This window comes from Gorilla gorilla, chromosome 19, assembly GCF_029281585.2.
Source record: "Gorilla gorilla gorilla isolate KB3781 chromosome 19, NHGRI_mGorGor1-v2.1_pri, whole genome shotgun sequence".
Taxonomy (NCBI): Eukaryota; Metazoa; Chordata; class Mammalia; order Primates; family Hominidae; genus Gorilla; species Gorilla gorilla.
This window is the reverse complement of record NC_073243.2, coordinates 53,457,979-53,530,067: the sequence shown is the minus strand read 5'-3', so window position 1 is coordinate 53,530,067 and position 72,089 is coordinate 53,457,979.

Genomic DNA, 72,089 nt, shown 5'->3' with positions numbered 1-72,089 from the left:
GTCCTCCCCCAGCCTCCCATGAAGCTGATACCCCCATCGGACTGGACCTGCACTCTTGGTGAAATGTTGCTGCTGCTGCTGCTGCTGCTGCTGCTCATGAGAGCAGAGAGATTTTTGTGATCTGTTTCTGGCACAGACCAATAGATCTGTTGTTTTCCATGGCCAAAGCTTGAACTTCTAATCTTGTCCAGCCATTTCATAAACTTGGTTATGAGACCTGTCCTACAGGGGACCAAGCAAGAGAACCATTCGAGAGCATCAGTGTGGCTAAAGATCAACAGGCCCAAGTGGTAGAAGGTGGCCAAGAGGGTACTGACCCATCAGGCAGCATGTCCTACCTACTACCTGTGCTACAGAATGTTGTCTTCTGCTTATTCTCTGCACTCACACAAAGGAACTCAGTGAAAAAAAACAAATAATGATATGTGATCAGTTGCATTCCTGGGTTAGCCAGTATAGGAAGAACATTGCCTTTTTATAGAGATACCAATTCATAGACCATTTTTAAAGCTGAAAGAGAACACAGGGATAACCTCTCCAACTGCCTTTTTTTTTTTTTTTTAACAGATGAAGGAACTGAGGTTTTAAGAAATAAATGGACCGACCAAGGATCACAAGAGCTGAACAGGAACTGATCTCCCTCTTTCTGTACTTTTTCCATTGCAGTACACTATTTGCAAATATTATTTACCAAATGCATTTTTAAAATATAAGCGTATGATCAGAGACAGAAAGAGGACATATTGGTAGAATTTTTTCCTTGAAAATTATTTGTAATGCCATAATGTTTTTACAGGCAATACGCACAGCTGAATTGTTCTTGGAGAGTGATAAAGTACTCAGGATCAAAGAAGTTATTTGGTTGCCAGGAAGAAAAAAGGAAGAAAGTAAAGTTGGATAGAGAAAACCAAGATGGGAGGTTTAAATATGTATTGGGGTGAATATCAGATCAAGGAGGGAAGAATAGGGATGAAAAAGGAAACACATAGAAGAAGGATATTAAAGATCAGGAGAGACAAAAACACTTCCAAAGAACCTAAAAAAGTAGTTTCAATGGTAAAGTGTGAGAATCCTTAATGTTAGCAATTTAAAAACCTGTGAGTCCTAGAAAAGGACAATGAGGGAATGACCTCTACTAAGCAGGTGATTTACCTATTTTCTCACTCCATCCTCACAAAACCCCATTAGAGGTTATTATTATACCTATTTTACAGACAAGAAACTATGTCTCAGAGAAGTTAGCTTGCCTATGGTCACAAAATGAAAATGTAGTAAAGCCAAGATTCTAATTCAAGATTGACACCAAAATCCATCCACCAATCTGAAGTCATGGCTTTCTTTACATCAGTAGATAGTAACACAAGTAATAGTGCAGAGATTAAATCTTTTCTTAGAGTAACGTTTAAAAAGTAACATTAGCATGTCATATTTGTGCCTCTAACATCACAGCCTGGAAATGCTATGTTCTACTAACCTCTACTTTGGGTCAGAAGAAGTTACTGCCAGGCATTACAGGAACTTGGACTTGGGTTTTGGAACAATCAAAGAGTAACTGATGTGGGAAGTCCTTTAATTCTTCCAGTGATAAAAAGATGATTGTACCAAGGGCTCATGTCCCCATTTCCAAGTGAGACAATGTGAGTCCTCACCTGGCAACTATAGTTTATTTTTTCTACCTCATTTCAATTCAGAGTAGGCTTCAGAAGTCCTAGTAAGTATTCAGTTTCATTTCCTTCATTCTTATGTATTTTTTAAAGTTTGGTCATATTTTCAGTATAACTTGGCTCCAAAAATTCTAATAACACCTCTATTTAAGAATATATCACAAGGTATCCATATGTTGGGGAAATGATAATTGACTAAAAGTTCAAATTCTCTTGATAATTTTCTGTTCCAAGGAAATTGAGTGTGTGTGTGAGTGTGTGTGTAAATACATATATATAGAATATATAGATACTCATTTAGGAGGTACATTTTGCTTTCTCTTAAGATTACAACACAGCCAGAAATTAATTTAATTTTCATAATCTCTTGTGTAGTTTCTTCTTTTGTTCTACATATTACTTCTTAATCTCCCTACCCGCAAAGGGGTTATAATAGCAAAGTAACTGAACTGATGCCATTTTTGAAGTCCTAACATGACAAAAGAATTTCAACAGTTATCAGAAGTTGATTTGATAGATTTTAATAGATTTAGTTGATTTCAGTGGATTATGATTTCAAATGACAGCAAAAAGGGAGTGAGGAGATTGGAAAGGACAAGAACATCAAATTAACAGAATGGAGTTGCCTCAACCGAGATAACTTTTGTTAAAACTTTTTTTAACCCAAAGCTGAATTTACTTTTTATTCATTTCCACGTTAAATTATAAACAACACGTTTTGAGGTGTTATATTTAGATGTTTTTAATTTGGCCAGTCTAATACACAACCTAAAAAGTTTCCATTAGGGTGTGACAATGCCTAAAAACAAAACCAAACAAAACCTTTTCCTGTTCTGCTTAAGGTGGGTGGATCAAAGAATGTTTAGGCAGATAAGAGGGTTTCAGAGGTCGTACAGTCCCAGTTACCGAGAAGATTATAAAGAAGGATTTTAAAAATCATGGCTGTCAAGAGTTTCTTGTCCAAAAAAGCAAGAGAATTCTCCAAACAATTGTTGGTTAATGTCCAACGCAGTTTGCTACATTTCACATCTTCTCTGTCTTCAAAGGCTACAAATTTGAAACTTTACTGGGTAGGAAGGTTTTGAAACTCAAGTTCCATTTATTCTTGGCCAAGCCCAGCCGTCTGGTTCCCAAGATGGGCATGCGAGAGGGTCAGACTGTTGAAATAGTTATTTCCCCATCACCCAAGCTCCCCAGAGAATGAGTTAAAAACAACTTTTAAACAAGTATAGATCTAAAACACAACGAAAAAGGTATTTTGGGTTTTAACAGCCAAGGTCCAAGGTGTCCTGGCTCTGCAGATTGAGCCCCACCTGTCTTTGTGAGTAAGTTCTTATTTCCTCCCAGAGTGGTGGAAAGACATGTTCATTGCCATTTGGAAGCAAGACATAAAAGAAATCACAAAGGGCAAATTAGGACTGCTGCACCACACAGGAACTTAAAGGTTGATTTAATGTTTTTTTGGCTTTGGGGAGTTTTTTTTTGTTTTTTTGTTTTGTTTTGTTTGTTTGTTTGCTTTTATTATGGTACTCTCTCATAAATATGAACTGAACTTGCCTTTATCAGAGTACAAATAAGAGAGACATTCTGAGATCTTCGGTTTGACTCCTGGGTGAGTCATCCTGTACCCCCACCGCTCGCCCACCAGTCCCCAGGCTGCCATTACATTTGAAAAATAGCAAGCGAAGAATTATCAGAGGGAAAATCTCAACTATAAAGAAAAAACTAGGCCAGGGACAGTGGCTCATGACAGTAATCCCGACACTTTGGGAGGTGGAGCCCAGGAGTTTGAGACCAGCTTGGGCAATATAGTGAGACCCCATCTCTACAAAACACTTAAAAAAATTAGCCAGGCATGGTAGCACACGCCTGTGGTCCCAGCCACTCAGGAAGCTGAGGCAGCAGGATCACTTGAGCCCAGGAGGTTGAGGCTGCAGTAAGCCATGATCGTGCCACGGCACTCCAGCCTGGGTGACAGAGCGAGATCTTGTCTCAAAAAAATAAATAAATAAAATAAACAAATAAATAAATGAGCAATCTTCCTTTTTGTCCCCTACGCTGCCATACACAACACAGGATTGAAAGTGGATACCTCAATGGTTAATCAACACTCTGACCTCAGTTTACACATGCTCTGGGAAGGAAGCCCCTTTATGAGGAGTGCATTGTGGGAAAACAAGGGGAACGTTCTTCATAAATCTCAGGGCAAAGTGCCTGTCCTGCAGCTGCATAACAAAACAGTTCCATACACACCATCCATCCGCCCATGCCCTAAATAAGATTCCCTCTAGATAAATGTAGGGCATCTCCCACATTTTTCATCCCCTTTCTCCAGTTTTAGGGCTCATTTTCTTTTATACTCCCCGCATGGTCCCCAATTCTTTTTCCCTACATCATTCTCCTTCATGTCGAAATTAAATAATGTGTATAAAACACCCAGTGCAGCGCTTGATACTCTGTGGACTCACAATAAAACTGTTTGTTCCCTTCCCTTTTCAAGTAGTGGCTCTGATGCACCGTGCTTCCAACTCTAAAGCTTCTCTCCCGTCCCCTTTCACCTTCTTGTCTCCCCCTCTCCTTATCCCCCCTACCTTACGGTGCTGATCCTCATCCTTCTCCTCCCTCCCCCCACCAAAACAGACCCAAGCACATCTGCTTTCTCCTCCCAGTTCAGTTCCAACGACATTAACTGAGCACCTGTGTCAGTGCTTGGCAATCTCTAGTGCCACCTTCACAATTTTTACCTTGTGCCTTTTCTACACATGACCTGGGCTGTCAGTATTTCTATTTAAATCAACTTATTTCTTAAAAAGTAAAGAAATGTATTTTTAAAGGAAAGCTTATCCCTGCTATGGACAGAAACTTATATTACTTTCCCTAATTAAATTAAAGAGAGCAAACACAGAACCATTAAAAATTATTTTACATATTTGTGAAACATCAAGCTGGAAAAAGTTTATAAAAAATATGAAATAAAACAATATATGATCCCTGCCCTCAAAGGAGAGTTTCGAAGTGGGTAGGACAAGAATAAAGTACAGCACAGAGGCAGACGCAAAAACCAGACCTGGGAAGACATCAGAGGTGTTTACGGAGAGGACATGACCTTATAAAATGTCACACTGCGGGCCGGGCACGGTGGCTCAAGCCTGTAATCCCAGCACTTTGGGAGGCCGAGGCGGAAGGATCACGAGATCAGGAGATCGAGACCACGGTGAAACCCCGTCTCTACTAAAAATACAAAAACTTAGCCAGGAGCGGTGGCGGGTGCCTGTAGTCCCAGCTACTCAGGAGGCTGAGGCAGGAGAATGGCGTGAACCCGGGAGGCGGAGCTTGCAGTGAGCCGAGATTGAGCCACTGCACTCCAGCCTGGGCGACAGAGTGAGACTCCGTCTCAAAAAAAAAAAAAAAAAAAAAATGGGCACACTGCCGTGAAAACAGGACACTTCGAGTGAAGTGCTTATTTATTTTCTCATGCTCTCTCTCACCCTACCCTCCCATCTACCATCCATCAGAACACAATTTTCTGTAGTTCTTAGCATGTGAGCACATTCCCAAAAGTGAGAAGTATCAACAATCAAACTGAGAAGTTAGTTCTTTGTAGGCGAGACATCATCCAGCTTTGCCCCAGGCAAAGTTTGGCACTCACAATGCCAGGAGACACCATTCATGCTACAATATACATACAAATCAGCTCTGCTCTAGAGGTAGATAGTGGAGAGAAGGTATAACAGATTCACAAAGCCATTAGGGATGGAGATTTCTTCTGGCTTCTTGCTGCATTCTCCTAACCATGTGGCTTTCATTCTCATAGTTGCTTCATGGTTACAAGAGGGCTGCTCCACCACCAACATCACATTTATATGACAGGAAACAAGAAGAGCAGGAAGAGGGTGGTGCCTGTACAGGGAAACCAAAGCTTTCCTAGAAACCTTCCAAGTACAACACTGGCCAGGAGAGGAGAAACTCCAGGAGAGGAGATGTGATTTTGTTGCAGTTGTCATTCTGGTTTTTGTTTTTGGACACATTGCTGCTTTGAAAGAAACTGGAGACCTATTAGCAAGGACGAAGGGAACAAAAGACTTTTGGATGGAAGTCACGGCCTTTATAACCTAATCTCTGACGTGATACTCCATCACTTCTGCTGTATTCTGTTGGGCACCCTGACTCCATTACATAAGGGTGTGAATACCAAGAGTTGGGCATCTCTGGGGCTGTCTTGGAGTCCAGACACCACAGAAGGCAACTAGCAACATCTGCCAGACGTCGACCCTCTAACTTTTATTCCATACACCTTTATGGAACTTTCACACAGCCACAGTGCCAAGGGCACTCGATAAATATTTATCAAATAAAGAAGTTGAAGAATGAACATTTCAAACTATTGTGCCAGGCTGCTATCTTCTAGCAAAAAGTTGGCAGTATAACCATTTTATTAGGATTCCAGATTTTCTTTCTGCAATTGTAGGTTGGTGCAAAAGAAATTGTGGTTTTTGCCATAAACATAATGGTAAAAACCACAATTACTTTTGCACCAACCTAATATTTGGATATTTTGTTAGAGTGATTTTCAAACATAGCTCCAACGGGTCCCAAGTGGAGCCCCCAGAAGGTATCTCTTCACTTCTTCCTGGTTGAGTCAGAGAAATTCCTCTGACATCTATTTTTACTTATTGGGATTCCCTTAAAAAAACAATACTTTTGCAAAAAAAAAAAAAATTGAAACTTTCTTATTGCATTTGCCTATGTTATTTTAAATGAAAACATGAGAAAATGAATAAATGAAAACTGTGGATAGTGTTAAAAAGTACAGGTCGCTAGATTTAATACAATTAAAAGAAAAATGAGAATCCTCAGAATAGCCATAAGCAATGAGCCCTTAATCCCAATTCAGACATCAGATTAAGCTGGTCGACTTTGGATTCAATTATACAAAACATAAAAAGAAAAAAGATGAGAAAAAAACATGCAGAAATCTAGATATATACGATTGAAGATTATGTCTTAAAAGGGAGGTAAAATTAAAATTTTCTAGCTCTTGAGGAATAGGAACTGTCTCAGAACATACAAACCTATCTTTTGACCTTTCTGTCTGATTTTCCTATTAGTTTTTGGATACAAATTACACAGAGAAGTAGACTCTTTCCTGCCTGTGTGTGCCTAAATTTACCTTGACTGCCTCTCCGCTGTTCTCAGCAGGGGCTCTTAGGCTGGCACTGGCCTTGAAGACAGGTTTTATTTGGCCGTTTTTTTTTTAACTTGATTTCATCTTCACATTTAAAGTTGGGAAATTCCCTCTTAAAATTTGGACTCACTGCTTCTCTTGAAAAGTCAGAAAATCTGGCAGCAAACTCAAACTTGGCAGGATTCCAGGCCTCCTTTGTGCACGTGAACTCATCTGCCTTGAGTTATAGTTATTTTTATACTTGCTTTTCCCTCTTACTAACTTAAATAAGTTTCACTTATCTACTTATTCCCTACTACAGTGGTTCTCAAACTTCAAGGGGCATCAGAATCACCTGGAGGACTTGTTAAAACCCAGATGGGGCCAGGCGTGGTGGCTCACACCTGTAATTCCAGCACTTTGGGAGGCCGAGGCAGGCAGATCACCTGAGGTCAGGAGTGCGAGACCAGCCTGACCAACATGGTGAAACCCCCATCTCTACTAAAAATACAAAAAAAAAAAAAAATTAGCTGGGCATGGTGGCAAGCGCCTGTAGTCTCAGCTACTCAGGAGGCTGAGGGAGGAGAATCACTTGAATCCAGGAGGTGGAGGTTGTGGTGAGTGGAGATCATGCCACGGCACTCTAGCCTGGGCGACAGAGCAAGACTCCATCTCAGAAAAACAAAAACAAAACAAAACAACCAGATGGTTGGACTCACCCCGGAGTTTCTGATTCAGTAGGACTGGGGGAGGCCAATGATGTGCATTTCTGACATTTTCCAGGCAACGCTGCAGCTGCAGGTCCCAGGACCACACTTTGAGAACCGCTCCCCTACAACACAGTGCAGGGCCTTGCAAATAAATTGTTGAATTGTTATAGGTATTGCAGAGATTAAGAGTGCACAAATGTCTTTGGTAAATTCCCATTTCACTGCTTACTCTATCTTCGCACAAACTAATCTCTGTGTACATCTCTCTTTACCTGTATAATGAAGAAAATAATAGAACTCATGTATTTCAAAGGATTGTTATTAATATTCAGTGAGATAATATATATATAAATACTGCATCTGGTATAGTTAGTGCTAAGTAAACATGGTTATTATTATTTTTAATTATCTCCTTTCCTAGTACATTAGTTTGAAGTCAGGGTCTACCTCTAGTTTTTCTTTGTGTAACTACCCCTTAGAAACCCCACCAATATCTAAAGCTCTGCCTTACACAAAGCAAATACTAAATAAATATTTCCTGAGTGAATAAATAAAGAAACAAACTAATACACCCTCAAATTTCGTGGATCGAATGCTGAATAGGACAACCAAGTTCAGTCTACATTTTTATAGAGACCTTTTAATCATAGCATAAAGCCAATTACAATGGATATTTCTGCATTAAAGTGTAAACTCAGAGATGATTAGTAAATGTAACAATTCCCCAAGCAGGTATTAACAGCTAGTCTTTATGCACTCAGTGCCAGCATTGTTCTCTGTACTCTGTGCAAATTAACCCATAGGATCCGGCCTCAGTTAGTGTTAAACCTCAAGTTGATCTATCAGTTAGAAATTGCATTTGGCAACAGAGGACCCCAAAATAGTGGCTCAAACACGCAAAGGTATTTTCTCTCACATAAAAATGCATTTTAAGGTAGGCAGGTCAGGGCTGTGCCGTGGCGCAGCAGAGTCTCCAAGAACTGAGACCTTCTGTCTTTCTGCTCCAGCCACTGACACGCATAGCCTATCTTCGAATCCACCTCAGAGTCCAGGATGGCTGATGAGGGCATTAGCTTCCTATCAGCTTTCCAGCCAGGAGGAAAAGGAAAGGATTCGGGACAAAAGTCTCCTCCCTCCCTTTTAAGAAGCCTTCCTGGAAGTCCCACAAAATAAATCTAGTCTGCCGGAGCCGGGCCACACAGCCACACCCTATCTCAAGGGAAAGGCGATCTTTGAACTGAGCACGTTGCTGGCCTGAGAAATCAAGCTTCTGTTGGTAAGGAGAGCAGGGAGAATGGGTGTTGGTTTAGAGAATTTGCCCCGTCTGCAATAACTAGCATACACACACACACACACACACACACACACACACACACACACACACACACACACACAGTCTTCTTTCTTGACTTCCAATGAACAACAAATCACAGGTTTCAATATTTGCTAAGTAAGCTGCCGTGAGTATGGGTTTCACTCACACATTTTTGCTATCACATTTTTGATAAGGCAAAACTCGAAACTTAACCATGCCTCAGCCTTAGGGAAAGCAGCTGGCTCGGCAGCAGGGCCACATGCTGTGTATATGCAGAGTGTAAATTTGGATCACACACACTGTGATGATGCTGGCAGTTGGGATAAAAATAAATACCTCCCAACACTCTCTGCATTGTGATTATTGTATTCAAACCTTGAGTGTGAGAGTGATGAAAGCAAACAGTGGGAGAATGAATACACTGTAACACCTCCTTCAAGGAAAGCTCATGGGATCTGAAATAACAGAAGACATCATTTAGTAGGAATCTCTCTCTCTCTGTCTTCGCTCTTCCCACCATCTACACTGTATCACAGCTGCAGTTTTACTTAACTTTTGCAAGCTAAATTGTAAAGCACCTATATGCCAACCTCCAAAGAGAGCCTTCTCCATTGAAACACTCCAAGCCATCAGCTAACCTTGATCCGCAGCTCCTCCATGGTTGGAGCCTTGGAGGCAGACAAAAACTCCTTTATAAAGAAGCTCGGAAAAAACTAAACTCTGAAACGATAGGGTCTCTGTGTTCTTTGTGTAGGCAGGCAATTTCCCAGCAAGGTTTCGGGTTTTGCAGTTAGCTTTTGTAATTACAATAAAAGAGAGATAGTAACCTTTAGAGTGAGTGGCAGCAGCACCCTAACACTAGGCTGTGTGAAAACAGATCACATTACTCCGGAGCCTCACATTGCAGCCGGGGTTATTGTGCAAAACTGGGTTCTGCTGTAGGCACCCGGGGAGCCTTTCTTCATCAAGGGAGGTCACTGCACCTGTGCAAAGAAGATTTTTTTTTTTCTTTAAGATTCTTTTTTTTCTTTTTTTTCCACCCCCAGTTCAACTGATATTGAAAGTCACTGCAAAGTGGATTTGTGTGAGGACATATCAGGGGATGGGCGGTAAAGGAGGAAATCTTGTAGGGGTCAGGGGACAGTGTCCACAGGCAGAGTAAAGTGTTGGGTGAACCACGCCGGGGATGAAACTGTTCTGTAATTCCTTTGGATGCTGCATGTGACTTGCTGGGGCAGACAGAAACTCAGGTGTTTGGCTATCTTGATCAAACCACCGCATCAACAGAGTTTAGAAGCTGCTGGTCACCGTCACTTGTGCTTTCCTGTGATAAGAATGAATATTAGTAAATCAGGAACTGTTTTCAGCTCTGAAGACTTTCTTTTAACTTTTTTCACGACATATGAGCCTTGCATATAATGATAATCTATCTAATAGATATCAATTAAAAAAAACATATCCTAAAGGAAAATCATTCTTCAAGCTGAGCATCTGCTAGTGGAAGGATTTCAAGGGCATGGTTCTCATCTACTCATGGTAATGGCTCCCTCCGCATCACGATAGCAGGGTCGGAACTGTGTGGAAGAGGCAATGAACGGTGGAAATTCAGTCCCAGTCAAGGTGGCTCAGTGGATCAAAGACATAGAAAATGTGAAGTGAGGAAAGCAGTCAGTCATTCGTTCATTCAACAAGTACTTATTGAGTGCCAGCTGTATACTACCGTTTGACCCTGTTCTAGTGTTAATCATCATTCTAGGAACTAGACAGACCAGATCCCTGCCCTTGTGAAGCTCAAGTTCAACCAATGTTTCTTGTGCAGGATGTATGGGCAAATTTCCGTACTAGGCACTGTTGGGGGACAAAAATCAGTAATTCACAGCCATCAGAAATCCCCAGGTTTCTTACGAGCTTGTGAGGGAGATACCAATGCCATGTTAGGAGCTTATACAGGATGTGGTCAGGACTCAAAGAAGGATGTGTATGGGTAGGAAGTGCTCTGAGCCTAATACACATGAAAGAGCAAAACAAAATTAGCAGAAGCTGGGAGGAGCTGCAGAAGGGAGCACGGTAAAGTGAGGCCCACACAGGGAGAGGGATCTGGACTGGGTTAATTTTGAATTTGGAGTTTAGGGCTCTTCGCTCCATGTCCCTTGTCACAACCTGTAAATTTCTGTTGGACCTAATCAGGCCATTCATGGGGCTTCGGAGCCCACCCATTCTGTAGCCCAAGTGGCTAGAAGTAGGACATAAGGGTTAGCAGGACATTTTAAGCATGTGTATGTGTCCCTCCCTATCCTTCAGGCTTCTTGGGGGCTGAAAAGGGCGTACTGAAGAGGTTACAAAGCAATCAAAGAAGTATTTTGTTCAGCATGCAAATTATTTGAAAAAAAATTTTTGAGCCAATATTTAAAAATCAAAAGATTTCCATTTCGTAACGCAGCTTTCCAGCATGTTTATTAGAGATCAGACGCTATGGCAACACTGGGCCTACACTACTGCAATATAAGAGGAGGCCAGAGCGGAAGTTTCCACTGACCCCTCCCTCCTGCGTAGATGAGCCATGCACCCACACACCCAGTCCCCACTACTCCCATAGGTCTGCCCTACTCTGAAGTCAATGATCAGTTGCCATTTCTCATGAAAATTACAATGTTGGTATTTTAGCATAAAGAAATATCCTTTTCCCATGTTGCTATCAAATATGGGGACATGAAAGACCTGAGGGATGGCATATCTTTCAAGAAGCAAAAATCATTCTTTCCTTCATTTTACAAATATTTATTGAGGGCCTACTATGAGTCAGGTACTGTTTCAAACACTGGGGATATAGCAATGAGAAAAAAAAAGACAATGCTCTCCTCTACCCCCCGCTTGAGGAGCTATTTTTTATTTGCGAGAGATAGACAATAAACAAATACATAATATATCATCAGGTAGTGGTATGAAACATGAGAGGAAAAGGTAGGGGTAGGCTGAGAGAAGAGGATTAGTTAGGATGGGGTGAAAGGGGCAGATGTGTCATTGGTCAGGGAAAGCCTCTCTGGCAAGTGATGTCTGAACAGAAACCTGAGTGACTAGATAGGTGAGTGCTGAGAGGGTATATTTCCTTGTAGAAGAAAAAAATATTCCAATGTATCTAATACGCAACGAGCGTTTGAGTCAAAAGAATTTAAGGCCGTTAGGAAATAAATTAAGGTTAAAAAAAAACATGGAATAGCACACAGAAAGATCAGGGTCCCATCTTCAAGAATCCTGCTTTTGCAATTAAAAAAAAAAGATTTGAATTTTTATAGTCATTTTACTGCATGGGAGACCAAAGTCAAGTTTAATATTAGCAATCTAATTACATTTCAATCTTTGTGACTGTGTGAGATAGGTAAGAACATCTCTCCATGCTTCAGATAGAGAAATAAGGCTCAGATCAGATCACCTAAGGTCTCTGCTTGCAATAACATGGTTACTAAGTAGTAGAGACAAGATTATCCTAACTCCAGTCCAGCATCTTTCCAAGGTTATGCTTCAGTAACTTCCTCCAGAGCACCCGGAACAAGAGTAGAGTGAAAGCAAACCTAGGGAGAGGAGGTAAGGAGGACAGAGGCAGAGAGGTCCAGGAAGCACTTCAGAGCAACCAGCTCTAGATGTGGAATTTCTTCACGATGTCATATTATCTTGGAAATGCATATACATTTTGCCTCTATTCTATAATATATCCATATTTGTGCATTTCAATCAAATAAAGAAACACATTACAGGAAAGTGTACCATGTTTACTACCCAATTTTGCTTGCCAATCCCCCAAATGCACTCAGGACCTCAGTTTTGAAAATGGTGCCAGGGGTCTGCAGAATGTTACAAGCAGACTAGCAGAACAAGAGCTAATAGGGAATTGACCCAGAAATGCTACAGAACATAATATTCTCTATCAAATGCATAATTATTAAGATGTATCAAATTGATTAAAATAGTCTCTACACTACAAATATAAGCAAGCATGTATTACCAAACGGTATTCAAGCATCAAACCTTTGTTTCTATCTTGAAGTTTAATTTGTAAGATGTTGTGCACATCTGGAGAGAAAATAACACAGTGCAAGAAAGATGGAGGTGGTAAAAATCCAAGAATAAAGTCATTGTCATTGAGTACAAATAAGTGCTTTTCTGAGACAATTTTCCTTTACTGTGTAATAATTCCTTATTCATTAAGGGAAAAGTATAACATTACTGTTCTGGAATGTATCATGTAGATGTTGGTATCTCTGCACTTTTCTAATCATAAAATGTTACAGATGGGTTTCCAGAGTTCTGTAGGTCACAGGATGAAATTTATTCTCCCTTGCCCTATCTCTCGTTCTTTTATAATTGCAGGGTTTTTTTTTTACCTAGTTTTTTGTCCATGTCTAGTAGAGATACTCTTCTTTCCGACTTTCCCCTAAAGGGCTATATTTATATTGCACCTGATATTTTACCCAACCTCTGAGTAGGAAGATGAACCTGGCAAGCATCTTTCTTCAAATCATTTATCATGCTTGCAAATGGCTGGCATGAGTCCACATTCTTTCCTCCGCATTCCAATGCATGTTTTTAAGGCATCTTTTAATGTACCATTTAGGAAAGAGCTCCATACATCAAGAAACAAAAAACAGCCAAGGAATCTGATATTCTGTCCAAGACCTGTGAAGGAGATACTGATATTGGTTCATTTGAATCAAGCCTTCTAGAAATGAATCTGGATATGAGTTAGTAGTGGATTTAAAAAAAGGAGTGTGGCATTGCCCTTCTGGGGCCTATTTCAAGAGAGGGGGAAAAAAGACTTCATCTGTAAGCCATTTGAGAAAAAAACTGATGGGGCAGTTCTCTCCAAATGCTTTGCTTCGGCCTCTAACAAGAGAAAAGCTGCCGCTTCCCTCCCATCTCTTTCTCCATCTTCTAATTCATGTCCTTGAAAAAACTTGATTGTGTAAATCACTACAGTCCCCACTTGCTCAGTTGTCCTAGTTTAGGCTGTCGTTATTGCTCTCCCTTGCTGGAATGGCCTCGTAATTCATCTGCCCACCTCTGCTTTCTTCCCACCACAGTCTACCCTTCCCACTACCCCAGAGAAAACTTGGTAAAGGACAGATCTGGTCATGTCCCTCTTGTGATTAAAAGTCTCAGAGGCTCCCACTGCCTGCAGGGGAAAGTCCACACACACTAGCGTAACACACCAAGTCCTTCCTGTTCCACCCCGCTCACCTTTCTCCCTCATCTCAGGAGCTCTGTGCCCCATGCCGTCCTGGCCCAGCCTCAGTAGACTGCTCATCTGCTCTCCCTTTGGTGCCGTACCCTCTTGCCTGTTGGCCTCTCAGAATGAAAACCCTTTTCCTTTTCTCTGCTGGTTTGACTTCTACTCAACCTCCAGAATTTAGCTCATATGTCTCCTTCTCTCAAGGTTTCCCCAGCTCCACTCAGCATACCTCCAATATATTTCTAATTTAGCAGGTATATTTTAATAATTTTATTTTACCATCTCTACTCAGCCCCACCAGCTCTCAGAGGATAAGGACTAGGTTTTCATTATCTATAATGCCCCCCAGGGGCACTAACTCCTATGAACATCCAATCTGCCCTGCTTTGAAAAAAAAATCTCAAGGAAAGAAGCTGAGAGATGTTGCAGCAGGTGTTTGAGGTAGGCTCCTGGTGGCAAAACTGGATCTGTTCACCATAGCTGCAGCTGAAATCAGGTGAGCAGAATGCATGTAGCCCGGGGCACAAAATATGTCTGCCACAGGCATGTTGATTTGAATAAGCATGGAAATGCAGGGTAGGAGGGCAAGTCACAGGCCCCAGCCCAGCTGCCCATGCAGCATAGGAATGCTTTTACAGATTGCTTCAATGGGGAGCTTCCACTGTTCTCCCTCCTTTGACATGAGCAAATGATATCACCAGACAGCTCATTGATGGGCATTTTTGCCAAACATAATTAATCTGATTTTAATGATAATAATAGTAACATTATCAAGTGCTTATTTTATACCAAGTAGTGTCCTAAGAGCTTTGCATGTACCGTTTGATTTTCATAAGCACCATATGTGGTAAATACATTCATTATCACCCCCATTTTCTAGGTAGAGTGTAACAGATGCTGCCTGTGCCCTATCCACCTCCCCTCAAGCCTCCCCATTTTAGTGCAGGCAAGCAGAACTCCCCAATGCCTGCACCTGCAGCTCTTGGCCAGAGATCATTCTCCAGTACAAAAGCCCACTTTCCTGCAGTATGTTTGGTCAGAAGTACCAGAGAATTAACACCTCCTAGAAGCATTCCTCAATCAATGACTGAGAGGATTGCTTCTCAAGTGGGTTGGCTCTGAGTTATGTGGTCTACACTGGCTCCCAGAGTTCCCTAGAGAGGTTAAGCTCTGGTTGTCTGCAATTGTAACACGCTTGATAATTCACCTGTTATTGGCTGCCTTACCTCCCACTGCTCACTTCCCCGCTCTCTTACCAGTGTTTCCTGGAATATCTTCTAGTATTTGCATTTTGAAACCTGATCTCTAGGTCTACTTCTGGAGGAACCTAACAAAGATAATGGGGCCAAGGCACTAAGAAGATCCAGGACTTGCCCAAGATGATTTCTCACTCTAGGGCCCACAGTCTTATCCACTACCCCGTACTGTTAACTCATCCAGGTTTTCCCGCTGTAAAAACAAACAGCCGTCATTTCCTTCCTCTATGCCCAAATATGTGAAGACAGCCAAAGACTCTCCAATTCCTTCTGCCATGACTGTTACAAACATGGTTTTCATACCAATCATCCCCTCGTGAGGCAACCTCTCCCCTGCACAAATTTTCCACTGAAAATTAAACACATGAATTTTTTTCTGCTTTTTACCTTACATATTTCATCCATCTGCTTTTTATTCCTGTGCCATTATAGAAGTACAGAATTCAAAATATGGTATGGTAGACTATTCAATTTTAATCCTATTTTAATACAAAAAATAAAGTTCCTGGAACTAGTTCTATGTTCAAAATAGCATCCATGCAAACAAAATGTTGAATTGGTTACAATGAATCTTACTAATATAAGTAATGCTTACATTAATAAGGTCTTATAAATGTAGCAAGACATGAATATTGATGTATTTATTAGGTATTTATTAACAGCAACAACAAACACTCTGATTTCTTCTGTGTATTTTAGTGAATTGCACCCTCATCCAGAGGTCCTGAATTTATCTTTGACATGCTTCCTTCTCTATCATGTATGTCAGCCATAAACAAAAAGTCACGCATCATAGATTAGCATATAGAAAGCATTCCCAGAAGTAAGCACCACAGTGGGATGCACAAAACATATTGTTGATGAATTTAAGGTTCTTGAACTGCTATCTGGAATCAGTCTATATACAACATAGCCAAAGTAAAATAATAAATTTAGGAATTATAACATGTCATAAACAGATCCTAAGATGAAGAGTCACAGAATGTTATGGCAAGAGGCTGGGTATGGTGGCTCATGCCTATAATCTCAGCACTTTGGAAGGCCAAGGTGGGTGGATCACTTGAGGTCTGGAGTTTCAGACCAGCCTAGCCAACATGGTGAAACTCCATCTCTACTAAAAATACAAGAATTAGCTGGGTGTGGGGGCACACGCCTGTAATCCCAGATATTCAGGAGGCTGAGGCAGGAGAATCACTTGAACCCGGGAGGTGGAAGCTGCAGTGAGCCAAGATCACACCACTGCACACCAGTCTGGGCAACAGAGCGAGACTCAGTCTCAAAAAAAAGGAATATTATGGCAAGTGAAACTCTAGAGAACAACTGTTTCAATTTCATCTTTTACAGAATTTAAGATCTTACAAGTAGGTAGCGACATAATCAGAAATAGAACCCAGATTTCTTAGCTCTGAATTCAGTGCTTAGTCCACTTACCACAACCTGTTACAAATTGTGAATAATTCATTTTTCATCCTAATCACAATAGAGTATCTTTGCATACCAAGTCACTAATTCATCTCCTATGATGACCGATACCTGGTTTGAAGTAATACATGAAACTAATTAAATGTTTGTCACAGAAATTTAGAATTAAGGACAATGAGGGATTGAACCAATGAGGGACTGAGCCAGTGGATGGCACTTGAATTGAGATGTCATGCTAAACAGTAAATTTAGAATTTAAATTTAAATAAGATCGATGTAAGTGACAACACAGAGCCCCCAAGAAACAGAGAATAGTCTGAGCCTCACTTTCCCAGACCAGTTCTTCTGAGAGCTGGTGATATTTATACTTCATGAAGCTTATTTGTTTTTCGTTTGTTCGTTTGTTTGTTTTTTGAGACGGAGTCTCGCTCTGTTGCCCAGGCTGGAGTGCAGTGGTGTAATCTCCACTCACTGCAAGCTCTGCCTCCTGGGTTCACGCCATTCTTCTGCCTCAGCCTCCCGAGTAGCTGGGACTACAGGCGCTCGCCACCACACCTCAATAATTTTTTCTATTTTTAGTAGAGATGGGGTTTCACCATGTTAGCCAGGATGGTCTCAGTCTCCTGACCTTGTGATCTGCCTGCCTCAGCCTCCCAAAGTGCTGGGATTACAGACGTGAGCCACTGTGCCCGGCTGCTTATTTGTATTTTTAAAGTAATATCCTTTAACACATTTACTTGGGCTAGTTTGAGTATGTATCTCTTCCTGTAACCAAAAGTCCTGGATAGAAGACTCTTCCCTCTTCTTGCTACTAAGCTAAACAACTACTTTTAAAAAAATGGGTGTCAGATAATGGAATAGTAAGAATGGCCATTGGAATTAGCATGAAGAACTGAATCAGAGTGAATGAAGTAGGAGACTAAGTTTAACCAAATACCAGCTGTGGTTGGAGAATGTTGTTGTATGGGGAAAAGAGGCTGATATTCCTCTCTAAGTCCTTTAGCAAGTTTAGAAGCAGGCCCTTGATAGTAGAAATGTATGAGAGTCTTCAAGAGGCCCATCTGCTGTTGGCTGTCTTCAAGAGACCCATCTCATGTGGAATTATACCCACAGGCTCAAAGTAGAGTTGTAGAAAGATCTATCACATTAACAGAAAACAAAAAGGAGCAGGGGTCACTATTCTTATAACAGACAAAACAGACTTTAACAGTGAAAGGGGACAAAGAAAGGCATTACATAATGATAAAGGGTTCAACAAGAAGACTTAACTATCCTAAGTATTATACACCCGACACTGAAGCACCCAGATTCATAAAACTACTACTTCTACGCCTATGAAAAGACTTAGCCACACAATAATAGTGGTGGACTTCAACACCCCACAGATAGCATTAGACAGATCAGTGAGGCAGAAAACTAACAAAGAAATTCTGGACTTAAATTTGACACTTGACCAATTGAACCTAACAAACATCCGCACAATACTCCACCCATAAGTCACAGAACATACACTCTTTTTCATCTGCATATAGAACATACTCCAAGATCCACATGCTCAGCCATAAAGCAAGTCTTGATAAATTAAAAATCAAAATCACATCAATCATATTCTCTGACCAGTGGAATAAAAGTAGAAATTAATACCAAGATCTCCCAAAACCACACAATTACATGGAAATTAAACAACTTGCTCCTGAATGACTTTTGGGTAAACAATAAAATTAAGGCAGAAATCAGCAAATTCTTTTAAATAAATGCAAATATGAACATAACACAGCAAAATCTCTAGGATGCAGCAAAAGCAATGTTAAGAGGAACGTTTATAGTGCTAAACGCCTACCTCAAAAAGTTAGAAAGATCTCAAAGTAATGATCTACTGTCACACCTAGAGGAACTAGAAAAACAATAACAAACTAACCCCAAAGTTAGCAGAAGTAAAGAAATAACTATAATCAGGGCAGAACTAAATGAAATTGAGACCCCAAAATCCATACAAAAAATCAATGAAATAAAAAGTTGGTTCATTGAAAAGATAAGCAAAATCAATAGACCACTAGCTAGATTAGCATGGAAAAAAAGAGAAGATTCAAATAAGCATAGTTGGAAATGACAAAGGTGACATTGCAACCAATCCCACAGAAATACAAAAGATCCTCAGAGACTATTGTGAAAACCTCTATGCATACAAACTAAAAAATCTAGAGGAAACAGATTAATTTCTGAAAACACACAAGCTCCCAAGATTTAATCATAAATAAATTGAGACCCTGAACAGTCCAGTATCAAGTCCAAAATTGTATCAGTAATGAAAAAAAAAACCTACCCACCAAAAAAAGATGGATTCATAGCCAAATTCTACTAGACATACAAAGAAGAGCTGGTACCAATTCAGCTGAAACTATCCCCAAAAAATCGATGAGGAGGGACTCCTCCGTAAGTCATTCCATGAAGCCAGCATATCCTGATATGAATACCTGGAAAAAACATAATGAAAAAAGAAAACTGCAGGCCAATATCTCTGATGAACATAGATGCAAAATCCTCAACAAAATACTAGCAAACCAAATCCAGCAGCACATCAAAAAGTTAATTCACCACAATCAAGTAATCTTCATTCCTGAGATGAAAAATTGGTTCAACATATGCAAATCAATAAATGTGATTCACTACATAAACAGAAGTAAAACAAAAACCATATGATCATCTCAATGGACGCAGAAAAAGCCTTCACTAAAATCCAACATCTCTTCATGATAAAAAACCCTCAACAAAGTAGGCATCAAAGTAAAATACTTCAAAATAATAAGAGCCATCTATGACCACAGACAACATCACACTGGATGGGCAAATACTGGAAGCATTCCTCTTGAAAACTGGAACAAGAAAAGGATACCCACTGTCACCACTCCTATTCAAGATAGTACTGAAAGTCCTAACCAGAGCAGTCAGGCAAAAGAAAGAAATAAAATCATCCAAGTAGGAAAATAAGTAGTCAAACTACCTTTCTTTGCTGACGATATGATTCTATACCTAGAAAACTAAGGACTCTGGCAAAAGCCTCCTGGAACCAGTAAATAACTTCAGTAAAGTTGCAGGATACAAAATCAATGCACACAAATTAGTAGCATTTCTATACACCAATAATGTTCAAGCTGAGAGCCAAATCAAGAATATAATCCCTCTTACAATAGCCACACAAAAAAAGGAAATACCTAGGAATACGTCTAACCAGGGAGGTGAAAGATGTCTATAAGAAGAACTATAAAACACTGCTGAAATAAATCATAGATGACACAAACAAATGGAAAATCATTCTGTGCTCATGAATTAGAAGAATCAACATTGTTAAAATGGCCATACTGTCTAAAGCAATTAACAGATTCAACACTATTCTTATCAAACTGCCAATGTCATTTTTCACAGAATTAGAAAAAAACCATTTTTAAATTCATATGGAACCAAAAAAGAGCTCAACTAGCCAAAGCACTCCTAAGCAAAAAGATCAAACCCCAAGGCATCACATTACCAGACATCAAACTATACTATAAAGCTACAGTAACCAAAACAGCTTGGTACTGGTACAAAAACAGACACATACACCAATGGGACAGAACAGAGAACCCAGAAATGAAGCTGCACACCTACAACTGTCTGTTCTTCAACAAAGTCAACAAACATAAACAATGGGGCAAGAACTCCCTATTCAATAAACAGTGCTGGGAAAACTGGCTAGCTACATGCAGAAGGATGAAACTGGATCCCTACCCTTCACCATATACAAAAATTAAATCAACATGAATTAAAGATTTTAATGTAAGACCTCAAACTATAAGGATCCTAGAAGAAAACCTAGGAAACACCATTCCGGACATCAGTCTTGGGAAAGAATTTATGACTAAGTCCTCAAAAGCTAATGAAATGAAAACAAAAATTGACAAGTGGGATCTAATTAAACCAAAGAGCTTCTGCACTGCCAAAGGAACCATCAATAGAGTAAACAGACAACCTACAGAATGAGAGAAAATATTCATAAACTATGCATCCAACAAAGGCCTAATATGCAGAATTTATAAGAAACTGAAATAATTCAACAAGCAAAAAGGCAACCCCATTAAAAAGTAGGCAAAGGACATGAACAGACACTTCTCAAAAGAAGACATACAAGCAACCAACAAACATATGACAAAATGCTCCACATCATGAATCATCAGAGAAATGCAAATCAAAACCACATGAGATACCATCTCACACCAGTCAGAATGGCTATTAACTGAAAACTCAGAAAGAACGGATGCTGGTGAGACCGCAGGGAAAAGGGAATTCTTATACACTGTTGGTGGGAATGAAATTCAGTTCAGCCACTGTGGAAAGTAGTGAGATCTGGAGATTTCTCAAATAACTTAAAACAGAACTACCATTCAACCTAACAATCCCATTACTGGGTATATATCCAAAAGAAAACATGTTTTTCTACCAAAAAGACACATGCACTTGTATGTTCCTCACAGCACTATTCACAATAGCAGAGACATGGAATCAACCTAGGTTTCCATCAGCAGTGGATTGGATAAAGAAAATGTGGTACATATACATTATGTACCACTCAGCCATAAAAAAACAAAATCATATCCTTTGCAGCAACATGGATGCAGCTGGAGGCCATTATCATAATAAACAAATTAACACAGGAAAAGAAAACCAAATGCCACATGTTCTCACTTATAAGTGCGAGCTAAACATTGATTATTCATGGATATAATGATGAAAACAATAGACACTAGGGATTAATATAGAGGGGGGAAGAAGGAAGAGGGCAAGGGATGAAAACCTGACTCTTGGGTACTATGCTCACTACCTGAATGACAGGGTCATTCATATCCCAAACCTCAGCATCATGCAATATACCTATGTAATAAATCTGCACATGTACTCCCTGAATCTAAAATAGAAGTCAAAATTATTTTTTTAAAGAAAGGCGTGTGTTTTGAATGGTGAGTTTTCTCCACCCACTTCCTTACCCCACACTGCTTTAGACTTGCCCTGGTAGTTCCAACCAAGAGAAAGAAAGGAGCAGAGCCTAATATGTGACTATAAAAGGGCATGTTCTCAGGCCGGGCATGGGGGCTCATGCCTGTAATCCTAGAACTTTGGGAGGCTGAGATGGGTGGATCACCTGAGGTCAGGAGTTCGAGACCAGCTGGCCAACATGGTGAAACCCCATCTCTACCAAAAACACAAAAATTAGCCAAATGTAGTGGTGCATGCCTGTAATCCTGGTTACTCCGGAGGCTGAGGTAGGAGAATCGCTTGAACATGGCAGGCAGAGGTTGCAGTGAGCCGAGATCATGCCACTGCACTCCAGCCTGGGCCACAGAGTGAGACTCTGTATCAAAACAAATAAATAATAAAATAAAAGGGCATGTTCTGTTTCCCACCAGCTACTCTTCTGACCATGGATTCATAGTCCTTCTGAGCTCTCTGATACTCCCAGCTTTGGGAGGTGGGTCAGCACCTTAAGTCAATTTCCTACTAGTCTTATTGGTTTCCATAGACCTAAGATAGTCAATATACCTCAATCAATAAAGCATGTCAAAATGTTTTCTCCCCAAAAACATTGAACACAATTGTATTGGCACTATTCATTTTCAATCAGCAACGCCTCTCCCACTTCTTTGTTGACAGACCCTTATTATCCATTTCTCAGTGATCTTATCCCCACCTCATCAACTCAGAAAAAAAGCTAAATGAATTTAAGACCAGTATGTGTTCTTATGGCTTAAGCCACTGTTCATCAGGTTTTCTGTTAATTACAAGTTAACCCTGGTAAAAGAAATAATGGATAGCACTTAAAGTTTGTATTATGTGCTGAAAGCTTTCCAAATGCTTCACGTGGACTGGTTCATTCAGTCTTCACGACAATCCTAAGAGAATGATGATGATGATGATGATTATCATCGTCATCATCCCTATTTTACATCTGAGGAAATAGAGGCACAAAGATGTTAACTTGTCCAGTGTGTCAGAGATAATATTTATAGAGTTAGTGTTTACATCTAGGCATATGGTTCCATCATCTGTGCTCTTTATCACTATACTAGACTACCTGAATATGATAGAATGATTTATAATAACATATAAAAATTATTAGATTGAGTTGCCTTATTTTTGACCACAAATTAAACATTAACACATGGATTAAGCAAAACCATGTAGCTGTCCATTATACCCAGGCTAAATTTTGTTACCTGGTCTGTGTTTTAGAAGTCATATGGCCAAGGGCTCTGCTAAAACCATTAAAACCTTTTATTCTCTGTCAGCCCTAGATTAGAGCTTGCCAGGAGAGCAATTTAACAATTGGTAACTGTTTAAACATTACCCCTGAAGGAAGCCTTCCATTCCTGCTTATCTCTCTTGTGTAGCCTTGTTCTTGTAGCCTCCTACTCAGAAATCAACTGAGATCTATCTGTAGGAATAATGCTGTTCAAAAAAATATTTCCTTCTTGTATTCAGCACTGCTAGAGACTTAGAAGTGGGTGCATGCAGAGACATTTTTTTCTTGCCTATTGCCAGCACTGCTAGACACTTAGAAGCGGAAGGTGTGAAGAGACATTTCTTTCTTGTGTCCATTCTTTATTTTTGTTTATTTTGTTTGCTGTCGTTGTTTGGCTTTAGGTACCTAGATTTTAAACATACCATGGGCCAAAATCTGACCAAATTCTTTCCCAAAATGCATTTATTTTCCTGCAAGGAGTGAGGTTGCAGAAAGTAAAACCAGATATCTGAGTTATTATACTGAATCAGTAGCTCTGCTGGGCTGGTCCCCAGTGGCTGAGAAATTGTGTTTTTGAGAAGCATGTGTGCTCATCAACACAACTATATAAACAACTCACCAAGTTAACACAAGATAAGGATTGTCCCAGTGGCCAAGGTATTTCAGATAACCTAAATAACTATGTAAAATGAACAATTAAATAAAACAATGTCATAATTTTTACATTTTTTTCATTTGGATACCAAAATACACACAAACACATATACACACAGAAAACAACAAGAACAACAACAAAAAGAGTATCATTGGCAAAGTCCCTGTGTTGGGGACAGAAATCTTGACGTAGATTTTCAAGGCATTTCATGAAAATAAAGATATTGAAGTCTTCCTATTTCTGAGCCCCAACTTTCTCTTTGTGAGACAAGTTTTTGATAGACTAGAAAATTGTCCTTAAGGTTCTGTCAGGTCAAAAACCTTGCTCCCTCACCTCGATTCCCATGCTCTTTACAGCTCCTCCTTTTATGGTACTAATTGCATCCCATTGTTCTGTAATTAGCAGGGAGAGTTTCTTTCTGTCTCCTACCACTTGACATGAATGCAAAGTCAGGTATTAACCCAGCAATGGCCCAGGACTGAGGCTTTGAAATGAATAGATTGATGTCAAATCCTCAATCCAAATTTTGAATGCTATTGCTGTAAGAAAATTATCAAAATCATCATCATTCTAGAAATTCACAGGAAGCAATCAGGCAACTATTACTAAAAGCTATGCTTTGATAATATGGAGAATAAGACCCTTGGGCACTTATCTAACATGTGCTGACTATAATTACAATATGTGTACAATCTGAAAAGATGAATGTTTTTAAAGATTTTTGAGGCTGGGCACAGCGGCTCATGCCTGTAATCCCAACACTTTAGGAAGCCGAGGCAGGTGGATCACTTGAGGTCAGGAGTTTGAGACTGGCCTGGCCAACATAGTGAAACCTTGTCTCTACTAAAAATACAAAAATTACCCGGGCTTGGTGGTGCACGCCTGTAATGCCAGCTATTCAGGAGGCTGAGGCACGAGAATCGCTTGAACCCAGGAGGTGGAGGTTGCAGTGAGCCGAGATCGCGCCACTGTACCCCAGCCTGGGCGACAGAGCAAGAGTCTGTCTCAAAAAAAAAAAAAAAAAAAAAAAGTGAGTGACCAGTGACCACACAAATGCTCTGAGTTATTGGTGAAAGTAAGCTTTTTTGGTGAAAACAAAAATGTTTTGGCTATCATAATCATGGTGCCATTCAGATGCAGTGGATTCTTTCCCTGGAGAATATCCTGTTCCAATGACAGAGAGAGCATGGGAGCCCTCAGAGAACTGTGAAAGAATCTGATGGGAAGATCTTCCCCCAAAGAAAGGTTCACTGTGGAATAGTCGCTGCTCCACATGTGCCTTTTCCAGCAGTGGGTGGGCACGTTCTGATTCACAGAACTAAAGGGATTTAAAGGACAGATTTTTTTTTGTTCTATGTGATTAGAAATACGCTGCTATCGGGCCGGGCACAGTGGCTCACGCCTGTAATCCCAGCACTTTGGGAGGCTGAGGCGGGCGGATCACCTGAGGTCAGGAGCTCGAGACCTGCCTCAACATGGGGAAACCCCGTCTCTACTGAAAATACAAAATTAGCCGGGCGTAGTGGTGCATGCCTGTAATCTCAGCTACTCGGGAGGCTGAGGCAGGAGAATTGATTGAACCTGGGAGGGGGAGGTTTTGGTGAGCCGAGATCGAGCCATTGCACTCCAGCCTGGGCAACAAGAGCAAAACTCCATCTCAAAAAAAAAAAAAAAGAAATACGCTGCTATCACAGAGAAGATGTTGAAACAAACAAAAAAAGGCAAAGAATGAATGAATGCAAAATGTGTTCCTTCAAAAGAAAAAACAAAACAAAAAATGTATAAGAAAGGAACCAAAGGAAGAGGAGAGAAAGGGAGGAAGGAGCCCCTAATTCCATTAGTTGGAAGAAACTGTTGTAAGAGAGGAAAGGAGGAAAAGGAATGCATTTCAAGACCAAGCAGGATATCGCGGTAGAGCTCTGAGAGAGTCTGCTCATTTCTCTACATCTCATGGATTTGGGAGAGCCTCCCCAAGCAGGTTCCTCCTGCCTTTGGGGAGAGTCTCAGAGAAGCAGGTTGGCCAAGATGTAAGAGTTTTTGAATTTTGCTTTTCAACTGCTAGATAACAGCCACATGAATGAAGGAGTTTACCAACTTAATCATGCTAATCCCCTCCACCCAGAGTGGAATTAAGTGTCTTCTTTCCAAGAGAGATAGGCGTCCTCCAATCCTCCCAGTGCTCAGATCCTTGTCTGCAATTGATCATCGCCAAGTCTCATATGCAAAAAACAAACACAAAAAATTAAAGAACCTACTGAGTAGGCAAGAGGGTTTTTTTGGAACAAAACGTCCATCTCATCAGGCCACTGGCCGCATTCCTCTGGCCATCTAGAGGAGATCTCTTAATTAAGCCCCATCTCTTTTTTTTTTTTCGAGATGGAGTCTCACTCTGTCACCAGGCTGGAGTGCAGTAGTGCAATCTCAGCTCACTGCAACCTCCAACTCCCTGGTTCAAGTGATTCTCCTGCCTCAGCCTCCCGAGTAGCTGGGATTACAGGCTTGTGTCACCACACCCAGCTAATTTTTGAATTTTTAGTAGAGACGGGGTTTCACCATGTTGGCCAGGATGGTCTCGATCTCTTGACCCCATGATCTGCCCACCTCAGCCTCCCAAGGAGCTGGGATTACAGGCGTGAGCCACCGTGCCCGGCCAAGCTCATCTCTTAATTAAGAGAAATTCTCTCCAGGTAGTTGTATAGTTGATTCATTCCTTTAAGTTAAAAAAAAAATGCAGAAATAGCAGGATGAGAGATCACTATGTACCACAACTTGCCTCCTATCCTTTCCCATCCCCCAGTGCTCCAAGAGAAAATGTGCTTTGTAGAAAGCTCAAAATGTGAATGAAAGAAAAGCGCTGGAGTTGAGACAAATTTCTAGTTTGGAAACAAAAGCACCAATATCATAATGAAAATTGTTCTCTACCATAGGGGACACTGGCCCAGTGCTCCCAGCTTACAGCCCTAGGACTTTAGACAACCACAAGGAGTTAACATTTGCTGAGTGCTTGCGGTGCAGGCTGAGCGCTTATGCACATTATCTCTTTTGAAAATCTTTTTGGAACAAAGATTTGTTACTTTCATGCCTACAGCACAGAATCCATGATAGAGATTATTATTTTTGGAGAAATTATTTAACCGAAATAATTATAGCTGCTTCACCAGCTACTTCGTAAGCCCTGATTTAAAAAAGAAAAAAATCTTGGCTCAGAAACAAGCCAAGAGAACATAACACAGTCCTCTAAACTCAACTTTAAAGTTGTCTTTGTCTCAATTTCACACTCTTGTCTGCAAACCCAGCCTTTACATAAGAGGCCGACCTCACTGGGTGTGGCTGGCATGCCCAGACAGGAGATGTAAACATTTCTCTTTGGGGATCAGCATTTGGGGCAACCTTAGAGCACTGTCACCATGTGGCCGGAGTCCTATATCTCAGGAAGAAAGCTGAGGTTCTGAGTAAGTTGAATCAGAGAATATGAAGACAAAAAAAAGGGGGAACCTGACAACTGGTTAATGTGGAGAAATTGTCAGCTTTAGAAGCCCATTCAGGCTGGAGAGAGACCCATCCTCCTAATATGACAGCCATGGGTCATGACAGAATTAGACCTGGGTTTTCCAGGTGTCTGCAGGTGTACCAGGGAAAGCCAGGAGAGCCAACAGCAGCTCCACACCAACCCAGCTCAGGAAGGCGGACCGAACAGCGGCACAGAAAGCAGATTGTACAGTCAGCAACCCTGAAACAAACGCTCCTCGCCAATGCAATGCCAATCGGACTCCTTCGCCAGGAGTAAACATGATTCTTCTTGCGATTAGTTCAGAAACTTGCCTTCCAGAGATTAAAAGAAAGCAGCTTTGGAGAGGTTGGATGCAGTTGTAAAAAGAAAAATGCCTGAGCTTTGCAGAGAAAGCTGGACATGTACTTGACCCAGTTACAATCTTCCTTTCTCTTTTTTCCTGCTGGTTCAGGAGCATATCTCTTTCCTTACTTGAAAGAAATGTTTCCTTTGCAGTTGAATTTTGATTTTAAAGTTAGGTTATGTTCATTTTAATTTTCTTTTCTTGTGTGTTTTTTCTTTTAAAAACATTATATGAAAATTAACAGTTGCTCGTTATAGAAAATATGGAAAAATACAAAAAAGAAAATTAAAATCACACCTATTTCTACCATTTGGATGATCACTGTTAATATTTTAATTTTTCTTTATTATTTTCAAGTCTTTTAAGTTTTCATTATGTTTGTGTATGTTCATATGTGTGTGTATGCACACACACGCATATATGTATATATTTATAGTTATTTTACAAAATTGGGATTTTCCAAAATATCGTTTTGTGATCTGCTTTTTTCCACTTATTATAATGGAAACATTCTCAAGCAATTAAATGTGTTTCTTTGAAAACACATTTTTTAAATGACTACATAATTACTATTCCTTTTCAAGCTTTAACAGTCTGAGTGCAGTACATTAAATAAAATAATGTATCGATATTTTCCATTTTGATGTAACTTTAAGCCATTTGTGTTTGATTGCACTCATTTAATGTACTTCTCTATTGTTTTTGCAAGTTCAGATGCTTTAAGTGCAGCTAATTAAATTGAAAACACTAAGCACACCAGGAAAGATTTACCGATGGTATAAGCCACTAAAGAAACCTAAGCCAGCTGTTATTTCGCAAAACAGCCGTATCTATCTACAATCAAAGTCCGCCTCCTATAAATAAGAGATTGCTTATTTCTTATGATTTTAGGTGCTACAGTAGGCTGGTTTCATTTTCTGGTGATGGCACTGTGTCTTCCCAAACATTCAGAAACCTTTTAACCCAATAGATGGCATTTAATATTAGACCATCGGCCATTTAGAAAAATCTAGATAATTGACTGCATTATTGGAAGGACTTAACTTTTGAACAGGTACTATTCCCAAAATCTGCTTTCAAGCTTGTTTGGAGCTCTCAGGAAACTTTCTCCCAAAGAAACGAGCTCTAAGAGGTGGGCAGCTGACAAGGAACCTGAGGCATCACATGCCATGCGAGGAGTTCCATCCAACAGCTCAGTGATGACACTAGGAGAAAATGAATTCCAAACACTTTGGTGGGATCAGTGACTCTTTCTCACCTTTCTCCCCAGCTAGCCAGCAGCAGGAATGAGGATTCCAGAGGAGAAACTTGGAAACCTCAAGAAGCAGAATTGGGAAAAGAAGATTCCAGGGAAATCTGCCTCCTCCTCGGGGCCCTCTTGGTGTCCGTCAGCTTCTGGACACTCTTCTCTGAGCACCTCAGGGTGGCTCTACCTGCTTCGACCTTCTGCCATCATCACCTTTTCACATGCCTCAAGCTTCTACCCTGACCCACTTCCCAATTCTCTTAAGCCATCCTTTTCTTAAAGCAAGTTCAAAATCTTTTTTGAGGCTTTCAAAAAAGCACCTTGCTAGGAAACTGGGAAAAGAAAATTCAAAGCTCCCTCCTGAGTCAACTCATAATTGTAATATTCTATAGGGAAAGACAAGGATGACAGTAGGAAATAAGGCAGGTCTTACAGCACATAGAGGTCTAAAGAAAAACATGCGTCTGCATTTCAGAGGAACATTCTATGTCAATGACCTCTCTGAACATGGAGCCCCAGAAAAAAAGAAAGAAGAACCAGACCCTAAAGGCAGAGACTAGGAATTCCTCCTAAGGACCTCACAGGTAGCAAAGGGAGAAAACCAATGGAAGAATCAACTTCCTGTCTTCTTTTCCTCCCTTTTGCTATTATAATCGCCACCACCATCTGGATGAAAATGAAGGTACATTAAGAAGGGAATGAACATTTCCCAAGTTCTTGTCATTGATCAAGAATTGGTCTCTTGCAGAAGAGGGAATGAGACTCAGGGAGGTTAAGTAAGAAACAAGGACAAAAGTGGAGCAGTGCGAGGATGCCATTCTTCTCAGGAGCAAAGCCAACAACCAATTGGAGGACAGAAGGAAGTCCCAAAGAGTGTCAGCTGCGAGGGGAGGGTAGCCCTGTTTCTTGACTGCCCATCCCTGATCCTGAGAAAAATAGGCTTCCATTCCAAAGACTGCCCCTGAATTTGGAATGGATGTAAGGCATGCATCTGTAAATTGGGGCTGCGATTTGATTTTCATTCAGATGTTTTGGCATCATACACACACCACCAGGGCATGTTTTAGTTTCTACCAAAACAAAAGAAGTTCAGAAGAAGTTCTTTATAATTAAGTCTTTCCAACCAGGCAGCCACTCCTCCTTCTCCAGACTTCACTGTAAAGCTCCAAATTTGGTTCCAGGATCCCACTGAAGCCTACAGTCTAGAAACAAGTCAGGATTTAAACGTGGATTCTATTATTCCCAAAAGGAATGGTGCCATGTCTTACTTTCTGTTGTTTTTATGTAAACTTAACAGGATTTTTTTTTTCTCTTTCAGGATCACCCAATTGTAAATTTCATAGCTTCTTTCTTTTCCCTTTAGCTGTTTATATCAGTTTTTCAAATGGTTCATATAAAAAGTTTATATACTCTAAAGCCTTCCAATAAATCTAAGTTGTATACACTGTGATCTCTAGAAAAGTTACCTTTTCTGTGGTGATTAACTTAGAGCTGTATTGTCTTATTTTAATAAATCATTTAACACTTGATATTCTCATTGACAAAGAATATTCATTAAAAAAATTCCTAAGCAGAAGAGATGGATTAGAAGTTCAGACAATAATTGATATCTTAATAAAGATTCCTTCGTATTTAGCAGATTACATTTTATTGCTCAGTTTAGAAATTGGCATCCCAAATGTTGTAGAAACAAAAATATGAGTATTCTTGTTATAGTCTTATTTTGAAAGCGTAAGAAAACCCTTGACAATTGTACACAAAAGATCCAGACTCTCGGCAGTGACTTGGGAGGAGGATGCAGTTCCTAACAGCAGCAAGGCAGCAAAAAAAAAAAAGGCACCTCACCTACTTATAAAGCAAAAATTATCTGGACCTCTTCTTGTGCTCAATTGTCCCCTCAGCATAGAATATATGCAACTACTTCATTAGCACCACCATCAATTAGAAGTTCTTTGCAGTCTAAACATATTGGACAACTTTATTGCTGAAGGGAAGCAGTGTCCAGTTCCCCAGGCTATTGCAATGCCAAATCCCAGAAGTAAAACAAGATTTTCTTCACTGCTCTAATGGGATGCAAGATGTTCCTGAGGTTTAAAGTTCGACTTTTACAGGCACTTCCCTTTTGCTTTCAGAACTATTTTATACTTACGTGGTATGGTCCTTCAATTTCCACAGGCAAATTTATTTCCTAAAACAGAAGTCAAAAGTCAAAGAAGACTAAAAGACTTCAGTCCAGAGACTTCTGAAGACCTTGGATTTCATTTATGTTTTTTGTGCCTTGGGTAATTATTTATGTGGCTTATGTTATTTTGGATAAAGAGGAAAACATGACAAGTCAATGCATTTATAGAATACTGGCATGGAATATGCACTATTGCTTCACTTTCACTATTTAATCACTAATAATTAGATCTTGAAATAATTAGATGTATATTAGTTATATAACCAAACCTTTACCTTTCATCAGTGTTTATTTACAAGGCACGATTATTTTCAATAGATACAGTTTTTCTTTCTAAAGTGTTTTGTTGTTGTTGTTGTTTTGAGATGGAGTCTCGCTCTGTCACCAGGCTGGAGTGCAGTGGTGTGATCTCGGCTCACTGCAACCCCTGCCTCCCAGGTTCAAGCAATTCCCCTGCCTCAGCCTCCCCAGTAGCTGGGACTATAGGTGTGCACCACTACGCCCGGTTAATTGTTTGCATTTTAGTAGAGATGGGGTTTCACCATGTTGGCCAGGATGGTCTTAATCGCCTGACCTCATGATTGGCCTGCCTCGGCCTCCCAAAGTGCTGGGATTACAGGCATGAGCCACCACGCCCAGCCTCTAAAGTTTTATGTAATATTGTGCACCTGAACCTGTTCTCTTTTTTATTATTCTGTTCCATTATTATGATTTTCCCTTATTTTCTTACTTTAAATATATTTATTTCATAGCATTCTACATTTCATATTGCCTAAGTTTTGCGATATAAACTTTTCTGCTTTTTGTTCTGTCATTTTGTTCTGTGGCATGGGGTGGGGTGTATTTTGTATGTTGGGAATTGTAAAAAAGGACATAGAGAGTGATTTTGAGACTTCATCTAAAAGAAGCCCCCATGTTTTCATCAGGCCATAGTCAGTTTCTACATTAATTTCTCAGCTTGGGATTCCCCAACATACCCGTAGGGTAAATTTGGATTCCACACCCATGCATGGCACACTTGTGAAGTTTCCATTTATTGTGGGAAGTATTTTTTCCATCAAAACCCAGGGTAGTCCTGCATTTCCTGAGAGCTTCCCTGGGCCAGTGGGCGGTTTTCAAATTTCTCTTTTACTGAAGGAGCAGGCATTCATGACTCTGGGTTTTGCATTTATGGAAGTAAATACAGTAGGAGAATGATAAATAAACCATGTTATATTACACAGGGGTTAAAAAGTAATAGTGACTTCCAAGACATAGTTTGAAGTTGTAGCATGATACATATAGTGTGATATCTACACACATATATATACACATAAGAAGCAGTACCAAATATTTTTATAGGTGCATATATACGTATATGAGAGCAGAGAAAAGGTATGGATAGATACATGCTATAGTAGTAGTACTATAGGTTGAGCTTAGAACTGGAACTCAGGTCAAGAAATGAGAAGAGGCTATAGCTTTATGGGTTGCATCTAATTTAGTCAATGAAAATGTAGATGTATATTAGTTATATAACTAAAAATCAATAGTTATATTTAATTATATTTAAACAGAGACCACGTAACTGAATTCACAATAGCTTCTTTTTCACCTTATGTAATTTCTCAATCAACAGATACTAAAAAGTCATGTTAATTCATGAAAATTGTTGAGGCACAACGGGCCTCACAATGACATTCCTGATTATCTCTGTTCTTAGTCACGTGCCTGTTTATGTAATTAATGGCTATGTTCGTGAAGCTAGAAAAGTAATCTGGCATTATTATGAATCTGTAAATCCAGTATGTGTGAAGACCATGACCAAGGCTAGGAGATCACACTAAGGTACATTGAGTAGGAAAGTATCTTATGGACCTGCTGCTGCCACAAAAGTTAGTGTAAGAAAGACAACATTTCAGAGGCCCTCACTGTGAAAGCTACTTTACCTGCACTTTGATCTATAAAATGGACCAAATGGTAAGATCAAATAACCAAAAAAAGCCACCTTACCTCTTTCTTTGATATGTGTCACACAGGATTGCCTGTCTTTGGAGATTCTTACTTAGTATGTGGTACACTTACACAGTGGCATGCCAGATATTCCTATTACCACTGAAATTTAATGCTTATCTTTTTTCCCTCTTAGATTCTCTGAGTTTTTGTTTAAAAAAAAAAAAGTTAACCCAAACATATTGAGACCTACATCTCCTGGTAGGAATTTCTACAAATATAGAGTGAAGGACTTTTAGATTCAAATCATTTTAGCTACCTACCTTAGACCCTGTGGTGTTCTAGGAAGCCTTATTTTGATAGTGAAGAGGCTCAAGAAAAGATAATAAGGAGACTTAGCAGCCTAAAACAATCTCATGTCAACTGCAAGATGACCATGGAACAGCCTATACACACTGCTGATAAGTTGGCTCAGCCCCCTTCAATCCAACTCATCCTTTAGATCACCAAGAATGAACCTTTGCCAGAAGTGAAAAAGGAACAACAGCCAACATGTACCTTTAAAATGGGAAATGTCATTGTGAATAGTGCTGCAATAAACATACGTGTGCCTGTGTCTTTATAGTAGAATGATTTATAACCCTTTGGGTATGCACCCAGTAATGGGATTGCTGGCTCAAATGGTATTTCTGGTTCTAGATCCTTCAGGTATCGCCACACTGTCTTCCACAATGGTTGAACTAATTTACACTGCCACAAATAGTGTAAAAGCATTCCTATTTCTCCACATCCTCTCCAGCACCTGTTGTTTCCTAACTTTTTAGTGATCGCCATTCTAACTGATGTGAGATGGTATCTCCTTGTAGTTTTGATTCGCATTTGTCTAATGACCAGTGATAAGCATTTTTTTTTTCTTAATTATACTTTAAGTTCTAGGGTACATGTGCACAACATGCAGGTTTGACACATAGGTATACTTGTGCCATGTTGTTTTGCTGCACCCATCAACTCATCATTTACATTAGGTATTTCTCCTAATGCTATCCCTCCCCCAGCCCCCCACCGCCTGACAGGCCCTGGTGTGTCATGTTCCCCCGAATGTGTCCAAATGATCTCATTGTTCAATTCCCATGTATGAGTGAGAACATGCGGTGTTTGATTTTCTGTCCTTGTGATAGTTTGCTGAGAATGATGGTTTCCAGCTTCATCCATGTCCCTGCAAAGACATGAACTGATGATGAACTTTTTTCATATGTTTTTTGGCCACATAAATGTCTTCTTTTGAGAAGTGTCTGTTCATATCCTTCACCCACTTTTTGGTGGTTTTTTTTTTCTTGTAAATTTAAGATCCTGGTAGATTCAAGATCCTTGTAGATTCTGGAATATTAGCCCTTTGTCAGATGGATTACAAAAATTTTCTCCAATTCTGTAGGTTGCCTGTTCACTCTGATGATCATTTATTTTGCTTTGCAGAAACTCTTTAATTAGATCTCACTTGTCAATTTTGACTTTTGTTGCCATTGCTTTTGGTGTTTAAGTCGTGAAGTCTTTGCCCATGCCTGTGTCCTGAATGGTATTGCCTAGGTTTTCTTCTAGGGTTTTTATGGTTTTAGGTCTTATGTTTAAGTCTTTAATCCAGACTTGGAACATACCCAAATAAAGAAAATGTGGCACATATATACCATGGAATACTATGCAGCCATAAACAAGGATGAGTTCATGTCCTTTGCAGGGACATGGATGAAGCTGGAAACCATCACTCTCAGCAAACTAACACAGGAAGAAAAAACCAAACACTGCATGTTCTGACTCATAAGTGGGAGTTGAACAATGAGAACACATGGACACAGGGACGGGAACATCATACACTGGGACCTGTCAGTGAGTAGGGGGCTAGGGGAGGGATAGCATTAGGAGAAATACCTAATGTAGGTGACGGGTTGATGGGTACAGCAAACCACCATGGCACATGTATACCTATGTAACAAACCTGCACTTTCTGCACATGTATGTGCAGAAAAGCTCAAAAACAGCTAAGGGCTCCACCCGGTTGGCATTTCTAAAGTTAATGTATGTTACCTAAAAAACAGTTCTCACATTTCCACAATCCTACAAGGTTCTGGAGTCTCTGTATTTTTCACCCAATGTCTGAGAAATGACTTGCCGTATTTGCAGATTGAATAAAATGATGAAATCTGAGTGCAAATGTTTTAAATATAATTTTAAAACTTAAAGTATAATTTTAAAAAATTTAAAAACTTAAAGTATAATTTAAAAAAAAGAAAAAAATGGGAAATGTCTTTAAAATAGAGAGATCACATTCTTCCATAAGCAAGAATCCATTCATAGATCTGGAATTAGCCAGAAAGAAAGGAGTTCTGCAATGCTAAGCCAAAGGAATCGAGACAACTTGACTCTCAGGAATGTTTCTGAAGCCGGCATCCTCTTCAGAGTATCAAGAGGCCTCATGGGTGTGCAAGAGTCTCGTCTGTCAGACAAAATGTCACGGAGAACCACTTCTCATTTTGAATCAAGTCATCTAAAAAGTAAAACAAAACAAAACAATTGTATCATAATAGCAATGAGGAAGTCAAAACACTCACCGCTATCAGTGCCTGGTCAGTGAGGTCTAGACCCATGTTGCTGAGGGAGATTCCAAAACACAGGGTTTAAAGTAGGCAGTTTTTATTCAAAAGGAAGAAACACCATCAGAACTCATGAGACGAATTCTCCAAATGCTTACATCAGAAGTCAATTTCCCATCAGTTTTTCAAAAACACATTTCCTGGTACATGAACATTTGCATACAGATTTCGTCATTTTATTCAATTTGCAAATACAGCAAGTCATTTCTCAGACATCGGGTGAAAAATACAAAGACTCCAGAGCCTTGTAGGATTGTGGAAATGTGAGAGCCGTTTTTTAGGTAACATACATTAACTTTAGAAATGCCAACTGGGTGGAGCCCGTAGCTGTTTTTGAGCTCCTTTATAATAGCACCATTGTACATTTGTCTACTCAAAGTTTAATGAGTTTTAATATTATCCCTTCAAGCAAGGGAGCATCTTATATCCACAGAAACATCCTTATGAATCTAAGCATAGGAGACTCATTTACTTTCCCCTGCTAGATAAAATCTTGGTTTAAAGTTTGCAGTGAAAAGTTGCATTGCATAGGGAGTTAAACTTTGAGTTCTCATTTTTTCAATATAGCTTAGTTGTTTTCAGGTATGCATTAATATTTCCACCTGATGCCAGATGGGTTGGCAGTTTTGGCAGGTAGGACTAAGCATAAACAAGGATTGAGAATTAGGTCCAGGATTCCATTAAGAGCACGTGTCATCATACAAGTCAAAGAGTAAGAATCACTGGGGTGTTATTGCTGGAAAGGTTTTTTATAAATCTGCTGAATTTTTCCATTTGACAGGAGAGGAAACAAATGATAACAACTATAGTGACCATCAATGGAGCATTTTGCTTTAATGTATTTTCTCATTGAATTCTCAGTGCTACCTTGTGAGGGATATACTATCATTATCCCATTTAGAGATGAGGAAACTGAGGCTGGAACATATTAAGAACTTTCTCTGAATGTCTACTCAAATGTCACCTTATCTGGGAGGTATTCCCTTTGTGAAATAGCAGCACCACCTTGGCACTCCCTCTTCCTCTCATATGGCTTTGTTTTTCTTCTTGCCACTTGTTTCTATTTGACACACATGTATTCACTTTTATATTGTTATCTCACCCTTCTAGCATGTAAGCTTCATGGGGAAACTGATTTTGCTTTACCCACTGCTATTTTCCCAGCACAGAGAGTACTGGCATATAGTTGGTGCTCAGTAAATATTTGCTGAATAAAGAAATTATTAAAGAAACTTGCCCAAGGCCAGCTTGTAATTGGTGGACCCAGTATTTGCAGCTGGACTGTTGCCCTCAAGCCACACATTTCGGTTACTTGAGGTCACTTAGCGTCTTAGTCCATTTGGGTTGCTATACAAGATACCATGGACTGGGTGGTTTATAAACAACAGACATTTATTTCTTACAGTTCTGGAAGCTGGAAAGTCCATGATCAAGGCACTGGCTGATTAGGCGACTAATGAGGGCCTCCTTTCTGGTTCATAGATGGTGTCTTCTTGCTTCTTGATGATAGAAGGGATGAGGAGTCTTTCTGGGGCCTCTGTTGTAAGCACTAGTCCCATTCATAAGGGCTCTACCCTCATGGCCTATGTACCTCCAAAGGATCCACTTACTAATACTAGCACTTTGGGGGCTAGGACTTCAACATATACATTTGAGGGAGACACAAAAACTTCAGTCCATTGCACTTAGACTATTCATTTTCTCTTTCTAAGGAACTGGCTTATTTCACATTAAGATATTTTGCAGGAATTCCAGGCTATCCTTAATTTTCTCCGGTTATTTCCCTTGCTGTGACTACATTATGAGGATACTTATTGAAAGACACAGAAAGGATGCCTGGGGTGGGAGTCGTAGTTCCAAACCCAGCTAACTGGGTAACTAAGAGCAAGCTGTTGCATTGTTCTACATCTCAGCTTCTTTATTAGCAACGTGCCAGCTTTGTTCTAAGTTCTTACAGCAGATATTTCTAATATGCCAAAAAGTCCCCAGTGATTCCAAAGAAGGGCAGAAGCCTCCAAATCAATTTTAATTGAATTAAAAATTTAAATTAACTATTTATATTATATCCCACATTCTACTCCATCCCCCCATCAAAAAGAGACAAACAAACAAAAGAACTCTTAATAGAAAAATCTGCATGAAAATACACAAAAATATTAATAGAGGTGGTCTTTGGAACCAGGGATGATTTTTTTTCTTTTTACTCTTTTGTAGTTCCCATAGTACTTTTGCAATGGAAAAAAATACACTTTATTTAAAAAAGAAAAAAAACCTAAGAACAAAATAAAGGTATACTCCATATAACTTTTAGGGCAAATAGAGTTTTGTCGAGAAAGTAACAATTCATTTGTTCCATAATTTGTTAAGTTCCATTATGTGATAGGCATTATTCCTCCAAAAAAGACAATAATCTTTATTTTATAAAGTTTAAAAACAGTGGGAGTCCTGAATAAAAAGTTTTGTTAGATTTTAAGTCACTTTAAGAATGGATTAGATTTAATGATAACATACAACGAAGAGATACATAGCCACCTGCTCTGACACTTTAACGTGTACCTTGTCCACAGACATCATGTAACTGCCGGGTTTCATTCCAGTTCAGGGGAGTGTATTCATGTAAGAATTAACTTAACATTATTAACATGGTAAGCCATGGGTCTTGATCACATGGTAGACACTTTTCTAGTAATACAGGGTGGCAATTCTCAGTTTAGAATTCTTCTCCTTTCCTTTTTCCCATTATATTGGTCCCCCTGATTCTCTTACTCTCCTGGACCCTGGAGTCTCTGCCACTCATTGCTGTTTTCTTGATCAACTCATGCTCTCAGTCTCATCAGCAGCCAACTCCAATGTGCCCATTTTCTCAGATTTATCCAAAGCAGAACAACATGCCTAATGAGAGAAGGGGTAAGAGGAAAGCAGCCAGACTCCTCTGTAGCCCTAATTTATAGACTTATTAATAGTCTTGTGTGTCACCTAGACTTCCAAAAACAATAGGGTGGTAATTAGCTTGGCTTGGCCAGCCAGCCAGCCCACGATAAAAGGCAAGGAATGGCAATAAATGGAAAGGCAAAAAAAAAAAAAAAAAAAACACCAAATAGGTTTACAAGCAACATACCTTTAAACATTGTATTATCATTTAAAATGAGAAGGTTTAGACTTTTAATTACATAATTAATAGCCTAAGAAGCTACTTGTCCAGACAGAAGGCATACCAACTTCAAGCACCAGAGGACGGTGCCTAGGAGCAAGTTGAGCACAGGAAGATGCAAATTATAAATTCTTTTACAGACAGCAACAACATCTGAAATCCTCTGACCTTCCTCGTGAATCTGCTTCCAGAGAGTAGTGAGTGTTCTGTTATCCCTGAAGGAACAACCATGACCAGCAGCCCAAAAGCCTCCTAGGACAATTTCACCTTCTGTGAAAGGAAGGCTCTTTATTTCTGGACTGGGTGCTTATTACAGAAACACCCTGGTTACATTTTCAGTATATGCCAAACACAAATGTCACTTTGGTATAGCATCATTTTTGGATTTCAGTCTGGGTTTTCAGATTTTTTCTTAATGGTCTTCTTGCAATGTGATGATGTGGAACTGAAGAAGCCTTGGGTATTCAAAACCAGAAGTGAGAAAGTTGGGGTCTTCTCGCCACCACTATCTTGTTTATCTCCAAATCTGTTTCCTCATCAGCAAAAACTGGTGATACCATTGTTATTGAGAATAGCAGTCATGATGACATTGTCCCCATGGTTACATTTGAGCAGATGCTGCCACTGTATTATTTTGGGTGGGGGTAGGAGAAGTGATCTGAGACCTTAATGCCAAGCCAAAGGAAAAGGAGAGAAAACAAGACAGGAAGGAGCCAAGGTGGGCCCATAAGAAGGCAGCCCCTAAGAGGAGAGGCCAGCAGTCCAAACTACAGTGTGGCCTAACCTCAATGCAGTCCAGTGTATATGGTGGTCTGAGTTGCTGAGTGCACAGAACATCTGGGGACCCCCAAACAGATGAGGTTCAGCATGCTAATTCTAGGAGGTCTTGGGTCTAAGCAGGATCCTAACCTAAAAAAAAAAAAGTCTCTAGGAAGAATTAAGGAGCACGGGTAGACTCCAGGTAAGCAGGAGTCTCAGGTATGCTTTAAACCTAGTTCTAAGAGGATAATAAATAATAAGGAAAGAGGAGAAAGACCACTGCTCATGCAGCCATGCTCAGGGCCACAGCTACATCAGGTGCATGGAGAGCCAGGTCTAAGGCAGGAAGAAGAAACAGAGTTGCTAATATCTCCAAGCCTTGACCAAGATCGGTTCAGGCACCCAATTTATTGGTGGAAATCTCCTCAATATTTTAGTAGAGCTGGAGATACTGAGAGAAATCAGGGACTGGCTTGATATGTGTTGATTGGGGAAGGATCTCAGCATGCTGGCATTCAGTAACTGAAAGGCCCAGGGGGAAAGAAAATGTATTGAAATAACCATGAGTTATTAAACCTTGGCATCTATCCTAGCCCAAGGACCAGTGGAAAACTGCTTTTAAACACTTTCGTGTTTTCTGAAAGTGAGCACTTGTGTGAAAAACAATACTCAATCCCTTGGTATGTCTTTGCTGTCAATAGGCAGAGAACATAACTTCTTGGGGGCCAGGCCTGGATATTGTCTCTTTAGACATAAAGGATATTAGGGGCCCAGTTCTATGTGAAGGTGCCCTCCAAAACCAGAAGAGCATACTGAAGACCAGAAATTGTAGCAAGTGGCCATCTTGACACTTTCCAGTGAAGCCAGTGGTTGCATCTGCTTCTGGCCAGAACTTTCCTAACCAGCTCCTGGATAAATGCTTAATTAACATTACTCCGAGTCCATCTGAGTCTGTGGCTAAATGGTTCCTGGTGTTTTGTTTTACACTGTGAGGGGAATTCAGTGCCTTGGAAACTAGTTGGCTAACCCAGACCATAGGTCAGTGGTTTTCAACTCACTCTGCACATAGAATCATCTGGAAACTCTTTATAAAAATACCAGTGCCTCAGCAAAAGAAACTACCATCAAAGAGAACAGGCAACCTACAGAATGGGAGAAAATTTTTGCAGTCTATCCATCTGACAAAGGGCTAATATCCAGAATCTACACATAACTCAAACAAATTTACAAGAACAAAATAACCCCATCAAAAAGTGGGCAAAGGATATGAACAGACACTTCTCAAAAGAAGACATTTATGCAGCCAACAGACACGTGAAAAAATGCTCATCATCACTGGTCATCAGAGAAATGCAAATCAAAACCACAATGATTTTGTGATTCCATCTCACGCCAGTTAGAATGGCAATCATTAAAAAGTCAGGAAACAACTGATGCTGGAGAGGATGTGGAGAAATAGGAACGCTTTTACACGGTTGGTGGGAGTGTAAATTAGTTCAACCATTGTGGAAGACAATGTAGTGATTCCTCAAGGACCTAGAACTAGAATTACCATTTGACCCAGCAATCCCATTACTGGGTATATACCCAAAGGATTACAAATCATGCTACTATAAAGACACATGTACGCATATGCTTATTGTGGCATTATTCACAATAGCAAAGACTTGAAACCAACCCAAATGTCCATCAATGATAGACTGGATTAAGGAAATGTGGCACATATACACCATGGAATACTATGCTGCCATAAAAAAGGATGAGTTCATGTTCTTTGCAGGGACATGGATGAAACTGGAAACCATCATTCTCAGCAAACTATCACAAGGACAGAAAACCAAACACCGCATGTTCTCACTCATAAGTGGGAATTGAACAATGAGATCACTTTGACACAGTGGGGGGAACATCACACACCAGGGCCTGTTGGGCGGTGGGGGGCTGGGGGAGGGATAGCATTAGGAGAAATACCTAATGTAAGTGATGAGTTGATGGGGGCAGCAAACCAACATGGCCCATGTATACCTATGTATCAAACCTGCACATTGTGCACATGTACCCTAGAACTTAAAGTATAAAAAAAAAAAAAAATACCAGTGCCAGGGCTCCACCCTTACAGATTCTGGCTTAACTTGTCTGGAGTAGGGAGTATGTTGGGGAATGTTTTTAATGCTCTGCAGGTGATTATTCCATCCAGCTAGGTTGAAAGCATTGCCTCTCAAACTCTAACATGCATATGAATCCCTCCGAATCTTGCATAACATGCAGATCCTGATCTAGTAGGTCCGGGTGGAGATTTTGTGTTTTAAACTAGCTCCAGATGATACCCAAGCTGTTTGTCTGCATGCCGTATGTCGTATGTCGAGGTATTAGAGAATGGGAAAAGTGTCAGAGCTCTCAGCAGGTGAGCCCTCCCTCACCAGGGCAGACCCCACCCACCACAGAGCTGTGGCTCTGCCTTAGCCTTCTGTCAAGTTGAGCAGACACCTCCAGAGCTCAAAGATGGCTTCCGAGTTAGCTATGGAAATAAGCAACAGTCCAAATAGTCCAGTAAGGCCTCAAATAAATCAGGGTGACACCAATGGGAATACAAGAGTGAGTGAATAAGAGTCAAGCAATTAAGTTTTTTTTTTTTTTAAATCAGCCTTTGTTTTGCTTTGGCTCTGTGTGTTTGTGGGGAAACTCCAGTGAGTAGAGGCTTAGCCCTGTCTTCTAGAGTAAACAGGGGCTGTGGGTGAGGAAGAGGGAGGCTGGGGAAGGAGGGCTCCGTACATGCAGAGTGGTGCAGAACACACCCCACGCTCTAAATAAAAATCTTTTCAGACCTAAGCCTTGGCCACTTCGCGATTGGACTATGAGGGCCTCCTGCACTGACTGCCACTCTTGTTTTGTCTTCTTCAGATACTGCTTTCCTCGTCTCCCTGCCCTGATCAGAGATGTCCTGCAAAATGAACTCTACACTCTGTGTGGCCATCAGATCTGTGGATCTGCGTGATCCCTCAGCCTTACCTCCCAGGACCTTCTTTTTTATCCTCCGAAGCACAGGGGTCAGCTCCTCACCAGGGCTTTCAGCCCAGCTTCCCCCTGCCTGGAATAGTCTCTCTTTTACGTATCCAATTACTGAAATTCTCCCACCCTTCCAGGCCCAGCTCCAGTCCAGTCTTTTCCTTCAAGCCATTCCTGGTCCACCTGCCGCCACTCTTCCTGGGCACTTCTAGAGCATTTCCTCGTTGTCTATGGCTTTAACATGCCATGTTTCTCCCAACTTAGCACCTTTTCATGAGAATATGGTGTCTCTCCCTAATCCCATCATAAACTTCTGGTGGTAGAACTGTACCTTATACTTCCTTGTATCTCCTATACCTAGTGTAGCTCTTTGCAAATAATAGATGCTCAGTAAGATTTGTCACATATTTATCAAAGAGCTCACCACAACTAATGAACCTGAGATTCCCATAGGAAAGACAGGTTCTTAGGAGTTTGCACTCACAGACATGACTTCCCACCAAAAAGTCCCCACTCCCTCAATGCCTTAGGTCCCTCTCTACTCTGGGTGGGTTTTGCCCTTATGTGGCACCCGGAAGTCCCTGCTCTGGATTCCCTCAAAGCCCTGTGTTTTTGCCTCCAACAGCCCTCATGCCTAGACCATCCCTTGTGCTGAACGTGCACCTAATTCAACACCCTAGTCTTCAGACCCGTGCAATTTTCACTCCCTGTAAGGAAGTCAAAGGTCCTTCCAGAATCAGGTCTTCAGTCTGTTCCTCTGAAGAGAAAAACAATAGGGTGTGGTCAGGAGAAAAATAGAGTCCCAGCCAAACAAATGTCTCCTGGAAAAACCACTCATGCAGCTAGAACAAACAGGTATGGTCACTCCACTAGCTCTGGGCAGAACTCTGCACTGATTCAAGGCTGCAGATAGAGACATTGGAATGCTATCCAATGCCGTCTATCCAGAGACCACCATCAAACATCTCTATAGGGGAAAAACTTGTCCAAAAATAAATAAAAACGATGGAAACTTTGAATGTGATCATTAGAGTGCACCCATGGGAATACTTTGAAAGCAGAACCTTCCTGAGGGGACCTCAGGAATGTCTTAGTGTACTGGCAGCTCCTGACAAACGGCAAAAGAGAAATGAGATGCCTTTGCCACACATTTCTGTTTCTCCCCCTGGGCTCCATGCACAAAGGCCCTGCTCCTTTCTCCCCCAGAACACGGCCAAAAATGCTGCCCTTGCTCACACATGACTTGTCTTAGCCAGGTTCTGTATTGGCTTTAGTCACTGAAGGCTGCTCTGATTCCTCCCCCTCTCCCTCAAGGTCCTCATTTATTTATTAAGCTAGATTTCTCCCAGGTCCCATTCCTCTGGCGTTACATGGAGGGAAGAGTGTTAAATTCAGTCAAGGTTGAGGAGGGAGGAAAAGACTTTGCAATTAAATTGCTAATTAAGGAAGTACCAACCTGAAGAAGCTAATTTGCACTGACCTATTTAAAATATCTAGCAGCAGATCATGCATGAATTGAGGTACAGCCCTTTTAAGCGTCAGCCAACTGGCTTTCTTTCAGAGCAGCAGCTATCAATAATTCCATGCTGAGGACCATCTGATAGGAAATCAACCACTGGCCCCTGGAATGCCAGCATTCCCCACTGCTCTGTTTTCCCAGTTGTCAGCTCTGTTTATAAATTGTCCATTTATAGCAAATCCAGCACCTGCTATGAACACCTCATCCTGCCAAGTGTTGGAGTGCATCTCAGAAAGAGCCACTATAGACTTTTTCAGTTCCTTTTAACCTTTTCCCAACCCGGGAGTTTGAATATTTGCATAGGAATTCTGAAGGAGGACTTTTTCAGTGCAGAAAAGGCTAGATCGTCTATTAAAAGTTAGCATTTTGCTCCACTTTAAAAAGAAAGAGCAAATTATCATTCTCTTGGGAGATACAATGCTCTCTTTCTGAACAAGTCTGACATTGGGACACATTTAAAACAACCTCTGAAAAATTCAGCAGAGTCAAAATGCTCTGGAGAAGACTTAAGGGGGGCTTTCTTTCGCACTCGATTATGCAGCTTTTTAGCTCACTGTCAACACTGAACAGATAATGCAGCCTGCTGCTTAAAACCATTATGTAAAATATATTAAAAGATACTTCCAGTGTTGGAAACCCAATATATGACCTAGTTTGAGTTTCTTCTTGCCAATCATCCATTTGCAAAGTGCCTAGATTAATCCTCAAAGTTCCTCTCCCAATATGCTTCTGTTCATTTTGTTCGTTGCAAAATAAAAATAAAATAAAATATGGCACACATGGAATATTCATGGAGTATGGGCTCATGGTTTGTAGAGGATTGTGAAGGTCAAACCAGATGCTATGGCAGACAGAAATTGGCTGAGTGGTCTTGGGAAGATGGGACAAGCCTTGATGCTTCAGTTTATACATTCCCACAGTAATCCTTCTCAAGAATAAGATTGTCACCCTTTTAAAGCCACAGAGGGAGACCCTGATTAAGACCACGTGGCAAAGGCAGCTGAGCTGGGTGGGCAGCATTCCTGATCCCTGGTTCTGCAGTCAGCCAAGTAAGCGGCCGCATATTTTTTATGAGAGGACTCAAGGGCTTAGTATTTCTGTAAAAAAAAAAAAAAATTAAGGTACCTGGATGAAAAAGAATCTGGGAAAGGTTATTGTTACTAATGGTCCAGTAAAGTCAGGCCATGAGATCAGAAAAAACAGAAGTGATTTAAAACATAGAACTAGAGGGCACGAAATGAAACACCCTTCACAAACGCTTCTCTTTGGGCAGCATGTTTTCCTCTGCTAGGGCCTGGGTCCTTAGCATTCCAGTCTGGAGTGGCTTGTAGCTTTGTGGTGCAGTTTGTATAGATTAAGCTAATTTTGGAGGACATAGGCATCAATTATTTCTTTCCAAAATAGAATTGTGCTTAATCAATTACATGTCACTCCAATGCAAATCTTCCTTGCTTACCTTTTGGTCATTCGATGGCCATCTGTTTTACCAACCTGGATTCTTTCACTCATCACACAAGTCAGGCCCCATTACTTGAGATGATCTCTGAGATGCCCCTGCTGGAGAAAGGAATGTGCAAATTAAGAGACTACAAATCAGTTTGAAAAGTCAACGACTCCTTCCCATAAATGTGTGTCCTTAATATTAAAAATCATTTGGAGGTGCTGAAAAGAAAGAGAACTGATAGCTACAGAAAACAACAGCCCTACTCTCTTCAGGGCACAGATTAGTAGTCAAGAGGGGTTATGCAGACCTAAATCCATATTCTGCTACCAAAAATAGAAAAGAGGAAACCTTTGAAGCCAAAGAAGGCCTAAGAATAACTGTCAGCAAAGAGCTAGAGCCACATGGACAGGAAGCAACGCTCAAGTGGCAGTTCTGTGCTGCCTTTTTCTTCCTCCCCGGTAGCTTTTCACATTCATTCTGTTTAAAAGATAGCTTTCAAAGGCTTCCTTCAACTTGAACACGTACGCCTGCACAGCCGGCCTTTCCACAGCAGCCTGGGGGCCGGCATTGAGCATCGCTTCCACACAGTCCTTGGGTTTAGTGTTATTTCCCCCCACGGATCATTTCAATCTGTTTAAAGCTGAACAGTGAACCCTTCATAGACCACATTGCACAGAGAACCCTCAATAGGAAATGATCAACTGAGCAAACATTCATTTCTTGTTTTGCTTTTAATAATTTTGTTTCAACCCAACCTAGTCTTCATCCTTTTTTCAATACTCAGGAAACTGCAACAAACCAATAAAGTTTATTTTATCTCATGTGCCTTAAATGACACTATAAAAACATGCATTTGGATATGTCCTATAAAAGGTATTCAAGTTAGGAGAGGTTCTTTAGAAACACAAGGGTGAGAGACCTTTGGAATGGCCCATGGGGTGGCTAGAGAGGGGCAGAGGGCAAGAAGGGTTACAGGAAGGGGACCAGTTGATGGGTGGTGATGAGGCAATTTGAAGTCCAAATAATGGAAAAGTGGAGGTGAAGGATAAAGGAATAAGAAAGACGTTGAGGAAGACAGGGTAGGGCCTCTTCCAGCCCATACAGCACCTTCGTACAAGTTAGAAAAAGGCACCACTTCTTCTGAGCACACACAAACCCATGCAAGAGTGCATGGCTAGATTTCAGCCTGTGCTCTTCCCTTCAGCCAGGTAATCTTCCAGAAGGCACAGCTTGCATGATACCATACATGGGGGCCCAGGAAAAAATGTGGGTAAGAGATTGAAAGGCCAAAATGGGGAACTTTAGAAGTACTGGAAGGAAAAAAAAAAAAGTCATGGATGCTTCTGGTAGCATACAGGAAATCCTGTTTGAATCTTGGAGCTTTGCTGGTGAGTGGGGGGCGGGGAAGAATGGTTGGCAAAATTGGTTTCTCCAAAGTAGCTATCCAGCTGAGCAGTTTATCTTTGTCATATTTCATAGGATGCATGTAATGTTCATTTCAAAGGAACTTTGTGTTAATCATATCAATATCTAATGAATAACTTCCAGGATTAATACAATTTATGTTTATTTGTCAGGATGAAGATCTGTGCCTAGATACAAACTGCTCTGACTCATAAGCTGAGCATAGCTCTTAACTAAGACACAAGAACATCTGAGCTTCATATGATGAACAGTTGGGGATTCTTAACTGCTTTTATCTCAAAATTCTTGAATGTTTTACTGAAACAAACTTAAGCCAAAAGAAAAAAGATAATAAATAACCCCCATCATTGAGACAGGTTGTTCTTCCAAGGTCATAGCTTCCATTGTACTATAAACCCTTACCAATCTATTCAGGTTAGGGCCATGATTTATATCACAGTTGGCAAAATTGATATGCAAACAATATATATTAAATTTGTGGCATGCAAATATTAAAATTATTTGGGGTCAAAACTTCCCCTGGCAAAACTAAAGGTGATGAAATATTAATTGCATGTTAAGCACCTTTTATCGCATATTAAATTGGAAGTTCTCTGGTAATGGCTGAATAGAAAACCCCACTGAGTACTCTGTCTGAAGTTTGTTGGGGGTTTTTTGTGAGTTTAGTTTTGTTTTAACTAAATATCCCTGCACCGGCTCTGCCAGTGGCTGTCATTATTAACCATGCTCTTGCTCAGGGTGTGGGCCTTCATTCCATCACTGTTTACGTGACAATTTACAGATTTTACAGTTCCTCAACAACTGTGATATGGACCGTTGCATTAAATTCTCAGAACAGCCCTTTGAAGTAACTATGGTTTTGTCATCATCCTATGGTAGATGAGGAAATTCAGAATTTAGACAAGCTCAGAGACTTGTCTGAGACTATCCAAGCAGTGAGTGATAGAATGAGAACTTCATCCCAGGCCTTCTGGCTCAAGTCAGTGATCTTGCTAATATAACAGCCCTCTGGTTTAAACTGAGATGTCTACTCAGAGCCTTTTGCATCAAAGACGGGTTTGTCTACTTCTGGGATGACAAGTTTTCAACCTGACTGGTAAGAGGGTAAGCAATGACCTATTCTGACAACCTCAATGACTTAGATTTTGAATATCTAGTTTACCACTGTAAAGATTTTGTTCTATAAAACTATACTCCCTGTTGCAATTGACCCAGAGCATAACAGTCATCTTAAAAATTTGATCAAGCCCATGGAATTATAAAAGCCAATACCAATATTATCAAAAATCATATTTTATTTAAATTATAGATTTGGGGGTTCCATGTACAGGTTTGTTACATAGGTGTATTGCATAGTTATGGGGTTGGGTTCTGGTGAACCCAAGTAGTAAACCTAGTACCAAATAGGTAGTTTTTCCAGCCCTTCTCCCCTTCCTCCCTCTCCCCTTTTGGAGTCCCCAGTGTCTATTGTTTACCTCTTTATGTCCATGTGTACCCATTGTTTAGCTCCCATTAATTAGTGAGAACACATAGTACTTGGTTTTCTATTTCTGCATTAATTCACTTAGGATAATGTCCTCCAGTTGTACCTATGTTGCTGCAAAGGACATGATTTCATTCTTTTTATGGCTGCATAGTATTCCATGGTGTATATATACCACATTTTTTTCTCTTTTTTTTCTTTTTGAGAGCGAGTCTTGCTCTGTCACCCAGGCTGGAGTGCAGTGGCACGATCTCGGCTACTGCAACCTCAGCCTCCTGGGTTCAAGCAATTTTCCTGCCTCAGCCTCCTGAGTAGCTGGGATTATAGGTGTCCACCACCATGCCTGGCTAATTTTTGTATTTTAGAAGAGACGGGGTTTTACCATGTTGGGCAGGCTGGTCTCAAACTCCTGACCTCAGTGATCTGCCTGCCTCAGCCTCCTGAAGTACTGGGATTACAGGCATGAGCCACTACGCTTGGTCTATGTACCACATTTTTTAAATCCAGTCCACCACTGGTGAACACTTACATTGATTCCAAGCCTTTGATATTTTGAATAGTGCTATGATAAACATAACAGTGCAGGTGTCTTATTGATGAAATGATTTCTTTTCCTTTGGCTAGGTACCTAGTAATGGGATTGCTGGGTTGAATTACTATTCAGTTCTATTTTCAGTTCTTTCAGAAATCTCCATACTATTTTCCATAGGAGTGGAGCTAATTTACATTCTCATCAACAGTGTATAAGTGTTCCCTAAAACTTATGTTTTAAATAGAACAGGTTTTTTGTGGTTTTATTTTGGTTGTCTTTGGCTGATTAGGAATGTTAGAAAGTGTGATGTTCATTTTAACGTGAAAACACTTAAGTTTAAAGCAGATCTTGCAGAATACTTATGGTCTAGGCCAGTTCTAAAGGTGCGTCTATAGTTGATCAGTTCTTATTTGTTTGAGCACCAGCATCTAGGTGAAAGGACAGCCTAGTGTGTTGGCTCCCTTTCTAGATCAATAACTTGTGCGTTAGAGGCTAAGAATAAGGTCCTTCTTCATGCAGTGCTCTGCCACATACGTTTTTGGAGAAATAAGACATTAACTGATTTCAGTTAATAGCAGCCTCTGGGATATCTGCTTCTATAACAACCTATCTCTCTCAATCCTAATTCAGATTCCCAATTAAAAATGAAAAACTATTTTTAAAAATTAAAAATACCTTTCTATTTGTCATTGCAGGTGCCTGGAACCAATTTGGCTCCAGAATGTAATAGTTTCACTGACAAAACAATTTGAGAATGTTTTAAGGCTAAAGCTGGCAATGATCTATTAGAAGGCCTGTTTCCTAGAAATTCAGCCATGTGATCAAATGATGACACTGGACAGTCAAACTCATTCATCATCACAATATTTTTTTACAATAAAAACAGCAGCCCTTAGAATTTATCTAGTGGAAATGAGACATATAGTGTAACCAAGTAACTAGTGATAGTTCCAATAATAAGCTCTTTGCTGCTTATACACTTCAGTCATGTTTAGGTTACACTGTTAAACATTATCATTTTCCAATCTGCTCTATGACACCAGCAATTCCACTTCTAGTTTTCTACCCTAGAAAAATGTGTGTGTGAGAGAGAGACATGCACAAAAATGTTTGTGGCCATGCTGTTTATTTTTTAAACCTTAGAAACAATTAACTTCTTAAGTAGACAACCTAACTGCCCCTCATTTTAGAAATGGTTTTAAATACTGTGAATCAACGTGAAGCAGCATATTAAAAAAAAAAAACACCCCTCAGAAGTGGAGAATATTTGTAAATCATATATCTGATAAAGGATTACTATCCAGAATATATAAAGAACTACTACAGCTCAACAGCAATAAATAAATAAACAAACAAACAAACAAACAAACCAAAATAACTCCATAATTTAGAACAGGGCAGACGACTTGAATACATATCCTCCAAAGAAGATATACATATCAGCAAGAAGCACAGAAAAAGATGCTCAACACCACTGATAATTCAGGAAATACAAATCAGATACCATTTCACACCCGCTAGGTTCTGAGAGAGAAAGAACAAGATAGAGAGAGAGAAGAAAACAAATGTTGGTGACAATGTAGAAAAATTAGAGACCTTGTGAATTGCTGGTAGAAATGTAAAATGGTGCCCCACTATGGAAGACAGTATGATGGTTCCTCAAAAAGTTAAGCATATAATTGCTGTATGATTGTGCAATTCCATTTCTAGGTTTATACCCAAAAATTGAAATCAAGGACTCGAACAGATATTTGCACACCAGCGTTCATAACAACATTATTGACGACAGCCAAAGTGTGAAGACAACACAAATGCCTATCAATGGATGAATGGATAAACAAAATGTGGTATATGCATGCATGCTTTAGAATTTTATTCAGTCTTTAAAAGGAAGGAAATATTTTGATGCATGCCATATTATAGATAAACGTTGAAAACATTATGCTAAGTGAAATAACTGAGACACAAAAGAACAAATATTGTATGATTCCACTTATACGGGGTACCTAGAACAGCCAAATTTATCAAGAAAGTAAAATAGTGTTTACCAAGGGTTGCTGGAAGGAGGATGAAAAGCAATTGTCTAACAGCTACAGGGTTTCAGTCTGGGATGATTTAAAAAATTGTGGAAATAAATAGTGGTGGCTGGGCATGGTGGCTCATGCCTGTAATCCTAGAACTTTGGGAGGCCGAGGTGGGTGGATCATTTGAGGTCAGGAGTTCGAGACCAGCCTAGCCAACATGGTGAAATCCCATCTCTGCTAAAAATATAAAAATTAGCCGGGCATGGTGGCAGGTGCCTGGAATTCCAGCTACTAGGGAGGCTGAGGCAGGAGAATCGCTTGAATTCAGGAGGCAGAGGTTGCAATAAGCCAAGATCCAACCATTGCACTCCAGCCTGGGTGACAGAGTGAGACTCCATTTCAAAAAAAAAAAAAAATACTGATGATGTTGTACAACAATCTCAATGTACTTGATAGTACTGTTGTATACTCAAAGAGACTTAAAATGGTAATTTTTGTTATGTATGTTTTTGCAATAAAAATATTTTTTTCAATCAGGAAAGGGAAAGATAATCAAATATGGTAAAATGTTGAAATTAAAATGTCTTTAAATTCAGTAGTAGGTTTACTGATGGTTTATTAGTTCTATACTTTTTTATGTATTTGACATGTCTCCGCACACTCTTTATTAATTGTTAGAAGTTTTGAAGAAAAGTTTTTCTTAAAATCATCAGACCTTCTCTGTCAGGTAAGAACATGGGATAAGGTACTGAAGGCTGAAGGTTGTCTCTTTAATGAAAAGATTCATTTCTTGAGGCCTAAAACAGTGCTTCTCACATCTTGTTAAAATGAAATTTCGTTGGTCTGGGGAGGGGCCTGAGGTTCTCTGACACCTAGGTGATGCAGATACTACTGGCTCACAGATGCACTGTGAGTATCGAGGAGCTAAAGATCCACATATATCATCTTTCATCTGAAATTTCTTCTCAGTTATGTACCACTGGATGATAAAGGGCTGAAACCAGCCTTGATTACCCTTCAATGAAAAATCTATCATTTTATAACTTGTTTGGTAAAGACTACAAGGCAAAATTACAAACAATTAAACCCTAATCATCGTTAAAAATATTTCATAATGACTGCATCTCTTTTAAAAATCCTAATGGAAACTTTGCATTCAGCTGTCAGAATCCATAATAAACGCAGTTTGGGACATACTAATTCCACTCCCCCAAATGAATTTTGAAATAGGAATTGCCATAGCACAAATTTCCACTGATGAAAAGTTAACTTTACTTAATTAGTGATACGGTCCTTGAACAAGATCTCCCCTCCCCTCCCTTCCCCTCCCCCCTTCTTCTTCTTCTCCTTCTTCTTCGTCTTCAACTTCTTTTCTTCTTTTACTTTCTCTCTCTCTCCCTCTCTTTCTCCTCACTCTCCTTAATTCTAGAATAATCCAAGGTCGGGAGCTAATAATTTCACCTACTAAAATGTGACTGATTAATTGCTTAAAATTGAAAAAGCTCCTGGGAGAAGATTTCTTGTCAGAATTGTTTAGAATCTGTTTTGTCTGATGGGCTCCCAAAGTGCCAATCTAGTTCTCTGAATTGAAGTTTTCAGGATGCTAATGTTCATATAATTGGCCTAAATATGACTCAACTAATTGCCAAAAAAGGAGAAATCTTTTGTATCCCCCAGTTAACTACCAGATCACCAGACCTCTCTTCAGAATTGAATGGTAGGGTCCTCCAAATGACTATAGTTGATTAAGAGTAAGCGGATTTCTGCCAGTTATTCCACTGCTGAACTCGTTTTACTCCAACATCCACCAAAGTTTTAAACAGCATAAGGCTATTTGTAACATTCATTAATCTTTCATCAGCCTGTGATTTCAGAGGCATGAATTGTCTTTAATCCAAACTGAAAATTTTATATGAAAAAAAGCTCATCATCACTGGTCATTAGACACATGCAAATCAAAACTACAATGAGATACCATCTCATGCCAGTTCAAATTGTGATCATTAAAAAGTCAGGAATAACAGAATGCTGGAGAGGATGTAGAGAAATAGGAACGCTTTTACACTGTTTGTGGGAGTGTAAATTAGTTCAACTATTGTGGAAGACAGTGTGGCGATTCCTCAAGGATCTAGAACCAGAAATACCATTTGACCCAACAATCCCATTACTGGATATATACCCACAGGATTATAAATCATGCTACTATAAAGACGTATGCCCACATATGTTTATTGCAGCACTGTTCACAATAGCAAAGACTTGGAGCCAACCCAAATGCCCATCAATGATAGACTCGATAAAGAAAATGTGACACATATACACCACAGAATATTATGCAGCTGTAAAAAAGGATGAGTTCATGTCCTTTGCAGGGACATGGATGAAGCTGGAAACCATCATTCTCAGCAAACTAACACAGAAACAGAAAACCAAACACCACATGTTCTCACTCATAAGTGGGAGTTGAACAATGAGAACACATGGACACAGGGAGGGGAACATCACACACTGGGGTCTGTCCATGGGTAGGGGCCTAGGGGACAGATAGCATTAGGAGAAATACCTAATGTTGATGATGGGTTGATGGGTCCAGCAAACCACCATGGCACATGTATACCTATGTAAGTAACAAACCTGCACGTCTGCACGTGTATCCCAGAACTTAAAGTATAATAATAATCATCATAATAAAAAGAGTACTTTGACATATGTACCAGGTTAATGGTTCTTTGGAATCTGTACCCTGTTTTTCCAAACAGAATCATAGTTATAATAATACATATAGCTAAACCTATGGTGCCCTAACTCTGTGCCAAGCCCTGTTCTACACATTTTAAATGGATTATCTCATAGAATCCTTACAACAGCCCTGTGAGATAAGTGGTATTATCATCTCCAACTCACAGTAAAAAAAAAAAAAAAATGAAGACTCAGAAAATTAAACACATCCAAAGCCACAAAGTGGCAGTTTCTGACTCTAGAGCCCTGTTCTTTGCCATGATGCTCAATTGCTAATTTTAATTATAATTGCTAATTCCAGTCATAAATGGGGTCAAACAGGGCTGCTCTTAACTGCTTGATAGAGCTACAGTAAATTAGGAAGCATGTCCCTTTCTTAGCAAGCATCCTCCTCTACAATATGTCTTTATTCACTCTCACTTGGAGTAGTCATTAGAAACATATGAGCCAGCTAGCTAATTACTGTCAAGAAAAAAAAACTTTATATTTGGCAGAGAATCTGCAATATTCAAGTGGAAGAACACTAATGCCTCTATTGAATCCTTCAGTTCATTTTAGCTACTTAGGGGAGTTTATATCAGGAGGACTACAATCTAGGGGTATGCTGAGGTTTCTTTTTGAAGACTAGCTCAGTGGAATGCAGGCTTGATTATAAAAAGCTGGGGCTTGAATAATATCAGCACATTTTTTATTTCTAAGGCAGTTGAATTCCCTCCCAAATTACTTACATCCCTCAATGAAAATTAGGCTCTTCCTAGGCCTGATACTTCATTAATGAGTAAAAAGGCTCTATGTATGTACAAAATATTAACAGCCCAAAAGGAGCTATTTTCACATGGACTCAAGACTCATCTATCCATTTGCTGTGGCAATGCTGGGAGAGCTCATACTGTGGGTGGGTCAAAGGAGGAAAAGGCTGAAGGATATTGACCATATTGAGTCAGGAAACAGAAAGCCCAATGTATTTCAATCCCATTTGCCGTCTTAAATTGCAACTTTTACTGACAACATCTCTATTTCAAAAAGACATTTCTCAATAAAATGTAATTCAGACATAATTTGCTTGCCCAAGGCCAAATTGCTATCTTGTACCTCCGCATTTGCATAGCAAATTTCCATCAGGACCTGAAGGCACTAAACATATATTTAACCTGAGAAAGATGACCAGAGGCTTCCTAAAGGTATAGAAAAGTGAGCTTTTTTGATACTATAGCAAAACTCAATAGATAGTAGTTTCCTTAAGATTAGCTGCAATGTGTAATTTAAAACTGTACTGATGAACTTTTTATAGTCCCATTAAAATCCATCAGTCTTATGCACTTCTAACGAATCTTTTACCCATGTTGTCCATGTAATGCTATACACTGTCATTTGGAAAGTGTTTAGTTCGCTAGTTATGAAAATCTTCCAAATGTTGATACATTAATTTAACAATAACAAAAGGTTACATTTGTTGATATATAAAAATAATGCTACCATATAAAATTCATATTTGTTAATATAACATTAATCTCAGAAAAATCTTTAAATATTGGGAAGGTGTCAAACTCATGGTGATGGATGTGAGGTTTTTAAAATTCTAATTTTTGCTTGAAATCTTAGATTTTAACACTGATAAAAACACTGTGAGTTGTTTTTCCTAAAGTGACATTGTTCACTTCCTTTGTTCATTTTGGAGAAAATGTCTGCCAATACCCAAATTTGAATATCTATGGTTTGTCAGTTATTCCTTCAAATAAAAGTGCTGTTCCAAAAATAAAGTTCTAACTCAAACAATTTGCTTACATTCTTTTTTTAAGACAATATACTTTGATTGACAGCAGAAGTGCTTCATGAAGCGGACTTCCCATATCATTGCACAGAATATTTAAAAATTGCACTAACTGCGTGGTGGTGAAAAATACAATGACAACTAGTACAGTTTGGCACCCCGCCTTGATTTGCATGAAAGCATTAGCAGCCGTACCCATCATTGCTGTTGTACCAGTAGTGGAAATGACTATACAGTTAAAAAGGTGAGTTGAGTCTTAGTATTATTAGAAACATGGTTTTTCATGTTGTAGACTCCTGGAAGTGGTCTCAGAGATTCAGAGATGACCGGGGGTTAGTGGGTCACATTTTGAGAACCATTGGAACAGATTATAGTTCACATAAAACTGATTGAATCTAAAATGAGTTCTTTTTGAGACAGTAGCTCTGTAATTCTGTAATATGTGGTAGCTGAGCAGATGGCCTACAAGGAGGAAGACTCTTGACTAAGGATCAAATGTTATGTGTTCAAATGCCATTTTCACTTGAAAAATTGTATTGTTCCTCCTGTATGTCATCACATGGTAGATGATACTAACCATCGGTGTGAGGAGAGGGGAGCTGCAGCAGGAGCTCAGGCAGATGTAATTGGAAGGACCCAGGAAGGTTCCATGACGACCTGACTTAGTTGATTGGGAGCCAGTGCCCAATCCCTACACCTGGCAGGCATTAGAAATGCCAGGAGCCACTGGGAGGAAAGAAGGGCCTGATATCTGGCATTTTAGGTGGCCTAAGGCAAGAGGGAGCTTGAGCAGAGGTTATTGGCATCTGTGAGTTGGGTATTTCCAATGAGGACATTGTTATGCCAGAGGCCACTGAAGGCCCCTCCCTGTCTCTGTGGCTCAGTTGGCAGGACTTCTTTGTCAGCATCTTTCTCTTTCCCCCAGATCTCTTTCAGCACATACCTCCATGCCCCAGTCCCATACTGACCATGAGGTTACAAGAGAGGCAGTAATTAGCAGCTCGTCCCTTTCCATCCCAAAATTGGACTCCCAGATCTCCAATAAACATCTCATAATTTGGCTCCAAGAATTCATGTTCATAGTATAACCTTACAATTTTTATTTTTGGTGTGAATCACTTATTTTATATTTTTAACAACTCCTATTATTGAGAAGTGGCATCTCTCTTTCCATTGATTCTGATGAGATCTTTGTTGCTATTTTGGTAACAAGAAGCAACAGCTGGAGTAGGGGTTATCCAAAGTCTTTTGTGTTGTGTACAGAAAATACTTAAGGGACTCTGTGAAAAAGTTCTTCTGCATACCCTACATGATTTTATCTGTAATGTAATATTATTAACATTTGTAAGTAATTCCACTTATAGATGAAGAAATTGAGGCACCCAAGGTTTAGGTGACGGCTTAAATCAGCGGACGAATGTAAGAGTTTAATACCCTCTGCCCAATGTGTTTTTTCCTAGGCCAGTGATTCTGGGGAATTTGAGGACCCAGGCTCATATCCTACCTTCCTACCTACCACCACCTCCCACTACAACCCCCACAAATAAAAATTAGTCTAATTTTTTTAGTCGTATTGCTGATAACATCTGGGATGTTAGTTAAGGAGTGATCGTGACAGTGAATGATGAATAAATTATCAGTCAGCAACAAGAAAGAAAATAAGTGAAAGTTCACCAGGAAAGCTTTTCCATGGTGCCTTTTAGTTACAGGAATATATTCTAAATATGCACTGTGTTCTTCTTATAAATATTGAGTATTAGTTGACTCATCCTATCTTACGCAGCGGTCTGTAGATACCACCTTTAATAAATGTTTGGAAGAAGAGCTTTTAATTTCTTTCAATTTGATTGTTGAATCTATATTAGTATTATAGAAAGTGTTCTCTAATTTAATACTTATAGAAAAAAATTGCTATTTTGAATTGGTCTGTGACCTCAGTTGCCTTTTCCCTGTCTTTGTTCTGTAAGAAGAGTTTCTCTTGGCTCCTGATCTACAGTACTAAATATATTCTGACGGAACCATAGCCCAAGCCCCAATGTTCTTAAGGCCTAATTCAATTAAAGCTATAAATGATATTAAGAAGCTTCTTGTAGTGCAGAGAACATTTCTATTGGGTAAAATGTTTTATTGGAACACTGATATTTCTGCCATTGCTTACTGCCATCATTGTTACTGAACCCTCCATCTCTTGCCCAGGTGTTTACCTCATTATATATATTTGAATTATTGATAACTGTTGAGCACCTCATCACAGCATTGTGATAATGAGGTCAAGATTTCAGATGTATGGCTGACATCTCATTGGTTTCACTCCACTAATGCCCAGCCCCAGCTTACCATCTTGCATTAAGCTTTCCACAGACTCAAAAAGAGTCCTCAGCAAGCAGAGTTGACTTGATAAGAATCCAACACTGCTCTGCCAACTCCCAAAACACTATTGATAGAAAAATCAAAAGTATGATCTAAAGTGCATGTAATTCTTATTATGTCTTAAATTTGTACAGGGTGTTTTCACTAAAGAAATCAAAGTACTACTAAAGCTATCTTAAATTATCTTAACCAACATTTATTCAGTGCCTATAATGATCATGACATTGTGCTCACCACTGTGGGAGATATAAAAATGAATATGGCCCTGTCTCCACCTCATGGAATCCTAAAATAGAGGTGGGAAGATAATAATAATTATAATGTGTATGACATTGTTGAGGCTTATTATGTTGAAGATATTGTTACATTGTCTTATTTTCTCTCAAACAATTTGGGTAGGTATTATTATCCCCATTTTAGTAACAAACAAGCTCAAGAAGAGTAAATAACTTACCAAAAGAGATTAATTTACCAAAAGATATTTATGCTATGACTCAAATTCATGCCTTTGATTCTAAACATTTTAACACTTAACTGAATTTCTATAAAGTATAAAGGCTTAAAATGGTAAAACAAAAAAGATAAAAATTAATACATTCAAAAGTTCTTACAGTTTCCCAGTCCTTTAATACTCCCACAGGGTGTCTGGCTGCTCCCTCTGAAGTGTGCACCCCTTTCCAGTCATTTTGAGAATCCATAAAGGGACGCAGTCTCATATGAGCTTGCAGATCATTCTATGGGCCCTAGACCTCAGGAGGCACCTCGCTGAGACTTGATGGAACATAAAGAGTTAGAACTAGACAGTGAAAGAGCGGGAGTCCCACCCATTCTGACTGATAAGGTCCCTTAGTAGAAGCTCCAGGACTCTTAGCAAATTTCAGCAACCATTTTTTTTTCATTGTCTGTCTTTGATATTTAGAATAATAAGCACCTGGGACTGTGGGAGACACAGAGTTTTGCCACCCAAGTACCCTTTGTTGCTAAGCTCTGAAGGAGGAAAGAGGCTAATACCACAAAAGAGCACCAAGACCAACCTGGCATGTACCAAACCAGCAGGATCCAGGAGAGGATGTGTGAGACTGAATTCTCAGAGTCTTGATCAAGGAGGCTGGGACACAGCAAATAGTGTGTTGACTTGGAATTGTTTTTCTGAGATATGTAATTTAATATTCTGGAGAGGACCCCAAGAGATCATGCAAACTGACTACTATCATGGCTCCCAAAAGTATGGAAAAGGCACTGGGCATACTAAGTGTGAAGTGAACATTCCAGCACTTCCATGATAGATGATGGACAAAAGGATTAAGAGGCTCAGGGAAGTAGGAATGCTTGAATGGATATACTATTATATATATGACCAGAAGATAATTGTTCATAGCAAAGCCCAGAGGACACACCATTTTTCAAGCTGTAAGGAACGTACTACCAAGAAGAATAAAATACTTGGTGGTGGCTCCCCTCTGTAGGCCAGGGCTGATGGCAGGAGATACCATCATAGAACTGGGCTTACTGATAGCAAAGGGAGTAATAGGACTCCAAACCATAAAGTCCAGGTTGTAGCTTTTAACTGCCAGAAGCCAGAGGCTTACAATTAATACAGGAACCAGCAAGACTGAGTGAGAATCTAGAGTGCCTAGCTCAGAAAACAGCATCCAAAAGGGCAAAAATAATAGATAGCAAGAAGGGCACTACAGGAAAAAAAATATGGCTGAGCTCACAGATGGCTGAGCAGCTAAGAGCACTCACCCCAGTAAAGAGGAACACTTCTTGCCCAGTTTCTGGACCTGAGTCAGTTTTCAGATCCAGAACCCACTCATTGAAGATGTGATGAGTCCCCACGAGTAAGGACCATGCTACATCATTAAGAAGAGAGCGCAATACCTGGTGAGCCTCTTGAAGTTCTAGAGACAGCATATCCCATATCTAGGGTTACTCTGCCAGCCCATAGACTGGGTGATAGAAAAGGCTACAAGACTTTTGCATGGTCCAGAAAATAAAAGGACTCTACAGCATATTCAGGCTATAGTATAAGTATCCCTGTCACTTGGGCCATATGATCTGGCAGTCACTATGGTGTTGAAAGTATCAGTGTCTCAGTCCATTTGTGCTGCTATAATAGAATAACACAGACTTGGTAATTCATAAAGAGCAGAAATTTATTTTCTCACAGTTCTGGTGGCTGGGAATCTAAGATCAAGATGCCAGCAGGTTCAGTTTTCTGGTGAGGGCTACTGTCTCCTTCCAAGATGGCGCTTGTTGCTGCATCCACTGGAGGGGAGGAATACCATTTCCTCACATGGTAGAAGGGCAAGATAGCCAAACACCACATAAAGAAGTCTTTTTTATAAAGGCTGTAATCCCATTCATGAGGGAGCAGCCTACATAATCATCCCTTAAAGGCCCTACCTCTTAATACCATCACACAAGCCATTGAGCTTCAACACCTGAATTTTGGAAGGGATATATTTAAACCATAGCAATCAGTAATGGGAAAAGATGCCATGCAGAATTTATGGCAAGTCTCAGCAGAAGAATTACACTACAGAGTACTACAGGTGTTAACCCCTCTGTCTCAGTGTCTGCTTCCAGACAACCCAACCTGTGATTGGGGTACATGGAATTCTTCCAACATTGCACACGACCAGAATGCAATACAGAAAGAAATTGGGTAAAAATATAAACTTGATAGGAAGCATACATTGGGTCTATCTGATGACGTTATTTTAAGAAGGGCAATTACCCTCACTAGCAGGCTACTCATTATCTCCCCGTGAACAATGTTATGAAGTATACCATCAATATCCACTCCATGTACTTTTCATAGGAGGAAGCCACTGTTCTTTATCTTTCCAAAGTCACGTAAGACTCAACACTCAAGTACCAGTGCCAAAGTCTGATCTTTATATTCACTGATGAAGACCATCAAGGAACCATAGAATCATAGCATGTTGGACATGGGAAAGACTTTGCAGGTCTTTATTCTCACTGGTAGAGTTTGATGCACATAGTGGAGCCTTCAAATGCCTGATCATTGTTTTCCTGCCTTCCTCTGGGACTATGGCATGGGACCTAAGGAGAAATCTGCCTTTCCCAGGAAGGTTTCCTCCCCAATAAAAAGATTCACAAGAAAGCAACCCCTCATCTTCTGTGATCTTTTTGATGTCACATTGTCTATTCTTGGTGCTAGAACTATGGTAGCCACCAGCAACCATAAAGAGAGACATCAGGAACATGATACAACATAGTAAGACAAAAGGGTCCGTGTCCTTTGTTACATCATTGAGCTGTTGAACTAATCCCTCAAACAACCCTGAGTCCAGAGTTTTTTATTTTTATATAACATTCCCTTATTTTTAAAGACATTTTTATATGGGTATTCTGATTTGCAGCCAAAAGCTGCTATATTAGGGATTATCTAATCCAGTATCTGTGTTTCACAGATACAGAAACTAGGACTCTGAGTGAGTAAATAACTTGCTCTACAGTCTGATTAAGTATCAGAGCTACAACTCAAATGCTAGTGTCCTGATTCTTGCACTAAAGCACTTTCCACCAACCCTTATAGAACACTCTAGCTATAATCAAAAGACAATAATAAGACCAGAAAGAGGCCTGGCAGGCTCTGAGGAGAAGCCACTTCGGCACTCAGGGAGAAGAGGGCTCCTGCCAGTGAATACAGACCAACAGTACAGGATCCTAATCAATTGTGAGTGACTCTTCTGCCTTGTTCCTGACCTTGTGTCCCCAGAAAGCCAATTAAAAATAAGCATTGACCATGTCACTGTCCTAGATACACAAAAATAACATTACTGTACATGACCAAAAGTGAACCAGATTCTCTGAATTTTTTTCCAACTTCCAAAAATAGTTAGGACTCCCTGCCAAAGAGAGTGGGGCTTGAATTCCCATGAAAAAAAAAAATCAGTTCACGGCATTTGCTCCAGTGTAGAAATAATTAAATACACACTGAAGAATGGAATTCTCAGTGCTCTCTCACCCCATCAGACTGTTTTCTGAAAGTAAACAAAAAAAAAATTTTCCAATAATGTGGCGACTGCAATGTAATGAAGAAAGCACTAGACTTGGAACCAGGAAAACTGGATTCTAGTCTGTAAGAAACATTTGTCATTCACTTTAGTAACCCAGCATCTGACCCTTTCTTTACTGGTTTGAAGAATCCCTCATCTTAAAATATAGAACCCATCTTTCATTGTATAAGCTTAAATGGTCAGATACTTATTTCTCTCAGCTTCCCTTGCAGCTAGAATTTGGGCACATGGCCTAAACTCCACTGCAATGACTAATTGTGTGTCAACCTGACTGAATGACAGGTGCCCAGATACTTAGTCAAATTTTACTCTAGGTGTGTCTGCAAGGGCATTTCTGGATAAGATTAACATTCAAATCAGTAGACAGAGTAAAGCAGATTGCCCTCCCCAGGGTGAGTGGGTCTCATCCAATCCATTGAAGGCCTGAATAGAACAAAAAGATGAGGTAAGACAGAATTCACTCTGCCTGACTTTTAACTGGGATGTTAGTTTTGTCCTGTCTTCTGACTTAGACTGGAATTTATACTATAAACTCTCCTGGTTCTCAGGCCTTCAGCTTTGGACTGAAACTATACCATCAGCTCTCCTGGGTCTCCAGCTTACCCACTGCAGATCCTGGGACTTCTTGGCCTCCATAACCATGTGGGCCAATTCTTTACTTAATGTGTGTGTGTGTGTGTGTGTGTGTGTGTGTGTATACACATATACATATATAATTCCTACTGGCTCTGTTTCTCTGGAAAACCTTATCCTCAAAAGTACTATCCTCAGATTTTGAACAGAAAGCTAGTGCGGCAAAGAAAGATCCAGAGAGAGTGGGCTTTGCAAAGAGGGGAGGGGAAACAGAGTTGATTAGATACTCCTAGTTGAGGTTTGACCTGGAATCACAGGAAACAATCCTGCCGCTTTACAGAAAAGACAAGGGGTATGAGGCTTTTGTTTCCTCTCTCAGTGCTGAGGCACTGGGCATTACAGATCCACAAGTCAGTTTTGACCCTTGGCCAGACAGGAAGCCCCATGAGGAGAGAACCTTCACTGGCCTGTTCATTACCATCTCCCCAGCACCTAGCTCAGTGCCTGGAGCCTAGCACCTGCTCATAGTATCTGTTGGATGAATGAAGTCTGCTGTATCTGCATACACATCAGCCATTTCTTGAAAATAGGATTGTTTTGAGATTTTTATGCTGGCCAAATGAAACCTCCCTCAGTATAGGAATATTAAAGAAACCTCAGGCTAGCAGAAGCATAATAATAACTGAAAATAATAACCATAAATTATGCTGCTATAAAGACACATGCACACGTATGTTTATTGCGGCACTATTCACAATAGCAAAGACTTGGAACCAACCCAAATGTCCAACAGTGATAGACTGGATTAAGAAAATGTGGCACATATACACCATGGAATACTATGCAGCCATAAAAAAATGATGAGTTCATGTCCTTTGTAGGGACATGGATGAAGCTGGAAACTACCATTCTCAGAAAACTATCGCAAGGACAAAACACAAAACACTGCATGTTCTCACTCATAGGTGGGAATTGAACAATGAGAACACATGGACAAAGGAAGGGGAACATCACACACCGGGGACTGTTGTGGGGTGGGGGGAGGTGGGAGGGATAGCATTAGGAGATATACCTAATGCTAAATGACGAGTTAATGGGTGCAGCACACCAACATGGCACATGTATACATATGTAACAAACCTGCACGTTATGCACATGTACCCTAAAACTTAAAGTATAATAATAATAATAAAATAAATAAAATAATAATCAAACAGGTTTGGATTTGGGCTTAACTTTAGGCATGACATTCATTGGAAGAAGTCACAATATTGAACATTTTCTAATGGTAAAGACTCTAGGGATTGATGCCTTGGCTGGGAAAGTGACATCCTCCAGCCATGTACATTCTCATACCTCATGCCAAGATGAACTGAGATCGAAAGCGACAAGACCTACCTGAACCACCTCTAACCAGATACTCTCAGCAGGGGCTCAACTCTCGTTCCAGTCTTGCTTGTTACATTTTGCTGTTGCCATTAAAGGGTGAAAGGATGATCCAGGGAGCAAGCAAATTCCCTTTTTACTATTTAGCTTATAACCAAATCTCTAACTCTTTAATTATTTTCTTGATGCATTTATTACAAGAGAGCTTTAGTTCAAAGGTAGCAGAGCTTGAAAGTTAGATTTGTACAAAAATTTAAAAAGCAGCTTGTTTTGCCAGAATTATCTATATTTCTTCAGACCAGCACGTGGGTGTGGTAGTAGAAAAGGCAGGGTCTAAATAGGCCCTCAACAGTCCTTTATTAGAACAGAAACTTCTCTAGGCTGATTCTGTGTGTCCTCCTAATAGGCTTCAGTATATGACAGAAACAAGAGCTAACACCTGCAAATATTTATTATGTGCCAGTCACTGTCCTAAGCACTTGACCTGTATTAACTGAGAGAATCCTCACAAATCTCTGTGAGGTATGTGCCATCATACCTATTTTACAGATGAGGAAAGGCAGATACAGAGAAGTAACTAACTTGCCCAAGTTCACACAGCTAGGAGGGGAGGAACGCAAATTTGAACCCAAGCACCTGGCTCCAGAGTCTGTGCTCTTAACTGTGGTCGACATGAACACTAGCTGACAAACCCCACGCTGCCTGGCATAGATTCCATGGTGTATACTGGCAACAGAGGAACCAGAGCTAAGCACCAATGGGTAAAGAAGGAGCTGAGGAACAGAAAGCAAGTTTAAGGTAGTTTTTAAAAACACACACACATACGCATGTGCATGTGTCTTTATAATAGAACGATTTATATTCCTTTGGGCATATACCCAGCAATGGGATTTCTGAGTCGAATGATATTTCTGTCTTCAGATCTCCAAGGAATTGCCACACCGTCTTCAACAATGGTTGAACTAATTTACACTCCCACCAGGAATGTATAGGGGTTCCTTTTTCTCCACAACCTCACCAGCATTTGTTATTTTTTTACTTTTTAATAATAGCCATTCTGACTGGTGTGAGATGGTATCTCATTGTGGTTTTGATTTGCATTTTTCTACATGCCTGTGTATGTTCATTGCATCACTATTCACAATAGTAAAGATATGGGATCAACCTAAATGCCCATCAGTACTAGACTAGATAATGTACATTTACACCATGGATGTAAGAAAATGTGGTACATTTACACCATGGTACATTTACACAGGACATGGATGGAGCTGGAGACCATTATCCTTAGAAAACTAATGCAGGAACAGAAAACCGAATACTGCATGCTCTCACTTGTAAGTGGGAGCTAAATGATGAGAACACATGAACACGTAGAGGGGAACAACACACACTGGGGCCCATTGGAGGGTGAAGGATGGGAAGAGGGAGAGGATCTAATGGGTACTAGGCTTAATACCTGGGTAATGAAATAATCTGCACAACAAACCCCCATGACACGATTACCTAAGTAACAAACCTTCACATGTACCCCGAACTTAAAAGTTTAAAACAAATAGTCTTTATTATTTCTGACTATAAAAATAATATGCTCATTGGAGAAAATATAGAAAATACTCAAAAAGTATAAAAAATCAAATCAAAAATCTCACCTGAGTTTGTCTTTTACCCCTACCCACAGGTCTCATTCATTCATTTGCTCACCTCTTCTACCACTAATTCACTATCCATTTGCCAAGTTTCATGCATGGCTCTGTGGAACAAGTAATATTGTACAGTTCACATAAACTAACCCAGCTTGATTAGCTTAGAAGGAGTAATAAAGGATATGTAAGAATGTCTTATCTACAATTCAAGGCAAGTTGTAATTAAAAGTAATACAAAAGAGGATGTTTAGGGCAGCGAAACAATTCTGTCTGATGCTGGAATTGTGGATGCCTATCGTCATACATTTGTCCTCACTCCTAATCTTGTCTCCTCAGCCTCTGTGGAGGTTTGGGACAACTAAGGATGGAGGGATCCCTCAGGTGAGGGAAGGTGGGGTGGGAAGTGGAATTTCCAGTGGGGAGGGGGTGGGGGAGCATCTGAGGTGGATGAAGAGTGAGCAGTAGTCCTCCTCTTTCCTGTTCCTGAAGCAATACAGAGCCTTACAATAGCTTGCGTTGGAGGGTCTACGGGGGCAGAATGCTAGATTTCGGGTCACTGGGCCCTTCGCAGAAAGAACAGTACCGTCTGAAGCGTGCCCCTCACTGCTAAGTGCTGGGCACTTTTGTACAACGCCAAAAGTGAACCATAAGGTAAACTATGGATTTCGGTGATAATCATGTGTCACTGTAGTAGGTTCATCAGTTGCAACAAATGTACTACCGGGTGCAGGATCCCGATGGTGGGGAAGGCTCTGCTTATGTGTGTATGCAGGCAGGATGCATATGGGAAATCTCTGTACTTTCTGCTCAATTTTGCTGTGATCCTAAGACCTTTCTAAAAGATAAAGTCTATTTAAACCAAAAAAAAGTTCTTTTTTAAGTAATAGAAAGTTAAAATAATGCTTTGTGAGTGTTTACTGTGGGCCACACAGAGTTCTAAAAAATTCTACATAATTAACTCATTCAATCCTTACAACAACAGAATGAGGTGAGACTATATTTAAGTCCCCCTTTTATAGATGAGTGAACCAACATGCAAAGAAGCTAACTAACTAACCAAAAGTCACTCAGAGAATGTGGTAAAGCCCGAATCCCAACCTGAACAGTGAGCTCAAAAACCTCACTCCTAATCTTGTCTCCTCAGCCTCTGTGGAGGTTTGGGACAACTAAGGATGGAGGGATCCCTCAGGTGAGGGAAGGTGGGGTGGGAAGTGGAATTTCCAGTGGGGAGGGGGTGGGGGAGCATCTGAGGTGGATGAAGAGTGAGCAGTAGTCCTCCTCTTTCCTGTTCCTGAAGCAATACAGAGCCTTACAATAGCTTGCGTTGGAGGGTCTACGGGGGCAGAATGCTAGATTTCGGGTCACTGGGCCCTTCGCAGAAAGAACAGTACCGTCTGAAGCGTGCCCCTCACTGCTAAGTGCTGTAGATCCGTTGTGTCTTCAAGCCAGAGTTGGAGATATCTGTGTTCAGTTGGTCACCTCATCCCGCACCTCCCTCTTCCTTCCCCTCACAGCCCTATCTCAAATCACTTCCCAGCAATGACTTGCCCTTCTCCCTCCAGGGCTGTCCCTGCATTCCCCACACCCTCCCGGCTGGCACCTCTGCCCAGGCTGTGGTTTGGCCCCGGAGGTCTGGACTGGACAGGGACAGCCTGAGCTGAACCTCAAGGAACAGGAAAGTTCAGTGTTTGCCTGAGGCACAACGAGTCATTCAGCAGTCAGTAACTCTCGCTCCTTAGCACTCCATCCCCCTGCAGAAACCTTCCCAGGGGACATGGGGACATTTAGGCCTATTGAAGAGACTAGCCTCCATTGGCCTGCTTTCTTCCCTCACACTTCCTTCAAGGGGCTTTAGCAAGATTTATTTCTGACAGAAATGTCTTTCTGTAGACTTGTAAACATTCAGTCACTTCACAAGTTTGCTTAAAACTGTACCAAATTGTATTTTATTCCATTTTCAAAAATGATCTGTGGTAGCCTGACTTCAAAGATGACCGCCTTGGCTGGGCGCGGTGGCTCACGCCTGTAATCCCAGCACTTTGGGAGGCCGAGACGCGTGGATCACGAGGTCAGGAGATCGAGACCATCCCGGCTAGCACGGTGAAACCCCATCTCTACTAAAAATACAAAAAACTAGCCAGGCGTAAGTGGCGGGTGCCTGTAATCCCAGCTACTCGGGAGGCTGAGGCAGGAGAATGGCATAAACCCGGGAGGCGGAGTCTGCAGTGAGCCGAGATCGCGCCACGGCACTCCAGCCTGGGCAACAGAGCGAGACTCCATCTCAAGAAAAAAAACAAAAACAAACAAACAAACAAAAACAAAGATGGTTGCCATCAATTGCTGCCCTCTTGTAGACACATGCCACACTTCCATGGAGAGGGGAGGCTGCTCCTGCACACCCTTGAAGCTCAGCTGGCCGGTGACTACTCTCAACAGAAGATATGGTGGAAGTGACATTGTGCCAGCTCCAGGCCCTGGTCTTTAAGAGGACTGACAGTTTCCACTTCTTGCCTCTTGCATCCCTGAGAGACACGGAAGAAATCCAGCCACTGTACTGGAAAGAGGCCACGTGGAGGAACACAGAGGGATCACGCATGTGCATGAAGAAGCCATGTTGAATGTCCAGCCAGTAAAGCTTCCGGATGGCTCAGCCCCAGACTCCCAAACAAGAACTACTGAGCTCAGCTCATTCAACCCACAGAAACATGAAAAACAATAATATATTATTAAGTCACCATGTTTTGGATTTTTTTATGTAGCAATAAACAACTAAATTATGATCATTCACTTTAACCCACTAATTCTAGGAATCTAGAAAATAATCCGAAATATAATCCAATATTCATGAATAAAGATATCTAATACATATCATTGTTGATCACCTTAAAAAAAGAGAAAAAATATAGGGCAATGGTTAAGTAAATTGTACATATGATCTATTGTGTAACATTTAAATAATGTAAATAATGCTAAGGCCAGGCGGTGGCTCACGCCTGTAATCCCAGCACTTTGGGAGGCCAAGGTGGGTGGATCACCTAAGGTCGGGAGTTTGAGACCAGCCTGACCAACATGGAGAAACCCCATCTCTACTAAAAATACAAAATTAGCTGGGCATGGTGGTGCAAGGCCTGTAATCCCAGCTACTCAGGAGGCTGAGGCAGGAGAATTGCTTGAACCTGGGAGGTGGAGGTTGCAGTGAGCCAAGATCGTGCCATTGCACTCCAGCCTGGGCAACAAGAGCAAAACTCCATCTCAAATAATAATAATACTTAAGAAGAGTCTTTAATATCATAAAACTGCTTTTGACTTTTTAAAAAGAAAGAAAAGAAAATGAGTCACCAAATTATGAATTGCAGATGATCTCTACCACATAATATACATACAAGTAGAGATGATTGGAAGTGTATTTGCTAATGTTGTCAGCATTTTTAACTGGTGGTAAGATTGCTATATTCTTCTTTATAGTTTTCTGGGCTTTTCTAAGTTTTCTAGAACAGGATTGTGTTTTTAGATTTCTTATCATAAAAGTAATACATGCCCATTATTTTAAAAATTCAGACAATTCAAAAGGGCAGAAAGGTAAAGTGATAGTCAACCCAAGCCTACCATTATAGAGATAACCACTGTCAACATTTGAATGTTAACATTTAGAATTTAACATTAATATAAATGTGCATTTTTAATGTTAGGATACTATATTATTTTATATTCTGATTTTTGTACCTGTTTTATAATCAAAAGAAAATACATCTTAATACAGATAATTGTAACTTTCCTCAAAACATCTCATTGCCTTTTATCCCTCCTGTCATATAAAGTTTGCAGAGATGTGTGTATATGCACAAAAAAATGCAACCACAGGAACATACACACTGTACTTCAAAATGTATTACACAGTATAACAACTCTGCCTCTAAGCAGTAATTCATATATTAGGAAAGTTGATATTTAGCAAATTAGAGAAAAAGCTTTCTGGTACTCCCTTTCCTCTTATGATAGCTGGCCTGCCGGAAAGGAATCCTTGAACCTGAGCTCCCAGCCAGGGCCTGTGAGGCCTGGTAAGCATAATGGTAACAGGCAGGGCTCTGAGCCAGCCTGCCTGAGTTGGAATCCTCCTTAACTGGTTCTCTGACCTTGGGCAAATGACTGCAAGCTTCCATTTCCTTATCTAAAAAACAGGTAATTCTACTAAAACCTCAAAAGGATGTTGTACAGATCGACTTGGGCAGTCTATATGATGAGCTTAGCATATTCAGTTAATATGTAGGTGGTAACAATGTCATTATTCTTTCTTTCCGGAAAAGGCTGTCACATTTGATTTGGCATGAACCCCACCCAGACAACCAGCATTTAGTCTTTGCACATATTCTGCATACCTTGTATTAAAATACTTGAATTTAGGAAAAAGAAAAAAAAATCAGCAGCCACTATACAGTATATAGTACTGTACCATAGTATACCATAACATCATAATAATGTTCTACAGTCTATTTATATCCCATGATAAGTATTAACAAAGTTTGGAAATGGAAAAAAAAGATTAGCATTTAGGTTTGTACACATTTTGTCAGGCATTAGATATAATAGCAGCAAGAACAGGAGGACAAGGGAGGAAATGAAGGGCGGCTCTGATGTTTGCATACTTTCCACATGCCAAGCAGCACGCTCAGGGCAGCTGCAGAACTGAGTCCTCCCTGTAAGCACTATTGCCCCTGTTTTACAAATGAAGAAACTGGGGCTTAAAGAAATTAAGTAACTTGCTTAAGGACACACAAATGGTCAAATAGACTGAACTAAGATTTGAAGCCAGTGTGTTTGATTCCAAACCTCTGAGCTCAACGCTAAGGATAATCTCCCTAGCAATTCCATAAAGTAGGTATTACCTTCAACATGACCCAAGTTAACACCTCAGGGGGTTTCAATGTTGGAATTCTCAGTTTATTCCCTTGTACCCCACATATAATTATTTCCCTGCTCAGAAGCTGATTTCATTGCTACTCGTTAAAATTACCTGGACAGGATTTTTTAATATACCAATACTTTCCACAGAGATTCTAATGTACTAAGTCTAGTGGCCAAGGGCCCATTGGGTGTAACGAGCCAGCATGAAGCAGCACTGGCCTCCATGGTGCTGAGGCACCCACTGCTTCCAAGGACACTCAAGTAGTTTCCCCAGCCCTTTGCCTCCCCAGGAATTCTTAGTCCATCCACCAGCACCTACAGCTCTGGTCTTAGGTCTGCCCTCGTTCTCATCCTCGCTGACTCTGCTCTGTCACCAGTGACCTTAAGTCACTTTCCTGAATGGTCCACCCACCCTCCTCCCCGTCCCAAAGCTTCCTAGAAGGCTTTAGTGAAAGCATGTTCCATTCCTTTGTTTCAGTGAGCTTGGGAAACCACTCCTTCAGTGATTTAAACAATGGAAAGGAAAACAAAAAAGAAAACAAAGGGACTTCCAAAAATCAAACACCTATTGTTCCTAGGAACCTACCCTATCAGTGAATTTTAAGAATAAATGAAGGAAAACTTAGATACCCCTGCCCCCCAAATGCCTGGCAGACATTTGTGCTGGCTTTTGAAGAGTGTGTTCTGGAGAGAGGGTCATTCTGTATCTTGGAGGTCGGCTGGCCCTGAGGAGCTGAGGCTTTTGTTTTCTAAAAGTTACATTACACTTGGTCTGTGGAAGACTTGTATTATGTGGGTCTTTTTGCTCAGAGTTCAGTTCCTTAAAATCTCAAGCACTTTAACTGCTAGAAGGGAAAACCTCACTGATTTGTTCACTGGTAAAACCACATTAAAATGTAGCCCCCAACTGATTATCTAGGGTTTTTGCTTAAAATTATGTGCCAGTTATTTATATTGACTACTCCCTTGTGTGTTCTATATTCACATATGGAATACAATTCTGAAAATACTAACTTCTTTTGACCTATTTGAGTCTTCAACTTCCCATTTTGGTTGTTTATCGACACCTCAAATAGTTCACAGAGGCATCAATCAACGCAAAACTTTTACTACTTTTAACTGATAAACCCAGAGAAAAGGGCTTTTATTTGGGATGAATTGACAGTACTCTCTTCCTATCTCTGACAGTTGAATGTCAATGTGGCCACAAGGAAAGCTTTAAATAGTTCAACCTTCTGCTCTGTCTCTGATGGGAACCAGGAATAAGAACGATGATCTTGTCTGAACAATCTGAAACTGATTCCAGACTCTACAGAACATTTTTGTAGTCTTACATTCCAGAAGAATCTAAGACTTTAAGCAGAATATAAGAACTGAAACCATGGTATTGCTGTTCAGGCTTCTCTTAAAAGGGCTTTGGCTCAATTCATCTGCACCTCATTATTAATTTACCTTTTGCTGGAGCAGAGACCGAGAGAAATGCACAAGGACCAAATCTCCTCAGAGAGGACCTCCTGAGCCAAATGGATGGGCCTTCACCTGCTGTTTATGAAAAAAGCAGTCTCAGACTAATCCAGAATTATGAACAAATTGTTCCAGCAACACAAGGCTGCTTTTTTCCTAAAGTGGCCCTAAAAAGAATACGTAGAAAAATATGGGTCAAACAGGACTGCAGAAAGTTACTAAATACAGCAAAAGCACTAAAAAGTAGATAACTAGTCACTTAGGGGTAACTTACTGATTTGAAAACAATGTGACTGAAAATTCTGA